Source organism: Denticeps clupeoides, chromosome 20 (genome assembly GCF_900700375.1).
Source record: "Denticeps clupeoides chromosome 20, fDenClu1.1, whole genome shotgun sequence".
NCBI lineage: Eukaryota > Metazoa > Chordata > Actinopteri > Clupeiformes > Denticipitidae > Denticeps > Denticeps clupeoides.
In genome coordinates, this window is record NC_041726.1 from 11,057,491 (window position 1) to 11,123,526 (window position 66,036).

At 44.1% G+C, this 66,036-nt stretch overlaps 1 protein-coding gene and 1 long non-coding RNA gene across 7 annotated transcripts; both read right to left on the reverse strand.

Moving 5' to 3' along the window:
• Positions 1–12,999: 12,999 nt before the first annotated feature.
• fam49al (family with sequence similarity 49 member A, like) lies at positions 13,000–35,417 on the reverse strand. 5 transcript variants are annotated; one of them, XM_028963851.1, is made up of 13 exons: positions 35,261–35,417; positions 35,067–35,100; positions 24,193–24,301; positions 19,672–19,752; positions 16,479–16,600; positions 16,185–16,290; positions 15,222–15,358; positions 14,931–15,008; positions 14,686–14,802; positions 14,507–14,586; positions 14,220–14,346; positions 13,900–13,970; positions 13,000–13,822 (listed from the first exon to the last, which is right to left on the reverse strand). In XM_028963851.1, exons 4-13 carry the CDS (start codon positions 19,739–19,741, stop codon positions 13,759–13,761), a joined length of 972 nt encoding a protein of 323 aa, XP_028819684.1. In that variant the 5' UTR covers positions 19,742–19,752; positions 24,193–24,301; positions 35,067–35,100; positions 35,261–35,417; the 3' UTR covers positions 13,000–13,758. The 5 variants fall into 5 exon arrangements, with proteins under 5 accessions (XP_028819684.1, XP_028819681.1, XP_028819685.1 ...); XM_028963848.1 differs by lacking the exons at positions 19,672–19,752; positions 24,193–24,301; positions 35,067–35,100; positions 35,261–35,417 and adding exons at positions 19,112–19,191; positions 23,004–24,104; XM_028963852.1 differs by lacking the exons at positions 24,193–24,301; positions 35,067–35,100; positions 35,261–35,417 and adding an exon at positions 23,004–24,104.
• Positions 35,418–48,178: 12,761 nt separating this feature from the next.
• On the reverse strand, positions 48,179–58,978 carry LOC114770682 (uncharacterized). 2 transcript variants are annotated; one of them, XR_003743375.1, is made up of 3 exons: positions 58,841–58,978; positions 58,459–58,595; positions 48,179–48,425 (listed from the first exon to the last, which is right to left on the reverse strand). It is a non-coding gene; the product is annotated as an uncharacterized LOC114770682 (long non-coding RNA). The 2 variants fall into 2 exon arrangements; XR_003743376.1 differs by lacking the exon at positions 48,179–48,425 and adding an exon at positions 52,105–52,206.
• Positions 58,979–66,036: the final 7,058 nt, after the last annotated feature.

Genomic DNA, 66,036 nt, shown 5'->3' on the forward strand with positions numbered 1-66,036 from the left:
GTAACCGAGTCACCTCACTTCATCTCTCGCTCCTGCCAGCAAGCGTGGTACTTTATCCACTCTCGCACCCTCTCTAATCATTCCGCTGCTCGTTTGCATTGCCGGCGGCGGGTATTTTTTTCCGTGCCTGCGGCTGCTGTGATTGGTTGGGGAGCAGCAGGATAAGGTTGTAGATGACCGGTCTGTGTGCTTAGTGAGTGCTGCTCTGGTCTCTCTTTCTGAATCGCTGCTCCGCGACCTGCTGGTGAACCCAGCCAGCATGGCCACGGCTACTGCAGTTAGCCGAGGATTCTGGGATATCCTTCTTGCTTTCTGTGCCTGGGGCCCTGTCTTTTGACACTCTACCTCTGGTTTTCATGGTTTTGGACTCTGTAGTGGGTTGTTGGTTGGGTTTTGGTTGAGGGTTTGGTCCATGTGTCTGGGGTTAAATCCTCTGTATAGCCAGTCTGTCTCTTTCTCCCAGGGGAGAGCGAGGGATTGGAGGGTGGGAGGGGTGACGGCACAGGCCTAAAACTGGTCGAATCTGCAGATAATCCTAATCCTGTTAGACAAAACACTCAACCAGATGGGCCTGGCTAGACAGAGCGGCTAATAAACACCGGTGAGGCTGAAGAGCCACGCTAACCCACCACAAACAAAAAAACAACGTACATTCCTCTGAAGATACACCCACGTCGTTCTTATTTTAACAGAAATATTATTTTATCTGAAGTCGCCATATCTCAATGACAGGCCCAAGACTACACAAAAACACACTTTGGCATTTGGAAGATATTGAGTTTTTGGTATGTGACCTCGCACCCACTCCTTGAATGACTTTCGTTTTAATAATAATGTTCTTGGTACAGTTTAAAATTTGATAACTTTTCTGTACTCGGAACAGTTTGCACAAAACCAACACCAACTGATGTGATGATTTCATTTTTTTTGACCATCAGATTTCTATTGGCTGCTGATTTCTTTTGTAGGGTTTTTGATGCAAAATTGGTACAAAAATATAATTTGAAATGTTATTTTAAGTTTTTCAATATTATATAATTTTGTATATAATTACATTTTATATATAAAATATTGCTTTAAATCTACAGTCACAGACATGCCCCAAAAATGTAATAATGCTTTTATTATTAGTGAAAGTGACGTGATTGTCATTGTGAAACACTGCAGCGCAGCATACGGTGCACACAATGAAATGTGTCCTCTGCTTTAAACCATCACCCCGGGCAGCTATGACAGGCGCCCGGGGAGCAGTGTGTGGGGACGGTGCTTTGCTCAGTGGCACCTCAGTGGCAACTTTGCGGTTCGGGTCTTGAACCTTCTGATTTAAAGGTCTGTTTCCTTAGACCAACCACTACTAGCCCGTCAAAGTGAACTACACTTTGTGCAACGTGCTCAGTTAATTCAGTATTAATAAAAAAAAAACAGGATTTATATAATTCTTTTACATTTTATTTATTCATATTTAGGATTTAATTAAAAATGATTGTGTAATGTAAAATATGAAGACGTTTTGGTGTTTCGCTGTGATTGGACTGACAGTCGCTTTTTCTTGAGTGGTTAAATGTACTGTTGTACGTGTAAATTTGTGTTTGCAGGTTCTGCACCGTGTTTGTTTTCAGGCTCTTGAGGAGGAGGGAGGTGCACACTGACCCCTTCTCAGCACTGAGGCCTTCAGAGTTGCCGTCAACAGCGGCAATCTTCATCCTTTCCCAGAAATGCCGGCACGGAAGGACAGAGACGCATTCACGTCCGGGCGGCGGTGTTTGCCTACCGCTCACACCGCCGTCCTTGAAGGTCAGCGGTGAACTCCTGTCCCTCTGTCAGCACAAGGCTGGAACGTGAGCTGATCCTCACAACTCCGTTGTGGTTCCTGGCAGCACGGGGGAAGGGGGTGATGCTGCTGGGGGTGGGGTCTGTCAAAGTTAGTTGTGAGAATGTAGCAGAGGACTGTCGGGGGGCGGAGAATGTCAGCAATACGTCTCGGGAGAGCAGAGTTACATAACAGCCCAGCTCAGACAGTGCTGCCTGGTACGGAGGCGGAGCTTTCTGCAGCTAAATCCAGACCCTCCGCTGAACTCCCTGATTCCAGCCCACCCGCACCTAAAGCTCCACTAACCCTGACCCCACGCAAATCACACAGCGATGGGTGCTGGCCGAGCAGCTGATCCATTTCCTTGTTGCCTTCGCTGCATACCCCGGTTTCAACTCGTGCCTGCTGCACCCTGGCCTGGACCGGCAGCTCTGCGCGTCCAAGTCATTTACGCGGCACACCGCCGTGAGGTCCAACCTTGCGTTCTGATTGGCTGAGAGGTCTAATAGGAGCGATCTCTCTTTTAGCAGCATCCTCAAGTCAAATGCATCCTCATAATTTACATATATGTATGGAGAAAGAAACATGGCCTTTAATCATGCTGATTCATGTGACTTATTGACAGGGGTGAGTGTGAATCATCCAGACTGAGGAAGTATGGAGCATGAGAGCTGTTAATCATTGGGCTCCTCCCTTTTAAACGTACTCGTCGTTATGTGTAGTGATGGACGTTTTGCAATTTTCATTGCGGTAGCTAAATATAAAGTTTCTTTTTTACTTTTCTGTTGAAGGCATCAATAAATATTGCATGTCCAATGTCGCATAAATTGTCTCGATCAGATTTAAAGTTTCAAATGGGTGGAGCTCATAATAATTGACTTCTATCATGAACCCTTCTTCCTCAATCTGGACTATTTAAACCCCCTCCTGTCAGTAAGGAGAAGGTCCCATCTCCTTACCTTGCTTCTCTGATCCATGGGGATGCAAGGAAACACAACAAATATGATTTCAGATTTAGATGTGTTGGGAGCATAACACCACACACCACGTTCTGATCTACTTTCTGAACTTTTTTTTTTTGATGCATTGGGAACATTCACAAACTCATTATGTGTTATATAGCACCTTGAAAATATCCTGTAAAACACTCACTACAATAATACTGTATGCATTTTTGCTTAACTGACTTTCCTTCCACCTCAGCCAATAGAAAATTGGGATGTTTCAGATCATTCGTAACATTGGATTTTAATACAGAGAAGTTATGGATCAATGGAGCCGCTGATATGAGTGGCCCGCTCCCAGATTCTGTACACGTTGGCTGGTACGTTTTGGGGGCATTTGGCACCTTAGTCATAATAACTGGAGCTGTGTTTATTCTTGTCTTCACCCCGTGCCACATTCCTGATCTGTGACCGATGCCTTAATATCAGGCCCTGCAGTAACAGATAGCGCCCATGCCGCGGCCGCCACGTTTACGTGGCCTTGCGTTCTCACGCTTGAAGGACTGTGTGATAAGGTTTCAGTTGTTCGGTATACAATCACAGTCGGTACCAAACCCTCAGGGACTGCCTGACTCATGACGTGCCATTTCCATCCTTCCTTTTTGTCTTTTTTTTTTTTTTTTTTTCTGTTCATGTTGCTGTGTCTTCATGTTTCATGGTGAAAAGGTGACCCCTAGGTGAGCTTCATCTGCTGATAGTGTAACCAGGTTCTATTTAGGGAGCACTTGCGCATATTGGGGACTCTGTGCCATCATATAATGTCACTCTAGACCTTCCTAGATAGTGTTTCTAGAATTACAAACTTAACTTCTTAGTGGATGGCCAATTCACTCCTCAGTTCGAGCCACACTCCATTCAATGTATTCCGAGGCCAAGATGGCAGCTGTTAAAAAAATGATTTAATAACTAAGTGTGTTACTACAGTTTTCTCTTGTTTATGCTTAGTGTATGCTGAGGGTACAGATTTTGGAGGACGATGTCTCACTAATATGTTGTCATACCCCATTAAAGTGCTTTTGATGTTGAAAAACCCATGGACCAGTGTTCTTTTTGGTGCCTACTTCCCAGAATTCCAGGCTGCATAATTTAATTCTGTCTTTAGCATTTCTTTTCTCATTCTGCTGATTGATAAAAATGGGGACGGTCCTCCTGCCGTGACCGGTTTCAGGTCTTTTGTCTCCTGTTCTGGATAGTTGGTGGTTTGTTGCCCTGGGTGACTCCACGCAGAAAGGCTGTCAGATGTGGCCACTTGACCCTTTCCAGCCTCTGTGTGGAAAAAGTCTCTGTGCCGCTAAAGAAATCTTCTTGTTATGTAAAATGTTTTTCACTCTTTTCTCAGAGAACATGTTGTAAATAGCAGCTATTCTCCCCCTGTTCTGTTCTGTTCTGTTTGTGTTGTCGCGGAAACGCCCCAGCCCAATGGAAGCGGTGCGGTTCTGCGATGGGTTACGTGAGGCACGCACCTGTAAGGAACAACACTCGCAATGCCTTGTTTTGTTTGACTGGATTAGACACACACACACACACACACACACACACACACACACACACACACACACACACACACACACTCATGGAAGAGTCCCCCCTACTCTTCCTGGGATTTTTTTTTTTTTCCACCAGCTGGCTGCGCGTAACGAAAATTCTCCAGCGCTGAGAAAAGCATGATGGAAGCCGCAGCGAGCGGGCGAGCAGACGCCGTCCCGTCACACCCGAGCCCAACACACACCTCCGCTGGTGTCATCGCACACTCGCACCCCTCCGACCCCCCCAAGCCGGGCTGGCCACTTCCCTCCTGCAAAAACAGCTCACTGGCGTCAGCATCTGATGCACATTAATACTGAATCATAAACTAGTGTTGATGCTGCAGTGTCTGCGTGTCTAGTTGAGACGAGGGACGAGCAGTTGGACCGATTTAAAAACAAACACAATGTGATCTGAGTGCTTATCTGTCTTTTTGACTGTGTCCTTTTTTTGTTTTTAATGAGACGTAGGACAAAATAAGCTTTTGACAAGTGGTTTGTGCCTGACCAGGTTTAACACATCAAAATAGCAATGCGAGAATACCTTTTAAAATCTCATAAAAGTTGCAAAACAGACTTGAACACACCCATTAATGTTTTTCTGCTCTCTGCTATGCATCTGGACAGTGGCTGGCCTAGCAACCAAGGAAACGGATCAAATACGGAACTGTCAAGGTGCCACTAAGGTACCGTCCCCACACACTGCTCCCCGGGCGCCTGTCATGGGTGCCCACTGCTCACCAAGGGGGATTTTTTTTAAATGCAGAGGACACGGTTTATTGTATGGCACCATGACAAAAACACTTTCTCTTCACTTTAACAACCAACATATACATTTTTGCCGTACTTTAAAACACGCAACCTTTGCCACACGCCAGAAGCCCACAATCTGTCACTCAGTTCCTAGAAGTCTCTCACACTTTATTTTGACACCTACAACCACAGAGTGTGGTGACCGTGGTTCTGATGCACCATCACAGCCTGTAGTAGAAACAGGTTTTATCTTTGCTTGCTGTACTTTTACTTGTCACGCTGGTGGATCTAATAATATGGCTATATTTTGTAATATAATATGGCTCTTTTTTTTTTTTTTAGACCATGTGAGCTTTTGTTCAATGCGTTTTTGCATTTATGTCTTACGTCCAGATACAGATGAGGGTGGAAGTAGCCTAGTGGGTAACACACTCGCCTATGAACCAGAAGACCCAGGTTCTTACTCCCATTGTGTCCCTGAGCAAGACACTTAACCCTGAGTGTCTTCAGGGGTGGACTGTCCCTGTAACTACTGATTTTAAGTCGCTCTGGATAAGCGTGCCTGATAAATGCCGTAAATGAAACAATCGTGGTGGTATCTTTGGTTCTGGCTGCTAAATGGGGGCCCTACCGTGTACAGTCAGAAATTCAAAGAACAGCGGTTGTCCTGTTGGCCTCTGGTCATCTTTTTGAATTTCATGCTATGACTGATGTCTCCTGACAATTCAAATGTCCCAGCAGGTTGGTGACAAAACAATTGATTAGTGGTACATGGTTTTGGAAAATGTTGTTGCGAATAATCATATTCTGTTCATGCATTGTAGCATCATCGAACTGTATGATTTTTATAATGTTTGCTGAAATCGCACGGTCTATAGAAGTCTATAGGCGCGTGACGATGCTAAATGGTGGTAGTGTGCGAGAGTTGGACAGCTGTGGTCATAAATTCCTGCATCTGCTTTAATGTTGCCATTGCTGTTGCCTTTCGGGAAGCCTCCCTGATTAGTTTTCTTCTTGCCCAGACGTCAATTTAGGAGCAACGCTCGTATCCTTGCGGTCCTGGTGGTGTCGTATTTCCTCTCTAACGATGGTTCTCACGCCGTTCAGAGTATTTAATGCCTGTCATGCAGTCTACCGATTGGCAGGTAATTCACTTCGTACCTCGTTGACCTTTTTGCCCAGTTTGCCCATCAGTTTCTTTCATTTTGTCCAACATCCACTCTCTTATTTAGGGTTGGGCGGCATATGAATTAAATTCTATATTGTCGTCATGAATATCAGTTGAGTGATACTGATGAAAATTATAATTGTAAAATGATCATACTAGTCACATGCTCTGTAACTTTAAGGCAATTTGGTCATCATCTTACACATAAATCCCAGCATTGTACAGGTCCAGTTAACTACAGTCAATACTTGACTGGGTTGTGATCACCAAGAGATGTGTGTGTGTGTGTGTGTGTGTGTGTGTGAGAGAGTGAGAGAGAGTTATATTTGTTTGTGTGGGGACGTTATTATTTGTACAGTATAGGTCATCCGGCATGCTTTATTTTTATATATGATGATTAAGGCCTAATTTGCATTTTTGCACATGATATCAAACCTGGAGGAACTGTGTGTGTGAATTGTGTCTGTAGATCTGTGTGTGTGTGTGTGTGTGTCTGTGTGCTGCTTTGGCAAAGAATGTCTCAGTGCTGCAGATTTCCTGCCCTGTTATGTAACGCGGGGGCCGCTCTGTGTGCTGTTTTTTCCCCCCCTTCTTTTCTGTCGCTCCCTGACTCTTCCTGTTTTCACTGCGGCCCACTGAACCCTTTTACAGAGATGGGAAATAGCGGACGGCGTCTTTCAGCTGTTTTATGAAAATACACACTCCATCACAGCACGTGCCCCAAAGTGGGTTCTAGCTGCACCAGTTGCACGGAGCCGGCATGGGAGACCAGACGACTGGCAATAAAACAAGGGCAACGTGGTTTAAATTTAAACTGCGTGCTTGAGGCGAAGGGAGTATTAGCTCACACACACACACACACACACACACACACACACACACACACACACACACACCACCTGGATAACTGCGGGATGAGGTAAGGCAGGTGCATTGGGTTCACCACTCCTCTCCCTTAATCCCCCAGCTCGGTCCCTGCGGCCCCGCATTCAGATCATGCCGCCGGAGGGTTATTTATAAAAGCCCCGGTCGGTTCCGCTGGACCAGTGGGCTGGGGAACTCGCCGCATATTTCTCATGTATTCATGGGTGGATGTTGTGTTAAATGAACATCTAGGTAGTTTGTGCTTCTGCCTCAGCCTCCTTTTGTGTTGCTCCCCGCCTTGCGAACACGCTGTCCGTCTCGCGCCAAAAAACCCGGGGAAAACCGGTCTCCGCCCCTCCCTCCGCCAGGGCCCGCCCTCTGTTTCCCGCGCTTCACGCCCCGCGCGCGCACGTGACGGCGCGAGGGGGCGGGGCCAGACGGTAGGCAGACAAGGCGCGAGAAGGGCCGATAAAGAGGGAGGGGCCAGGGCGGTTCCGCAGCGCGCTCACTTTCCCGCCACCGGAGCTTCTGGCGCGACAGCAGGGGCGTGGCTTTTTGGCACAAAGGGCTGAAGAGGAGCCTTCCCGCCAACCGCCTGCTATGCAGATGAGCCTCAGTGGGCGGGGCCAGACTCCTCCCCGATCCGTGGTTAACTCTTTCAGCTCCGCCATGTCCGTCCAGCGTGGGGGGAAATATTTGAATAATTTAGAAATGTATTCAGGAGGCTTTATAACTAATAAAATCGAGGAGTACACGACTAATGCAGAACAGTTGGTAACTGGTTTGAGTAAAATATCAACACCACTCCCTCACATTTAGATTTATTTACGTTTGTCATTTACCAGATGCCCTTATCCAGAGCGACCAACAATCAGTAGTTACAGGGACAGTCCCCCTCTGGAGACACTCCGTGTTTAATGTCTTGCTCAGGGACACAATGGTAGTAAGTGGGGTTTGAACCTGTGACTTTTTGGTCATTTTCCATAACCACGTAGTCTTACTCCTCAGGGTTGCAGGATACTGGGTGTATGGCGGCCTTGTGAAGCCTTCCACAGGGCGGACACACACACACACACACACACACATACATATACATATGACAAGAACAAGCCAACATGAATTAATTTGCTTAGCAAAGCCTGACCAAGTAGTAGTTATAATAATGATACATAACTTTCTTATGAAAGTTAGGCCATTGTGGTCAATCCTCTACGAGGCCTTTTTTTTTTTTTTTTTTTTTTTTTTAAACGCTGTTAAAAATGATGTTCTGGCTGCCTTGCAAAATGCATCATGGACTGGATAGGGAATACTTCCCATAATATATGTCACGGTACATGTAACCACATAAGCGCTGCGCACACACGCTCCTACCCAGAGCACATGCGGTTTATGGCAATTACACGAAATGAAGTAAATTAGAATGTCTCAAAGTTTAAAAAAAAAAAAACTTTTATAATGGTCTGCATTTACATAATGGCCCTGCAGTATAGCTTCTGTGGTTCTTTAAACCATTAGTTTTCTTCCATCATAGAGGCACAAACAATTAGATACGGCTATTGATTTATGGATGCGAACCGGACGTTAGGTAAATCTGTGTTTTTGTAGGAATAGTTTATGAAAAATGAAACTATTTGTACACATGTATTTTTCATAACCAGTCTTTCTCGAAATCAGGAGTCAGCGTTATTTGATGTATTTTATTTCTAGAAGGCTCTTCTTTGGATAGCTTTTTGTGTCTCAGAGGAGCTTTCACAGCGCTGCAGCTCAGGAGCAGGGTGACCCTGTTGGTAGTTTTGGGGTGATTATTTTCTCTACCACCTCCGGCAGTTTCCCATCTTCTGTATAACATCGTTTCCCAGGGGTTTTGCCGGTTGGCCTGTTGCATGACGTTCTCCTAGCGCCGATGCTGAACTTGTTCCACGCTGGCCTCATCAGGATTCATCCTCCTCTTTCTGCGGCAAAGGATTTTCGAGAGGCTCACTTTGTGAGTTGAAATTGTCTTATTAGGAGCCTGTAGGACAGTCATTTTATGGACCAAACAGTATTATATGGAGCATAATAACAGTGTATCCTAAAAGGAGTGGATACTGGTATTACTGGGACATTTCTTGTTCATAGATTGGAACACACATAATGTGTGGAAAACGTAGGCTTGAACATTGATAGTTGACTAAATCTTATAAGGAAAGTTTTGCTTTTATAAGTATATGTACTTATTTTAAAAAATGTAGTTATAAATCAGTATTGCAAAAAAAGGGGTAATGTTTTACTGAATTGAATAAAAGTGTATGTGTGGTCACAATTGCCAATTTTCTAATTAATGTGTTTGTAGTAGCCTAGTGGATAACGCACTTGCCTAAGAACCAGAAGAACCACAAAAACACAGGTTCAAACCCCACTTACTTCCATTGTGTCCATGAGCAAGACACTCAACCCCGAGTGTCCCTGTAACTACATTTATGCATTTAGCATCAACTAAGAAGTTTGTTCATCAATTAATTCATTGGTTAAATTGAAAAGAATGTGTAAATGTTCCCATGGGGATCTGTAGCTGAACTTTAGTCAGCTATTGTGAAATGAGGAAGGACATGTAGATATGGAGATAACCACAGGAACATTGAACAGAAGGTGCAAAACCGGTCGTCTTGAGGTAGAAAGTTGCATAATTCTGCCACGTTATCATACTGCCGGTCTTACCTTACATCTACAACCAATCGGTTTGACTGCAGTAGTGGATATAAACACTGATCTGTTGTGTGTGTGTGTGTGGAGCGGGAGGGACAAAGCAGGCACGGTGAAGGTGTGTGTCCACAGTGTTGTACGATTAAATACTCATGGGAAGCAGTTTGTTGGCCCTTTTTTGCTGTGCATTCGAGAATAAGGCGGGAAGGGGGGGGTGATCCATAACTCACACAAATCACTTGGAGGAGGATTACGGGTCATTGTCGCAAAACTAAACATTAGGAGGCAAATGATCCCACAACGGCCCTTGGGTTGGATTGTTTAAATAACCTCTGTATTTCCTTTCACTTTCCCTCACTCGCTTCTACCCTTTCGCCTTTTTGGGTTTACCACCCCCGCCTCCTTTTTTGTTTGTACAGGTCAGGTTCTTTGCCTTGGTGCCACACCTGTGTTTGTGTTCAGGAAAGTAGTCTAGATGTTCTGAAAAGAGCACGAGTCCCCACTTCTCCCTTAGGAGCTTAAAAGAATTCGACTATCAGTCAGCTGACCCACAAAGTCATGAGTTCTAAGCAGACCCGTACAAATCCTGCGGCTGCTATTGTGTCTGCAACAGAAGTTGCTTGTGAAAAGTGCATGTAAATTAATGAAGTGCATTTACTGTCAGCGTGCTTTCCAGTCCAATGTGACTCTGTGTCTTATGTAACGCGGCTCGATATTCCAGTATGTAACGCTAAACGCAACATCCTGCGTGCAAATGATATGGCCTACAGCCGCAGACACAATGTATTGACATTATGGACGTCTGTGATGCATGCTGGGGTCCTTTGGAATGCATTTAATTCCCATCTGTGCCCATTTCCCAGTGCAGCGCGTTCAATTTTCCATTAATAACCACACTCACACTTTATGCTCTCCTGTGCCCCCCTGCCCTATTTTTCTGCGCTCACATTTTCTGCTGTCTGAAGGAAAGTCATCTGCCCGCTTCTTTAGTCTTCAGTTCCCCTTTGGTTACACGTTGTAACGAATGTAGAATTGTAAAATTGAATGTAAAATTGTGCACACAATAAACCATTCACTTGCTCTGTTAGAACTTTTGTTTTGAAAATAAGCTGAGGTTCTGCTGCCACCTTGTGGTTCAAGGAGAATGAAAAATGTCTTTGTGCATCTTGAGCATTAATGAGCTAGATTAGCATCATGAGACTGAAAACGTATCTGGACTGGGAAGAAGCTCGAGCCATCTGGAAAAAGCCAAATCTAGACCATTCTCACCCTGAAACGTCATACAAATTTCTGCTTTCTGGCCCAATTAAGATTGTCAGGAATGACAAAGTGGCCTTGAATGTGACATTATCTCAAAACAGAGATGTCTGTGACTCCTCACCATACCCAGACAAAGTGTCTGTTGGTTCTGTAACTCCTCCATGATGTCTGTGATGGGCAACTTCCTTCTCAGCTGACACACAAGGACAGGTCTGGTCAGGTTCAAACTAATAGCGTTGACTGTCTCTTGAACAAGATGTGGCAAGAATTTATGGAACCTCATCTGACATGGCGACCATCATGAAACATAAATTTCATGTAGTCTGACCTTGGCCCAAGTCTGAAATGTGTCTTCTTGACATTTTTCAGCATTTCCTGGGACTGAGCAACGTACACAATAAGGTCCAATATTACAGTTTGCCAAAGAGCACACCTTTCCTGCTTTGGATTGTTCGTACCTACCATCCTATAAATATATTAGTATATATATTATACTTCATTATACTACTATTATATTTCACTCACAGTCACTATCCAAAGACACTCAATCCACATGAGGGTTGCAAGTATCAGAGACAGTCCAGGGACACTGGGGACTCCGGGTAGGGTGCCAACCTACCACTCACCCAAACCTATGGGCAGTGTAGAGCCGCCAGTTGACATAGGATGGGATGGTGCTAGGAAACCGGAGGCCTGAAATAACGCCCATGGTGCTGCCTGTGGCGCCACCGTGTGGACATGAAATGATGTGTTAGAACTGGCCAGAAAAAGGTAAAAAAAAAAGTACTTCCAGTAATTTCAGTATATAGAAAAAACATAGTCAACTCCTGAGTTGAATGTAGTAAATGACAAGTTTATTGTTGCACAAAATGTACAAAATAACAAGCAAATGGACGGGCCCCCACCCACCCCAGAACTGTCGCTATGTCCGCCAGTATGATTTTTTATTATTTTTTTTAAATCTGAAAACCTAAGGGCTACGGCAAGTCCAGTGGTCCAAGCCAAACACATGGTTTTTGAGAGACAACACTTACCCAATTCAGATTCACTGAACAATTAAAAATGAATTAAAAACACCATATTTACACCATATCTCGTCTGAACTTTTACAGCATGCCATCAATAGATTTATACAGAATATGCCTTTTGAACATACTCCTGTATAGAAAATATATTATAAGATCAAAATTAAGTTAGACTAAGGGCTATAGACATCTAGAGTACAGAACTGCTTTCAATTGTCCATTTGAATCTTTTTTTTTTTCCTCCCCTAAATTTTGACTTTTTATTTTTTAAATGCCCACTTATTTTGTGATGTTATATTTTAGAAATTATACTGAAAGAAAGAACCTCTAGTTGGTCTTAAGCACATTTTGTCCCCTTTTGTAGGCCTCTGAGATGCATGATGAGAAATCTTCAACTAATTTTTCTAAAAATCACCCCACATTGTTGAGTGTGTGATCGTGTGAATCACACATCATGTTATGTGCCAGAGATTCAAGAAATAAATGGCTGCATTGTCCCTTATGTTTGGCTACTCAGCTGAGCAAGTCTTTATCCTCCATATTCCTGCAGTCCGTCTTGTACGTTTATGGAGCAGAAAGCGGCGTTTGGGTTGGTCTGGAGGAAAGATGGTTGTCAGGGGTGACAGCGATGCGTTGGCCGTGACCCCGTCCCCGACAGCAGTGTGAAACTGCAGTGATGAGAGGTGGACGGATGAACCCTCGGCACTCTGGCGCTCTCAGGGACACCACGCAGTCAGGGATCTGCTCCTGCGAAGCTGTAGTGCCACCGTGTGGGGGCGCCGGGGTAAAGCAGGGTGTGTCCAGTCAGCAGATCCTAGTGCTTTTTACAGTAGATGCACAAGAACGCCGTGAACCTTTGAGCTCGGAATGAATGGTCTGACAACGTTGCTGCACGGCACCAGTAAAGATGTCTTTAAATGAAAAAAGCAAGCCTGTGCTTCAGAGTATATACAGCAATATGTTGTCTTTATAACCGAATTCGATAAACTCGCTGATTTTCCAGCTCTGATGTTTAATTCGCAGAGTGATGTTTCAATTGAGGACTTTGGGGCTGGGAAACCATATGTCCCAGAATGCAGTTGGTGAGGTCATGGGGTCACTAGTAGCATGGTTCTGAGGCAGAGGCATTAAAGTCAGCGGAGTCTAAAGACAGAGACAGTTGGACTGTACACATCGTTTCATGTCTTTAAAAACCTTTACAGTGACGTGGAAATGGCATCGTTTTCTACGTGAGTGCAAAAATACTCTCAGACCTACACTGGAATATGAACTTTTTTTTCACTTTACTCCTCTAACTTCAGGTTTGTTTTAATATAATATTCACTCTCAAGTCCTATTTTTCTCATCTGGGTGTGTTCTTTTTTTTATTATTTCCATTTTGGACTAATATATATCTCTATATTCTCTTTCCCGTTTTTTTACAAAATGAAAGACGTGATGATGAACGCTTGACAATATATATATATATATTTATATATATAATTTTTTTTTCTTATTCTTTTTGTCTTTTAAGATTATTGACATTGAGATTCGTTTGCATTTCATCCTTGTAAACAGACAGGGGTTCTCAGTTTGGCCGTCCCAAACCGCCAGTCGCCAGCGTTTTTGTTCCCTTACAGTCTCATCGCCTTCTTTCGTGTGCTCTCATTCTCGCTGTCTTCCCCGTCCCTCATTGCAGCAGGGCCCTGATTTGTTTGGAGGTGCTGTCGTCATTTAGATGTCGAGTTGTATACCTGTGCCGGGGGAAAGGTAAAAAGATGGCGTTGAGGTTTGGTGCCGAACGAATCCGTTGTGCATTACGCATACGTACCTCAGCGCGTTCAGCAGGCCCTCCACGCTGTTTGAAGGCTGCTCTTTCAGCACCTTGATGCAGCCCTTCATCTGCATGTGAGACAGACATAGATACAGGGCAGATGAGAGAAAGGTCACCGGCTCTTGATCTCCACCTCCCGCTGCCGCGCTGCGGTCACACGCTGCAGTTCTAATTCACGCGCACATGCAAATCCCGCTCTTTCCGATGGGATCCCCTGACTACTGAATGCCCTCAGCACAACTCAGCACAGATCATCGAATTCATACCCTGGTGTCTTATTAAACTCTGATGAATCGTAAAGCAACAGGGTCCCTTACGTCAATCTTGGAGGTCTTCGCAAACGCGCCTACAGGATGGACGTGGTCGTACAGAATGATGACGCCAACCATGACCCTCATGCAGAACAGCATGGTGTCCGTGTTGGTGAAACGGCACCGGTACTCCCTGGAAGGTGAGTTCAGACACAGACAACCGAGGTGAACAGAGGTCGGGGCATGTCCCAAGGTGCCCTGCGGCGTCACGTCACAGGATCACGTAATGGTTTTTGTCGGTCAATATATCTGCGGCCGAACGAGGGGAAGATGAGGGTCAAATGCAAACTCACGGGGTCTCCAGCATGACACGGCACACGCAGGCCATGGTGCTCAGGCAGTCTGTTGTGTCCTCAATCGGCAGCGTTTTGTTCTGGGGCACAATTTGCGACAAATGCTGTAACTCGTCGTTTTCTAGCATCCAGCGGGAACTGCGGGACACCAATCTGAAGGTGACGTGAATCCGTCTTACCTCAGACACAAACTTGGTGGTGGCGTTGCTCAAGGTCTTTAGCATGGGCGTGGCTTCGGCGTAGAACAGAGACATCCGATTGGCCATCTCGTTGTTGACCTCGTTCTCAGCCTCGAGCTGCCAAAGGTGACACGTGATGTATGCGCGGCTCTACATTTTAACTCGACGTCTCGACTATTTTAAGATGGATCTATTATTCAAGGCTGCGGCGCGCAGGCTGCTGCAGTCCCTGCTGGTCCGCTTACCTGCTGGTTGTTGAGCCGGTTTCTGCTGATGGTCCTCCTGTAGTAGCTGAAGTCGTTCTGAATGGCTGGATTTGTCATCTGCGGGGGGGGACAGGAGGCGGTGGTGATGAAGCAGCAATGTGGAAAATAACGTTTATTAACCCTTAACAAATGCATTGTGCTCCAGTTCAGATGCAAATCAAGCAAAACAGTTTTAATTTGGGGCTAAAAGCCCTAAAATGCCAACATCGTACTGAATTTGGTCTCTAGTCTTGTCATTTCTTGGCCAATAGAGGTGACACGGCTTCTCACCTTAAGTTCATCGAAGCTGAGGGTAAAGTGGAGGATCTCTGCGAACTGTTTGGCCAGCGCTTGCTCCCGCTCCAGGTGCTGCATGGGAGCGTAAGGGGGGCTCGTCAGCGCCTCCAGCAGGCTGCGTAGGGCGTTTTCTGTGGTGCCAAAGGGAGACCAAGTTCAGCCCAAATCACCGAGTGACATCATTTCCTCTGTCCCGCGTTTCCCCCCCCACAGGAACAGAACCCCTCTCATCTTGGGGGTGAAAGTTGGCTGTCGCGCTGCGTCCCAGAGATGCCCGCCTGCCCCTTCGGCTGCATTATGGCATCTAATTCACCCAGTGCGGCCTGTCAACCGTCATTTCTTGCTCCACTAATGTCATTAGCATGCTTTAGCGTGTCCCCAGAGAGGGTTATCCATTTGCCTCATGAAATATACAGCGGCCTGGCTATAAATAAGGAGGTGATATGTTTTATCGGGACGCCTGCGGAGGCACATGGGAGACCACCGCTGCCGGTAGTTAGCGGGGGGGGCTGTGCTGGATTGGCTGCGGAGGTGGAGGAAAAAGGAGTAAAGGGTAGCAGTCGTCTTTTTATGGACATGTGAGTAATGTTTCTCCTGAGTCTGACGCCTTATGGTTTTGGGGGTGGGCGTGTTGGCCGGGAAACGTATTTCTCAGGTTGTGGTTGTGGAGGTGAGGATACAGGAAAAAACGGGGGCCAGTTCAGGTGCTCGACTACCGCACGTCTCATCGCTGATTCCGTCGGGGCCTACTTTCACACGAGAGGCCGAATCTGCACGTTTCCATGGCGACACCGCCTGCGAGGTCAGCAGCGGAGGAGGAGAGTAACAGCCGCTCGTGCTCGTGTGTGTTTAAAGCGTCGACAGCTACGCCGCAAACTCTGGGATCCAGTCCGTTGCCACCGGGTAACGTTCACACCCACGATGCCGCTGGCAAAAAAAACATGGCTGCCTGCTCACCCAGTCGGAGGGAGAACTCATAGAAGCGCTTCAGTTTGGCCACCAGGGGGCAGACTGCGTTCCAGGCCTTTTCCTGCAGCTGTAGGTCATTTGGGTTCTGGATTGCCTGAGAAAAGATCCGCAACAAAAAGAAGGAAATGTTCTTATGTTTAAGTGCCAGCTTGCCATTTTGGCTCATTATTACGTATCCTGTCTTTGAGATTAGAAGTTCTCGGGTGGGCTGATTGCTCAAATTCCTTCTGCTGCGTGCAGTGAACATTGGTGAGCAAGGTGGCCGAGAAAAAGCAGCTTTACCTCTCTTATCTCTTGTCCTGCCCCATTGTATGACTGCAGCTCTGCCAGAATCCCATGAGCCTCCTCCAGCACGGCGCTCACCTGGTTCCACACGGCCGTCTCCGCCTCCGTAGGCTGGGCGTCTGAGAAGGGGAGGGCGCGGGGAAGGGGTGGTAAAAGCCACGTTAGGAAAGATGGAGAGTCGACGAGGCTTGTAATTGTGGATTACCAAAGTTGTCACTAGTTCTCGAGTATGATCAGATCACACCGAGTGTAGGAGCCACATGTCACCTCTGTTACACCACCGTTAGGTTTTTGTAGGTCCAGGTTGTAGCTTGGATCATGTTTTTTTTTTTTTTTTTATGGAGCTAATGCTGTCTGAAGCTTTGGCAACACAAGCCATATCAAAATCCACCACAGATTAGGCTGGTGATGATGAGAACGTTGCAGCATGTCTGGAGTACCCCAGGAGGATTTGTTTTGTGCTGGAATGGCGTCTGAGAATTCACTGGAGATGAAATAGCAAGTCTGGTGGCAGGGGAACAAGGCATGCTGGGTAGGTGGAAGACATTGACTTACATTTGACTTACTTACATCCTTACATTTATATGTTCTTGAGCCTGAAGACTGCACTGAATTATCAAACGTTCCTCAAGAGAACCGGAGGTTAGAACGGGCGAAGTCCCACTGGTGGACTGGAGGATGGTTGGTTTTTGTTTGGCTCATGGCCCTCTGGGACTGTACACCACAGAGAACCGGGCTCAGGGGGAGTTTTATTGTTTGTCTTTCCCCTTTTTCTTTGTCATTTTTTATATAACTTATTGCTGTTTTTTTTTTTTGCGATGCATGTCTCATGACATACTATTCATTGTTGTTATGAATACATTCTTAAACCCTGTTCTCTGTTGTATTCTTTCAGTGGTAACTCAGTCTTGCCAATAAGGAAGCAATGACCTAAATGAGCAAATTTACAGTCCAAAGCATCATTTCATACAACACGCTGTCAAACATGTCATTATTTTACCTGAAGTAAGTATCATAATGCCATAAACTGAACAAACGGGAGACAAACATTCCTAATTGGTTTGTAGTAGGCTTTGTTAAATAAAATCCCAACAGAAGATTGTCTAACCTGTCATCGGGAAGAGTGTGAGATTTTAAAGTAATAAAGGTGATGTGTAAAAGCTGGTCTTTGATCTACTAACATGTTTTTTCTACTTAACATTCATAATGTTGCTGTGCTAACATTAAGTTAAAGTTAAAGTGAAGTGATTGTCACATGTGATACACAGCAGCACAGCACACGGTGCACACAGTGAAATTTGTCCTCTGCATTTAACCCATCACCCTGAGTGAGCAGTGGGCAGCCATGACCGGCGCCCGGGGAGCAGTGTGTGGGGACGGTGCTTTGCTCAGTGGCACCTCAGTGGTACCTTGGCGGATCAGGATTCGAACCGGCAACCTTCTGATTACGGGGCCGCTTCCTTAACCACTAGGCCACCTCTGCCTAAACATGTCTCTGACAAGATATTTGATGGCATTATTTTTGCCTTTTCCATTTTTCACAGATCCCCTGTCCTCCGGCCATGCTGCACAAGCTCCGAGACTCGCTGGTCTCTTTTTTCACGAACGGGGGTGATTTACAGAGGCCGGTGACAGAGGTGACTGCTGTCACAGTCGTGCAGGAATTAGCACAGTGTAGGTCTGCTGATCGCTGTCCAGATACACAGATGCATGGGATTCACCTGTAAACGAAGTAAACACGAAATGCAATTTGCATTTACTCTTAGACTTGAAGTGATTTAAGCAATTTATGGCCTGTTGTTTTTTAAATCATGTTTGCAAGTGGATAATTTTGTGCCGAAGATCAGAATACTTATACTTATGTATACTGAGACTGGAAACGCAACTTAGCCGAGTAAACAGCCATTTAAAAGCAAGTAGGTTAAATTAAATATTTTTCTTCAAGTTTGCTTTTTCTAAAAGCCCATGCTTTTTGTATGTCATTTAGGGTATTGATCCCTACTGAAGTGAGTAACTATTGAACGGCTACCACTTTGACCACACTGTGTATTCCTGCCACCGTTACTGACTAGTGAACATCCAAAGAGAAAGGAAGGGTACAGCTGTTAAATGGCAGGATAGTTGGAAACAGAAGGAGTCCAAAGGGGGGAAGAGAAAGGTTAGGTAGGTGATTTTGTTAAATAGGATTAAAAGCACTCGGTTAGAAGGAAGGAAGGCATTCCCCACTCAACCATCCCTCTCACTCCCGCACAGACAAACATACACTGTACGTACAGATGGACCGTGGCAAAGAGGGACACGCCAAAGGCCCACTGAGATGGCATGCATGTGAACAGGAAGTGAAAAATCAAAGGAGAGGTGGTGGGATGGCGAGGTGGAGAGCGAGCTTTTTTCATGCATGTACAACTCATAGCAAAACATGGTGTGGCATTCTCAGCACTGTGCAAACGGCAAACTCCTCTATGAACTCTATCAGTACAGTAGCGCAGCACTAGAATGCCAGCATGTGATGCACAAACATGAACAAATCTAATTAATATGCAGTCACATATTAGAAATATGAGAAAATTACATTCAGAAATGCAAGAATGGGGGGAAAAAAATAAAACAAAAGAAGCTGATGGTCTCACGTTCAAAGTCAAGGAAAACTATTGGGCCATGCTCAAGTTCGGTGCAAGTCAGCACTTTCAGGAGATTTCCCATGATCCCCCTGGAACAGAGAGAAGGGAAGAGCGTGTGGGTGATGGGGAATGTGTGTGTGTGGGGGGGTGTGTGTGTGTGAATGCCCATGTGTTGGTTGTGTGTAGAGATGGGGGTACAGGGAGAGGGACATGGGATGGGATGGGTTGAACAGTGGAACAGAGGACTTGGGACAGCTTTGCTGGGGGATGTTGGCATGGCAACGCTGGGACACTCTCTCCTCTGTCTTCCCCCCACCTCTTTAAAAAAAGTGTACATTCAAGCAATTCTGGGGTCATAAATCTTTGGGCGAAATGTTTTTTCCACACCTTCAACAGGAATTGCACAGACCCTTGGGATCAAAACAAGAGGAGAGAGAGTACCTTCACCACCTTTTGACTGCCCTAATCCACCCAACCGGTCCTCCTCCATCCCCAGGAGCTCCGCCACCGATCTCACACACAGTACACATCAACACACACGCCACACCGCACCCCGGTGAAACACTTACTTTCAAAGTCCAGGAAAAAATGCGGACAGTTCTCTAAATCCTTGCCCAGCACTTTAATGAGGTTCCCCATGGCTGGCACACCTGGGCAAGGGAGACAACAGACATGTACAGGATATAGAGCAGCTCTGTGTGTCCAGTGTGGCCTCAGCAGAGGTGGAAAGTTCAGATTCAGCAAGGGGAAAAAAAAAAAATCCACACCAGGACTTTTCAATATTTCATAGTGTTTTGCAGCAGTAACACGTTATTTAGCCGCAAAGGCTCAACCTTTGAACAAGACATATCAGGTGTGTCTTGTGCACCGACATTCACTTTGCATGCTTGGAATGGTGCTGGGACACGAAAAATAGCTAGAAAGGATGCACTCTAGTTTCGTTCTCAGAAATCAGATTTGTGTCTGTTTATTGCTTTATGTGTGCAATCTGTGGATGTATAGTTATGCTCATGGATGGCTGAAATTTTGCCTGCGTAACAGTGGAATAGTTTTGTAGTGAAAGTGTCCACACAAGAGGCACCTTTGGCCTAGGTGTGCTCTGTAGGCCGATGATGAGTTTTTTTTGAATCCAGGTAACGTGGGAAATGTGATGGGGCTTAACATCAGATGGCTCGAAAGAGGAAGCAGATTAGAGATGAAGTGATTCGGGATAATCGGGATAATATCCTGATCCTATCATGCTAATAATTTCCTGCGGAAGGTGAAACCTCCCGCGAAAGGCGCCAACGTCAGCGCGTATCGCGGTTATGTTGGCGTGGGCAACGCAGCCGCTTACTAAGACACGCAGAAGTGCAGGTGTGTCTCTGAAAACGCTGCTCCACTTACTGTGCAGTTTACCCACAACCTGGCTATTTTTCTTTTTTGATTTGTCGCAGTCTTTTTCCCGGCCCACTCGGTTACTCAGCACATTGTTTGTTGCAGTGCGCCACTCGACGACGCTGCAAGGTTAAAGAAACCGCGCACGCCCCCGAGGGATGACGTTCGGCGATCTGGTGGATTAAAGCTCTGTTAGAAGTGTGAGATTCATGTAAATTCATGTGAGAGGTTCTTGCTTGGAGCTTGTGATGGGGCATGTGACTACAAGTTGCGGGAAGTTGCGTAGCCTCCTGCTGTGCCGTCAGCAAGACAGTAGTGACACTGTTGGTGTGCTCAGATCCCACATTTCAACTTCCCTTTTGCAGTCATGCTTAATAACAGACCGCCCAATCACGACACGATTCGGGTAAATTCCGGCCTGAGGCCACAGAGACTAACGTAGTGTTGGTCATGCATAGACGTACCAGTAAGGGAACAGAGACAGAAATTCATTTACATTTACATTTACATTTACGGCATTTGGCAGACGCCCTTATCCAGAGCGACTTACAACGTGCTTTCAAGTTACCATCGATGAAGAGATCAATTCCGGTTCACTAGGACCCCAACTATGAATACATCTATTTAATTCACTCTGTTGTAGATTCTGTACACAAAGTTCGACAACAAGAAAATTACAATTTAATCTAAATATTCTTTAAAGAGGAAGGTCTTGAGCTGTCGTTTGAAGGTGCTCAGTGACTGAGCTGTTCTGACCTCAAGGGGAAGTTCATTCCACCACCGAGGGGCCAAGACGGAGAAGAGTCTAGATGAATGTCTTCCTTTTACCTTCAGAGATGGAGGGACCAGGCGAGCAGTACTGGAGGCTCGGAGTATACGAGGTGCAGTGCGAGGTGTAATAAGGGCTGTGAGGTTGGATGGTGCTGCTCCATGTTTGGCTTTGTAGGCCAGCATCAGTATTCAGAGCCAACAGCTTCAGTGATGCCCCATAAGAAGGCGGATGGAGATTAGAGATGGTGACACAGTTTCGTGTTGCCTTGCATCTAATTATCGGTGGTAAACACGCAACAAGAATGTGTGTCAGATATCTAGGTCTGGAGGACGTGGATCATTTTTTTAACTTTCTTACTTGAAGTCATTTACCCTCCTGTGACGATTGTATCAGATGTGGCAGAATTGTGCAGTGGGAATAAAGCAATGCAGTTCTTTGTATTTGAAAGAAATAGCGATGGAGTGAGCAATGGGGCCCAATGGTGTGAAGAAAGCCACAGGGACCATGGTTACCGGTGTGAAACGGTTTTGCAAGACCATCGTTGTATGCTGCGCGCTGTCCCAAAAGGGATGTGTAACATCATGGATCTACGCGTCTCCCTGGAGACATCAGTTCAGATATTTAGATTGTAATGCACTTGTCCCGCTCATCGGAAGATGACGTCCGCTGTCTCTACGGAATCAACCAGAAAGGATATTTGGCACAGAGTTTCCTGTGAACCTAAAATGGATGTTTGCTCGTGTGCATTACTGTTTAAGGGCGATCACCGCAGGTCTGCCAGTGTACTGTACACACACACACACACACACACACACACACACACAGACAGCTCAAAGATGGCTTCTCGCTCAGGCTGTTTATCACATCCTTTGATGGAGGACGGCTTTACTCCGTTGGCCAGCCGGTCTCCAGGCAACCAGCCGACGGAGCCCTGATTCTTTGGTGCCACATGCCGTTCCCTCGCTGCCTATCATCAGCGGCCCGATAGGCTTCATATCAAACAAGCTCACCCTCCACCACAACTGTTACACTTGGCTGGAACTCAGATGTGGTGGAGTATTCCCTTCCCTTTCCGAATCTCACAGCTCCGAGAGCTTCATTCTACTTTACTGGAGGGATGAGCACTACATTGAACACTAGATCTTCCCACTTTCTTTTTTTGATGGACAACGATGTCAAAATTTGATATTGTATCAAATGATATTGCATCCAAATATTCCAAAGGGGTTTATTTCATTTCTTTCTTGACCATGAAATTAAGAGAAAAAGGGAAGAGAAAGTCACAGACAGTCAGGAAAAACACAGCAAGAGTTGTTTCTTTCAAATGTTTCTTGTTCACGGCTTGGTAGATCTTGAGCATTCTTGGTGTAATTTTTTTTTTTTTTTTATTAACACAAATAATGAATGACGGACTCGCATTAGTGTACAAAGCTTCCCGTTTAAACTAAATGTTGTTTTAATGGACAAAATGATGGTTTTCAAAATGTCCATTGACTGACAGGGTACATTTATTTTTGTACTTATCAGCCACATTGTGACGCTTCAGTAGTTGTCTTATGACAAAACACGCAATTTGAAGTTGCTGAATCAATCGAACCACAGGTATGAAAATGGGGGCGCAGGCAGCTAATGCACCCTCATGTTTATTCCTGGGGCTTATCTGCAAACTATCAACGCAAATGATCTCATTCCAACCCTAATCCACCTCGGTCGCAGCACACACACAGCCAAGATGATTTACCCGCCACATACCAGCCACAAGCTGTCCACCCTTCTCTCTCTTCTCTTTCCTCCTTTCTCTCGCTCACGCTTATCTCCTTGGTTCACGCTACTCTTCCCTGTCCTGCTCCCCTCCCATGTGCCGAACCGTAATCCAACCGGGGAGAGGCCAGCCAGTCCCACGTCCGCTCACAGAGGTCCTGACGGCCTCGACGGTCACCACACTTTCTCTCTTTACCCCCCGGCTCCCCTGACACAGCTCAGAATATCTCTGACTCTGCTTTTCACACTTCTTCTTTTCTGACTTTTTGTTCGGCCCCTCCCTCTGCTTGCCCGGCTGCATGTGTCTGTGGTTCTGTGTTTTATTTTAGAACTGTTGGTGGGGGGTGGGGAGGGTCAGCGTTACGAGGCCGGGCTTTCTGCACCGGCTCTCCGTCCACAGTTTCCTGCCCGACGAAAGCATGCGCTGAGGCTTGACGTCTGTCCCCGTCCCCCCCGGTTCCTCAAACGTGCCCTCTGAGTTCTCCATTTCCATTTTTCTCTGAGCCTTCTTTCAATGCCCTTGTCACCTCCAAAAGGGCGGAAGCTAATTTATTAATAAATGCATGCTGATGAATTTACATGTGTGCTAGTGAAAGGGTAAAATTCCTTTTGAAACGTGCTGGGTGGTAGTAGAGGGGAACCTGTGCCTGTGTGTGTCTTCTGTAGTTTAAACAGCATTAACTAGCCGTTACACAACAGGCCTCTTTTCCCCTTTACGCCTGGGGGGAAAAAAGATAACACAATTCTTTTTATTTTTTGCGTCGTGTGCTCGTCTGTTCCATGATTTTTTTGAAGCAATCATGAATGCAATTTTTTTTATTTATTGACACCTTTTTAAGAAGGCCAGAGGGACACCAACTGGGGCCTGAAATAGCAGAGTTTTTTTTTTTTTTTTTTCATCTTCAGATGCTCATGTGTGCAGCACGAGGCAGCTGTCAGCGTGGCAGCGCTTCAGACAGCATGCTATGCAGAAACGGTTTCATCCTCCTCTTGCATCTGTGCAATGGAGGCCTGAGCTTATCATGGAATCTGCTTGATTGCAGAGTGCAAGCAGCCCCTCGTGGTCCACAGTGGCCACCTTGCAACCGCATTTTTTACCCCTCTCTCAGTCTCTCTGTCTATATTTATATTGGCCATGTTGTCTACCCCCCCACCCCCCCACCCCACCCACCCTCCTTACCTTTGCTTGGAACTTTCCTCAAAAAAAAAAAACCAAAAGTACTCTTCACTGCATCAACCGGGGGGCGCTCTGCTCCTCTCACCAATCACTGCATCGGCACCCTCTGCGCCTGATGGAGATACAGAGAGTGAGATGTCAGTAGAGTAGAACGAAGAGAATACTGGAGAGTTCTGCTTCAACTCTCCATGCATTGAGTTCTTATAGAGTGAACATTTCCCAGTTGCCCCTTATCTGTGAAATATTCCCCCTGGGGAGGTAACGCCATCATCAAAAACTCTCTAGTCACCAGTCTAGTCTGGTTCACAACAGTAAAAAATGTCAAGATTCCATCCAAATCCAGGTCTTCCCATCAAAACGTGTAACTTAGAAAGGCGCGGCTGGGAATCGAACCTGTGGGCCCCAGTGGAATCCCTGTAAATCTCCTTGCTTTGAAGGACCACTTCTTCAAATGTGGAGGATGGAGCTCTGGGAGCGGCATCAACCAGAACAGAGATCTTTACATCAACCCCTTCCGGGACGGCCCGCTGTAAAGCTCAGCACCCGCGTGAGCGAAGGAGGCGATACTCGCACTTGACCTTCGGTTTCCAAGCAATCGCTTAACCGAAAGACCTTTCTCAGTGTCTGCACTGCCAGAAATCTGGTAAGAAGTGAATCTCCTAGAACTAAGAGAAAGAGGATAATATGTCAGATGCCAGACTGTGGTAACCGGATTATTAATTATTTAAAGTGCACAGCCAAACCAGTGTGTCTGCCATGACCTGAGTCCTTTGAGGACTTTCATGTGTTGATTGGTGAAATAAAATGAATATATGTACAGTTTTCATTCAAATTTGCTTTACTCGAGTACTCCTTTACATCTCGCAGATATCTAGCATGTCTTTCTACTTCACAACAGTGTGACACTGGACTGTATTACATGTTAAAGTTATTATATATAAATTAATGAAAGGGCCTTCAATGAGGGCTTTTAATTCACTACCCTTAGACAAAGAATGTTGTTGTGAAATACACCCACGTTTATAAGAATGTTTCTATAAAATGTAATATAATAAATACAAATGCAACAAATACATGCATTCTACACATCCTGCCAACAAACATGTACATGCATGGAGAATTATCAGTAGAGAACTATAACGATTATCTTCTGCATTCTTTGTTATTAAAATAGCACAGCCCACACTATATACATCATTTTAGTATTTGAAATGAAATAGACATCTGGACCATTGCGTTAGGTAGAGTATTAGGTGACTTTCTGATGAATAAGTATACTTTTGATAATAATATGTTTCGTTTAAAATCTCATTTGGAAAGGTTAATTACATACTTTTACATTTCATTTGTTGCATTTATCGGATGCCCTTATCCAGATCGACTTACAATCAGTAGTGACAGGGACAGTCCCCCTGGAGACACTCAGGGTTAAGCTCAGGGACACGGTGGAAGTAAGTGGGGTTTGAACCTGTGATTTTGTGTCTTGCCCACTAGGCTACTTTTTTATTATTCATGAGGTAAATTTTCGTCACCATTGATATTGTTGTTGTCCAGTTCCCCTTGTTGAGAAGCTTTGTCTTTGTTATTTCTGGTTACCCATGTTCCCTTGATTCCAGGCTGTACATAAACTCTAGTCTTTCTTCTGTGTGGTGTAAGACTTTTCCGTATTCATATGTAATTAGTCTCCGGGTCAGTTGTGTTTCCCCCAGACTGAACGGTATTAGGACTGCTTGTGATGGGCCTAGAGATCAGCGATTAGAAGCTGCACTCACACCCAACCTGTCCGTCGTGCAGCTTTCAGCCTGCGACATTGTGCGGAGATCTTCCGAATCATACACTCATTATACATTTTACTGTAGGCTATTGGAGCTATTGACATTGAAGAGGTTGCGGTTGCATCATGCGAGAGGCGAAGAGGAGGTGCACTTGGAAAAACGGGTTACCAAGGAAACGTTTCGGTAGCCGCTTGAGAGGCTGAATAATAACCAGAGAAAGAAATGTTCCTTGATGTAGACATTTTATGCAGAGATACTCTAATCAATTATTATATGGCACTATTGACTATTTACAACAGCATTATGATTGGCCTGGTAATTTTGTTAATCAAATTCTTTACCATTTGTATTATTTAGACACACAACCTTTTTTTTTTTTTCCTTTTTTTTTTATGAAGAAGCAAGTACTACTATATTTTTTCATCCAGCTAGCATGAAAGACTGAGAGGAACAGGGGTGTTATTTGTGTGGTTTAATGGTTGCGCTCAGCAGACTGACACAGAGAGACAGTAAGAGGCAATGAGATGATTAACCTCCGGCGACAGGGGATCAGGGGAAACATTTCATGGATGGGTCGCAATTCGAATCATCCCGCAAGCGTCTGCGCTGGCAGCAGTCTATAAATCACAACAACGCCCTCCCACCCGCCCCCGGTACCTACAACTGCAACAACCCCGACCGTGTATAATCCAGAGCTCGGAACAACTGCTGCAGTAACATCTGTCCCATAAAACCCGAGCAGCGCTCCCCGAACGCAAAGACGTGCCTGGCAACGAACTCGTCACACGCCTGACGGGTTGAGCCGTGACCCACACCCACTCATGTATAACGCACACAGGGCCCCAGCTTTCAAAGCGCTGTAATCGCACGCCGTGTGTAGGGTGTGTGTTTTTTTTTTTCTTACCCATAATAAACTTAAATGGTGTTTTTAATAAAAATGAGTGATAATACCTGTTTTTGATGATCAGTTTCTCCCCAAAATATCAGAATCTGGTAATGTGGCAACACTTAGAGGAGGAGACACCCCCCTCCTACTGCCTCCATTTACCTCAGATTTCTTTGCTCTTTGTTCATGGTACCATCAATGGATCTCACAAACACAATGTCTCACAATCTTTATCTCGGGACCGTGTCCCCTTGAACAGAATTGTGAACCTGATATTTGCCAAAAATATTGCCCATTTTATGTGTTACACAGCTTATCCAAAATATGATATTACACTGGTCCTTTACAGTGTTTAATATCATTCCATGGTTTAGTATTCTCTATGACTGGTGACTGAATTGATCACATATTGTGATGAAACAAATGGCTGAATCCAGTGAACCCATTGACCATATCATATGGGGTTTACTGGAGGTCTCTAGGTCACGACCTAAAGGCTAAAGGTAATGTCTGACAAGTCGCATCTTGGCGTGGTTCATACTGTAAATGAATCTCTTAATTTCTTGCGTTGCCAGTTTCCATCTTTGTTCATGTTCATTCCTTCTCTGTTCTCGTTACTACGATTTAATACACTCACCAGTTGTTAATGTTTGTGTGAAACATGTGGCATACTTCATTTTTCGCTCAAGTAACTGTTCCGGAATGAAAATCATGGTACTTGGTGCTGTTTCTTAAGAAGCATACTAACACTAATCCCACAACAAGTGGGATTACTGTTCAATAACGTGCCGTCACACTCAACAAGCACACAAAGGGAGAGGCTGTGCCAAGTTTCGTAAACTTCACAAGCCCATTGAGGCTGTGGCTTATCGCACAGAAAGGGGTTAGAGACAGACGCCTGATGTGAAGGCCATTTTAACTGTGACCCCTGAGATCAGAATCCACAGTTGGGAAAGAGCTCACAATAACTCAGCAGCTCAGTTACGAAACTTTAACACGTTATACTATGATACAAACCCCCAAAACCACCCACATCACACGACAGCAAAATCACGACAGCAGTAGCAGTGGGACCACGCTTTCCTTGCAGGGCCTTCCCTGACCTCCGCGAGGACGTTCTGAGACAAATTCATATTTGACCTCGTCTGCCACAATGGTGGCTGATGTAGCAGGAGGCACTACTTAACACTTGTAGCAACGTTAATGAGCTTAAGGCGGTCGACTTCAGTGTTTGACCAGCTTAAGGTACGTTTTTGTGGGTCATATCAACTAAGACCAGCTGAGACCATTCACCAGCCGAAGCTGAACGCTACCTGCTTAGGGCAGCTTTGCCAGCGAAAACCCATCAGCTTTGATCACATTATGAAATGTTACTTGTTCGATAGCATCTGTCAATCAAAATTCTTTCACCTTGAGCAACCGTGGCGAGTGCTACAGCAAATTTTTTTATTTGCCACCTCGAACCTCTACATTTTGCTACGTGACTGAAGAAAACTCTTTGATTGTTGCTATTGATTTAAGATCATCACATCCACTAAGGCAGGTTTGTTGTGCAAATTACTTTTAAGACTTCCATTTACACAAAAAAAAAAAAAAGGTATCTTGTTCATGCGGATTTCCCATGTTGTGTCACTTTATTGTCGTCCTGGTTTATTTTTTAAGAAAAGTTATGATTCATGTTACTCTGTATGCTCACCAGAACACACCCATTCATTTTTAGAGGGCGAATGAGAGAATGGAAGGTTATTTATTTATTTATTTTTTACATTTGGTGGTCGATAACAGGCTGAGCAGACATTCAATGCTACAGCAGATGAAGGCTGAGGTGCCGGTCACTCCTCTTCCCCCTGCTGACTTACTCAGCTGAGGACGAAGAGATGCAGAGACAGCGGCACCCCTCCCCCTCTACGTTTCCCTCTACGTACGAAGGGAAAAGGCTGAGAGCGGAGAAAACGTGCTGGTATGAAAGGGCTGATTGCAAATTAGCATTGTGTGCCATGGCTCAAGGGCTGACAAAGGAAGTGGTGGTGGTGCGGGGGACTAAAGTGGACAGGTCCAGGGTCTTAGACGTTTTCCAAGCCTATGATCTTGGAACATAAAGTCTTGATTATCTAATGCCAAATTGAATAGAATTCACACCGTCCTTCCATGCATCTGCATTATGAAAGATTATGAACCTGCATTGATCATGCAAAATCATTGACCATAAAGACAGGCTTTGTTTGGGACACTTAGGGGATGTTATGTTGTCAGGAGTGAGCAATACCTGCAATTAGCATTATATTTCAACAACCTGATTTGCAAGTCTTGTCTAACACCAAGTGACCAAATTAATATGAGTGGATCTACAGGATATGAATAAATGACTCTCTGTCGTTCTCCTGCCGTCTGTTCTGATTGAGTCTTTGTGGCTGATCGTATCAATGAACGGTGTCTGATGGTGTCTCCCCCGATTCACCCCCAACTTCTCTTTCTGCCTCAGCACTATTTCACGATTCATTTTATTTACCTGTACAAGGTCAGACATGGAACAACTATATATAGGGTCAGAGGCACCGCTGATCAATGTATTGATTCAGTACAGGCTTTAACCAACATTTATATGAAAGTGATTGCATAAGGCGTCCCAGCAGAAAAGTGTGGTGTGTTTGAAAATGGGAAAAATGTCCTCTCAGCAAGTGATCCGATTTATTTTAGAACATTTGGGCATGTTTAAAAAGACACCCTGTGACACACACACACACACACACACACACACACACACTTTACATGTATTAGCTTGCACCGGAGGCTAAATCCATCTTTTGGCTGCCATGGTCCTACTGAGTGTGTTGGGTACTCTGGGCCTAACATATAGAGAGATGAGAGGCGAAAGAAGAAGATGAAGATGAGGAGGGGCAGGACAGGTGTGGGAGCCAAAGAGCAGCTTTCCGCACCGGGTGATCTCTGGTGCAGCCTGTGTCTCGAACACGATCCTTTAAAAACAGTGTCAACTACTCAAAGCTTTCGGAATTAGTTTAACTTAATCCTAGAGGGATTTAGGAGGGTTGTGCAGGGAGGCTGGTGGCTGAAGATGAACAAGCAGGTCGCGGCTTTGCCATGCATTGCAAGAACACTATAAATTGCAGAGAGGTTGCAATCTGTTTCATACAGATTGACAAACGGCACAAAATAATTAGTTCCTGAGAAGAAAAAAAAACTTTAATAACACCAGTTATTAATCAACTGTTGGAAATTTGAGAAACTTTAGCAAGATTGACATTAGGCAGTGTCACACCCAAAATCTAAACCAGTTAGCAAAATAGCATCTACAAGATGTCTTACAGACGTGTGCATAATATCTGCAGATGTCTGTAACTTCTCTTTAGGCAGTAAACATGGCTAATGAATCAAGTATAATGCACATCATTAAAACAACTAAACAGCTAAACCAACCAGCCTTTTATATCGAAGCAGTGGTATTTAACCATAAATTTTATGTAAAGTTTAAGCCTGTCACAAATTAGACTTCGCTTAATGTCTTACAAGTTAATAAGAAAGTGCCACCACAAGTTTGCTCCCTCCACTCCCGGCTAGAGCTAGTTTTACCAGGCTAAGCTAACCAGTACACTAGCCATCTGACAGAAATTTAGCATGTGACGTGTGAAAGTTGCGACAAAAGTAGCTTGTGAATACTTTTTCATAAATGTACAATCCTTCGTTATGACAGTCACACACTAAACTTAGTAGCAAAGTTCAAATGGAACATGTTAAGTGCATCTGTGTAGGCTATAGCCAATTTTACCAGGCTACCAAAGCTAACTAACGAGCAGCCTTTTCCTTGTTATAAGCGTATTTATTTTTGAAAACCCAGGAGAGCCTTTTGCGAACATGGCAAGGATATCATTTGCCAAGTCTTCACCAAACCAAACTGTCCGGTGCCCCACGCTTTGACTTAAATTCCTCCATGGGCGTGTTCATTTTTACACACGGCCTCTCCTGTCAGCCCTGCTCTGGCCTTGCAGGACCAGGACGTAGTCCCTCACGTCACAGTCTAAATCCAGCTAGCGCAGGGCATTTCGCTGGACTGGATTAGGCCCGCAGTATTAATACAATGGTATTAAGTTAAAAAAAAAATATTGGAATGCATAATTTGTCGCTATAATACATTTATAATACAATTGCAGTAGACTGTATTGTGAGATTAGATTCCAGTAACCCAAAGTTGCAGAGGTCAGTGTAAATGAAAAATGTAGTTTGATTTACTTTCCAATTTAGATAAGATTACTGAATGATTTGCCAGTGTTGTAATTAAAATAATGAACAATTATAGTCATTACAGAAAGCTGATCATTTGCAGGCAGCTGAATGTGACTCCCCAGTGCTGCTGACATTTCCTCTTCAGACGCTCGGTTTGGAAAGCACAAATGGATTGAGTTGCACCAATCACTTTAAGTAAATTAAGAGTGAACCAAGACATGTTTGACACTCATAAATTTTTATTAGCCTCAGCTGAACACTACTCTGTCTTAGGAGGCTATAGACATTTTGGGGAAACCTAAGCTTTTAAGAAATAGGTCTACACTAATATTATTGATGCACACAACCAAAAAATCCCAATGGTTCGCTTTGGTAACACCAGTCCATTTAATCTTAATATTAACTGTGCCTGTATCTGGAAGATGCACCAAGATTGAGGAAAGATAAGACAAACAGGCTGAAGATTGTGCAATTGTTAGATAATAAACTGCGCTTTTCAAATGCAAAAATGTGAAGGCTTATACAAGACTAAAAGAAGAGTTGTGTAGGTCAGCACAATGGTGCCAATATTGAAGACACATTAGCTTCTGCAACGAACAATGGTTCCATCTGACTCCATATACTTCCATCTTTGCTATTGTTGCTTAGCAACTACACTGAATCACCAGATGCTTCTGAAGAACAAGCAGATGCTTGTGGACTGTAGTATTGTGACTGTTTATACAGGTAAAATAACAAATTTCATATTTAGCATGAGATGATCACTTCTCAAATGCCTTTTAGCGAAACATGACTCTAGATTAGAACATACTGTGCTTTGCGAGAAACTACATATGGGAGTGGACACAGGGCCTGCTGTAGAGAATTATGGAGGGAATAACAGCTGTAATGTGCAACAAAAACAATTGGTGTTTGTGGCAATGAATACCAGTTATACAACTCGTAATTATGGTTCCCATTAAGTTATATTTTAAGCGACATTTTATGTTTTGTACAATTGTACTTTTGTACTATTGATAAGTTTTTTATGGAGAAAATGGCAATTTAACAGGGAACAGAGGTGTGCTTGTAACAATGAAAGGTTTTGGACATTTATCAACTCTAGCCTGGCCACAAAGAAGCAGAGGCCCTAATTCGGTTCCTTTGCACTGCCACCCCAGTGATGGGATCTTATCCACCGTAATTGGCTCAAAGAGGATCCCAGCTCATGATCCCAGATTTCCCACACTCTGAATGGTTATAACTAGCAGGGTTCTTTATCGCTCCATTTTCTCAACCACTCTTCATATAATCAAAGTATAGTTGTTAATGTGTTACAGAGGTGTAATATCTAGAGTTCTGTCCTATAACTGGCTCTGCAATGTCTAAATGTTTTAATTTTTACTTTCACTGTCATTGTGCTTGTCAAAGACATGAAAGTCTGGAATTTCTGGAATACTGGAAAAAAAAGTATTCTAAATCCCACTAAACACTGAGCTCTGGTAAATGTGTATTAGATCTTCGGATGTCATTATTTGATTAATTCTACACTATTTTAAATGGACCATTAATAGGGATGTGTATTGTCTATGTAATTATTCAGTCCTGTATGTGGGGTACTCACTATGATTCTAATTAGCAATAATGGAGGGCAATGCTGAAGATAACTCTTGTGGTTAATGAAGAGCAATGGAGACATAGTGGAGACACGGCATGCCTAATTTTGATACGCTGTGGTAGAATTCTAAAAATGAAATGGACTGAAGATTAACCCTTGGTGCACACCAGATCTAGTAACATCTGGTTATAGTATTTTGAGAGTTAAATAAATTCCCTGGCGTATTCAGAACGATACGCATATGAACATCAACGATTTGTCTGCATTTAAACAAATTATTGTATTTGTGGAATTATATGTGGAATATAATATAGATTGGGGTGCAAACAGAAAAAGAATAGAAACCCTGTGCCCAGCAGCACAATGACAGCGTATATCTGTGCACATGGGTGAGTGTCTGTCGGCATTAACACAGTGTTTGAACTATAGAAAGAGAGTTTCTGGACTGCCTTTAAAACAGGGCATCCCCCCCAACCCCTGCATGCAGTCTGATGACCCCTCCCCACTTCCCCTTCTCAGTCAAACATAATGCTTATCACACTGAGTGGAATGAGTTTGAAACAATAGAGCACTGAGATTAGCACCGTGGGTCTATCAAACAGACAATGCTGCATGGACCATGGAGTGCAGGAGAGCTTAGCCGCTTTGCGCTGCGAGCTGAGGCTTTATATGGAGCTGTCGAGTGGCATTTGCGTGTTCATCTTTCGCAGGGGAGGAGAAGGGAGGAAGACAAAGGGATCGGTGAGTGAGGGCTAGCGAGAGTCCGTGCATGCCAGGATGGCATAGATAGACAGGCAAAGACTGAGAGAGGGAGGAACCCAGACGGGCATGTTTCCATGGGCGAAGGGGAAAGATTTGGGGTGACAAACTTGCATCATCAGCGATGGCCAATGAGGAGCCTCCTTTAAAATGTTCAAAGGGAGTGTCCTAGCAACAGACGAGTAAATACATTTTCTGCCTCAGCTGATTCCCTATGAGACGCGCACATATTTTCACTAACCTGTGACAAAGAATCCACAGTACACACATAATAACTGTGAAGTCCCTTTGTCCCGCTTTCATTTCTTTTTCTCTTCATTGCAGCAAAAAGGACCCTGTTCTTCATGAAATTGCTAACAGAGTGACTGTGATATTAGCATTTAACACTAGTAAGGTATAGAGCAGCCGCATTGCTATTATATACAACATGATGGGGTGCAACAAAATAAGTGGCTTAACTTAAAATTGTATTATTACAGAATATGATGCTATTATGGCTGTATTAAAATTTTATAGCAAATCCAATTATCTGGATTACAGAGGGATTTCAGATTACAGTTACAGTATACAAGGTTATTTTTTGGCCTTAGAATAGTCAATTTTGATTATTTATCTTTTTTGTTATATTTTTTCCACGAAAAGAGAGGTACGCAGGCCACCTTGTTGGTCGTCACATTTAAAGTGAAATCATCACCCTATAGGTATGAACCCTTCCTCTGTTTCTCCCTCCATCTCTCCATCTGTGAGATAGCAGGCAGCGTATGGAAGAGGAGTGGTTTGCCCCCCTCCATTCATCCCTCCATTCACTTCGCCCCCTCTTCCCCCTTCACTTCTGCTTGGCACTGCAAATTCGGGGGCTATTGTTTTTAGCTGTGTGTTTGCGGAGCAAGGAGCACACTTCCCCTCAGACGCCAACAGACACCAATTAACCCTCAGATTCACGCGATGAGTAAGACTCCGCAATTCATATATTTCACTGCTCACTCCTGGAAATCACAGTGTAGTCTTACAGTTGTGTTCCCGAGCTCACGTCATGATAATTCTGATTATCCTGAACATTCTGCTCTGCTCACATTCACACCCAAATATGCAAATAGTCATTCAGAATTAGCATTTTGTCTGTGAGTGTGTGTATGTGTTTTGATTTATTTTACATTTTAACCATGCAGTGTGTGGTTGGTTATGGAGACATTGCTGAATTTCCACCTTCCACTTTCCCTACAGAGATTCATTTGGACGCGGTATCTGCAAGCAGGTAATGGATGTACAAGGGTGGGTTCTGGTCAACCTAACACACACACACACACACACACATATATATACACACTGCAGACCGTGGTGTATGTGATTCTAACATTACTGTACACTGCAGTGCAAGCGGACGCCCTGTTCGGATGCAGCAGCACCCCACCTACGATGACCATTTCCAGCCCCATTGACTTTAACCTGCCATGCCGAGCCAGCGCAGACTCCGGTATCCGCAGACATCCCGCCCCAGTCGTGTAAATGCACAGAGCTAACAGAGCAGTGGGATCAATGAGCACGAGAGCAGACCGAATGAATGAAAGGTGAACAGGCACAGTGTGGTACAGAGGAAAAAGGAGCGTGGGATTTTGCTTACCGGCTGGATGGGCTACCGGGGGGCTCAGCGCTCTCTTCAGCCGAAACAGAGGGAGGGATGGAGATGGAGAGGTCAGATGGCGAGAGAGAGGGGGAAAAAAAAAAACAAGAACAGATTCTGCTGAAGGATACAAAGAGCGGGGAGGAGGGGGAAAATCCTTTATCCCAGTCAGCTACAACGATGGGGGGATTCACCTAAAGGCACAGCAAGGTTCTGCCTCAGCCTCTCACTGCTCCTCTTGCCCTTTCTCTCACTCTCTTTCTCTCTTGTTGTCTCCTCTCTCAGTCGCCAGATTCTCTCTCACTCGCTGTCTCTGCGCTCAAGACTGTCCCTGCCTAGCAGCTGTTAATCTATGAGAAGTGGAACGCTGTGTTCCTCCCTCCCCTCCCTCCCTCCCTCCCTCCCTCTCTCTCTCTCCCTCTCCCACTCTCTCTCTTTCTTTCACAAAGACCCCCAATAGCCTGGCCCCTTAACACCCCCCCCCAAACAACAACTGACATCGTTGGAGCCTGCTGGCGGGTGTGGGGGGGCCGAGTGTGAGTATGTAAGTGAAAAACAAAGTAATGTGTGTTTAGGAAGGGGTGTGTGTGTGTGTGGTATGGCCGGGTGTATTTAACCTTTCCTGCGCACCCCCTCTCGGCAGGTGTGTGGAACGAGTGGCCGTGAGTGGATTTGAAAGCCACGTGTTCGGGACCGGTCGTCGCGGCGATAGCCAGGGGGCCAAATGAGCCGTGGCTAAGTGCTCTGTGGTGTATGGGCTGAATGGCCTTTGTTTTTTAGCCACTGACCATAAACACCTCAGTATATCTGAGCTGAATGTGGGCATGGTTACATCCCCTAACTTAATCTGAGATGCATGTCAGGGTCCGTGTATGAAATGTTGTTCTTGGGTTATCAATTAAAATTTCGCCAAGCGACAATAACTCCATAAACGCTTAGTATGTAAATTTGGCTTTTACAAACCATGAAAAAATTTGCTGTTTTCTTTGCAAACAAATGCTGTGGAGGCGTGTCCACTGAAGTAGCTGAAGCCACGCCCCTTTTATCATTTCAGTTACAGCTATTAGATGACAAACGGATGCCCTGTCTTGCAGATTTATAGGATCTGTACAGCTAAACATCTTTAAACCTCCATAATTGGTTTTGAGACCAGAGGACAGTCAGCCTAGACAAGCAGGAGCGGGAACGATAACGTGTTGATTTTATAAAAACTGTTTATTGGTATAATTACGATTTCAGCCATATGCTCATTTTTTTTTGTAAAATCGTACAAATAAGGATTTTTGATGTATTTTCTGCAAAAAGAAACTTGTCATTGTGTCATTGACCTCTGGTGCACCATCCATTCCTCTCCACCTTTGTGTGCTGCCCTGCCTGTTAAACACACATTATATAAATACAGTGGCTCCCTGAAGGCATTTTTCATCTTTTAAGTGCACCTCACCATTTTCCTGAAATGAAGCATTGTTGATTAATGATCCGTTTAATTATTACGCCATTAATTGATTAATGATTATCTTTGGTGGCTGAAAAGGCCCGAACGCTCTTGCTGAAAGAGTGTTTTGTGCGTAATTTAGATAGCCGATGTGAAACTGTGGTTTCAGCAAATGCTGGTGCAAAGAGACAGAAACAAAGCGGTGCGCTTCTCTATTAATATCTTTCAGGCTTTCCTGTTAACTGCACAGTCTGAAAAGAGGATCTTGCTCGTGTCGGGTTTCACTTTGTGTCACAAACCAAGATGCCCTTTACGTTGGTTGCACATTGAATGCATGGCCTGCGTTCAGGCACCATTTAAACAGCTTTGTATTTTGATTGCAATTGCATACAGCAGCCAATCAGCCTCTCCTCTTCATGCTTTCTGCTGCTGGAATGCCAAAAAGGATTACGGACAACAATGCAGAAAAGTAATTATCATGCCCAAGCCTACATATACCAGCATGCATTGCATTATCAGCATCCAGCAGACAGGAACAGCTGCTGGGGATTTGCCATGTGATTGGCAGTCGCTGTGGGTTGCTAGGTGATGAAGCAGGAGTTGAGAACAAGTGAACATATAGCGTAGGCTGATGAAAGTTTTGACCACTGGTCTCCATTTCCTGTTGCGCTCACATTTTTAAAGGTGTCTCAGATTTAAAACCTACACTGATGCATAAACATTCTCATTAAGAATCTCTACTGTCTCTAGATGAATTGAGAAATAGAATTTTATCAATTGCTTAGAAAAGTTGTATCAAACAGCTGATATTTCTCTTTGAAAACTTTTGCTTCAAACCAAACCATCACACACACACACACACACACACACACACACACACACACACACACACACACACACACACACACAGGGAGTATTCTTGCAGTCATATATCAGTGAATATAACAATAATATTCTAGCAGTTTATTCAAATTTTTATGAGTATGTATTGCTGATTTATTATGTATAATAGGGGCGGTGGTGGCCTAGTGGCCCCCATAATCAGAAGGTTGCCGGTTCAAATCCTGATCAGCCAAGGTGCCACTGAGGTGCTACTGAGCAAAACACCGTCACCACACACTGCTCCCCGGGCGCCTGTCATGGCTGCCCACTGCTCACTAAGGGTGATGTTTAAAAGCAGAGGGCACATTTCGTAGTGCTACTGTGTGCTGTGCTGCAGTGTTTCACAATGACAATCACTTCACTTTTACTTCAGTAGTATTGAGACACTATTGTACATTCCATCAAAGAAAATATCGAATAGATAATCTTATTATCAGCAGAAGCTCATTACACTTGTCTGTGGGGTTCGTGGCCTTTTAGCCTGATGACACCAAACATGATTTGATACTCATTATTGCTGATAGGTTGCCCATCACACCATGCAACCTCACTACCCTGAGGATCGTGCCTGGAGTGCACGGCTCTGCGAGAATGCAGAGCTTTTCAGTGAAATATTTATACGCTGGAATTATTTCCATGCAGTTTAAGTTAAAATCCTCCATTATTCATCGCTGCTCAATTATTGGTGGGGTCAACTGTACCCCCAAAAAGCCATGCATGCCATATGCGGTGTGATTTAATTTTTGAAACGTGCATGTATATTTAAAAATGTATTTTTATATTTTTGTGGTTCATTCATAGTCCATTGCACTAATCTTGCACTGTTTGCTTACATTTCCGGACGAGGAATGCATTGGATTTTGGTCAGATTGGCAGGGATTCTCATGCTGGTAGTCCACAGCATGTCTTGAGGGCATTGTCACAGTGGCTGCAGGAAATGCTATACATCTTGTGTATGTGTTTTTTTTCCCTTCCTTTTCAATGAGTTTCCCATCCGGTGCTGAGCTGACGCTGCAGGCGTCTCCGAATACACACTGTAGCAGCCTGTGCTATTCTAGCACTCAGTCTAATTCTGACATTCATCCCACAGAGCAGCCCGCTGAGCAGCAGTCACCTGTCTCTCTACACTCACTCGCTCTCTCTTTACGTCTCCTCTTATTTGCACGCCCCCTGGCTCTCTATACCTATTTTTATCCCTTCCTTTCAGAAGAAGACTTTTTTTTTTTTTTTTTTTTTTTTTTTGTTTAAATGGTGTTACTCACTACCACCACCACCACATCCCCCTCCCCCCAACCTCTCAACAACCACATGTCCTCACCCCCGCACACCCCTGCAGGGCTTGCTCAGATAGTACAGCCCGGCCGGTCTCGCGCCAGCCTGCCTCGCTCTCTCTTTGCTCTCTCTCTTTCTCCTTATAAGGGCAAAATGCATTGAGAGAGAGTGGGGTGGGGGTGGGGTGGTGGGGTATTGGCTGGCTGTACCAGCTCAGGGATGGCAGGTAGGGGACAGCGGCCTGCTGAAACGTGGAGCGGGAGGGAACGCAAGCGATAGAGAGTGGAAAGGGAAGCTGCAGGATGGAATAGGCGAGGACTGCAGGGAAATGGTCCTGAAAGGACAGCGCCCATGTTGAGGAGAAGTGGTCCAGCTCTACACTGTAAAAATAAATAAATAAATAAATAATACCAATTGCACCTAACATTTTTAGTAGGTTCAATTGAAGTTGTGTAAACTATTTTCTTTTTGTTGTGCTTATCACATCTAAATGTAGGCCCAGGTTAAAATCTAACATTATGTTAATTGAATGTTCTATGCTGATTAAACATGCCTAGTTAGGCCAACAAGCAGACTCAAATGATGTTGTGTTGACTAAATCTTCCAAATGAACTGAATGGTACATTTTGAAGAAAAAATTCTGGCTACTTTTACTGAAATCTGGCTAGTGACCTGTTGCACCTAAAATTTTTTGTTGGTCTAATTGTGCTTATCCCAAGCACAATTTGAATATCCCAAATTGAAATATTTTGTGGAGGACTTCTATTGCACCAGGAACAAGAAAGATGCTTGTTCTGAAGACTAAAGAACCTGAAATACAAAAAGGAAAATATGTTAATAACTGATTGCAGTTTGTAGTTCACAACCTTACAACAACCACAGTGAATTGTACCAATAAAAATGTCCGTATAGGAATTATAACCCTTTTTTTTTCAGACAATATAACATTAAGGAGTCAAAACATTAGACAAGCTCAGTGGCATACTTTGCAAGTAGCCTTTGAAATTCATGTAACATAAGTAAATGTTAGTGGTTCCATTAACTATGGTTTCCAGATTTCATCTTGGGACAAACACCTTAGTGGTGGGGTGGGGGTGCTAGGGGAAAAATTCCACTTGCGAGAGCATGGGGTATGTGTGTGTCTGCTAGCTAACATTCCAATTGTGCACGCGGGTTGGGGTGGCGTGATGTAGTTGTTAGCGGTACTTCCACCAATTGAATCCACTATGACTGAATAGGTGTGTAGGAGGGCAGTGGTGGCCTAGGAAGCGCCCCCGTAATCAGAAGGTTGCCGGTTCAAATCCTGACCTGCCTAGGTGCCACTGAGAGCGTGTGCCCATCAGTGTTGAATGTGCCAGTTTCCATGAGAGTGCGAAAATTAAGTAATACACACACTGTCCTGTTTGTTGTCCCCCTTATCTCCAAATGTTCACTGTTTCAGGTCAGGTTTGAGTAAGTATCCTTCCATCTGCTTCCCTTACAAAAATGGAAAACCTGACAATTTGTCTAAGTGGGGACACTTGCTGGTCCCCAGATGGTAAAAGTCTGTATTAAATATTTAAATTTCTAATGAATCTATTACTCTTTGCTGTTGAACAGAAAACAAAAATATTCTGAAATAATGTTTCAACTGGATTGGGTTAGATTATAAAATTCTTGTTACAGAGGTATTAAATATTTATTACCCTTGGTCCTCAAAAGCAAATGTGTGTGTTTAGAGGGGCTGGTGGAACAGATGGACTCAACGTAATTTGTGTACATTTCTGTGTATTTTGAGACCACGATCCAAACAGGTGGTCGCGTTGCACATTGTGCTCTGACAGTTCTTATTGACTGTATCCAATCAAACATCACTCCCCATCACAGACGACGCGTACAGGAAACGGGGAATTGTGGCTCTCTAATCAGGCTAATGAGGGCCACCGTTTGGCAAGACACCGCCTTGAGTCACAATCATCTGCAAAATGTCATGGCCATCGATCAGCAGGCAAGAGGACAGAAGTTTAATGGATTCTGTCCCTATGGATGACATTATGAACAACGTGTACAACATCTTTAAAAAAAATGTCAATTTTAGTAATAAAACCCCATGCATGGAATCGCGTGGTACGTGTGCCTAGTGACGGGTCATAAGTATAATCAATGGGTCAATTTCTATAGATCAGTGGAGGTGGGCTGTGATTCATAATCTGGAGTCACTGTAAATGCAAGGTGTTTTTATATTTACTCCTGCCCACCACGATGTGTTGCTAACATGTACAGAGTAACAGAAAGGGCCAGTTTGGGGTTTAATGGGGACAGTGCACACACTTTTCACTGCCTTTTTGCCTCTTATTGTTATGCTGGTCGGTTAGTCATTTGTCATTATTTCAAATTTCCCATTTGTGGGACTAATAAAGGATCGTCTTATCTTATCTCTTCACCTCTGGTCCATTATGTCAAATGGAGAAATAGATACCATACATTTACTTGTTATTTAAAAATGGAAGAACTTTGTTGTGAGTGTTATGGAAATGACATTTTGTTGAGTTTCTTTTAGAAATCTCATGACATGCTAGCCTGCTTAGTGTGCTGTTGTGTATGTGTGTATGGAGGAGGCCAAGCTTGTTGGCTCAGCTGCAGTGCCTCCCCCGAACACTTCACGCCTCCACTTCAGAAAGGGAGAAGAGAGGAGAAGACAGGAGAGATGCTGGGAGGGGTGAAGGTGTGAAATGTTGAATGGTGGCGCTCATCGTTCGCTTGTTTGTCTCAGTGTGGCGTCGCTACCTGTGACTGACAACAGCCCATCCTCACAGTCTGGTGTGTGCTTTTTTAACACCCTCCTCACTCCCTGACAGAATGAGACCAAGTTGCATGATGAGTTTTGCTCCTGTTATGAAGAAGGGTGGGGGTCTCAGATAAAAGCGGTTTGGGACTTGGGGGGCCATAATGATGCCAAGAAGATGCAAATCCATTTAGTCACAGGTCCCCCGGAACAGACGGCAGAGAAAATGGAGCAAAGAATTAAACAAATAAAGGATGAGTGCAAAAACCAACAGCCTCTGTCACATGTCTGGGAGGGGTTTTGGGGTTGAAGAGGAACGTTATCTTCAAAAAACATCTGCTCTGCTAATCTGTCTCAACCTGTGGGCTTCACTAATTTACCCATGATTCCTTGAGTGCCCCTCATGGGGTCCCTGGATGGCACACAGAGCCTCAGAAATGAGAGGAAAAAAATAAGCTGGATTAGGATCTTTGCTGATAAGGCTGTAACACACATTCCTGTATAGCTACACCACCAGGGGACAGAATATTAGAGTACAGCCCAGCATCAAACAACAACAGAGAAAGAAATTATGGTGCTATGGTTCTCAGTACGGATGAGCAGGAGGTTCTGTGTGAAGTCTGAAGAGGGCTGTTTGAGTGCAAAATTATTATCAATAATGCAACACTGTCACAGGCGATGGTGTGAATGGATGGACGCACTCGCACGACTTGGAACAAAAACAGGGGATTTAATACATAACACACGATCAGACTAGACAACAATCCACGACCCGACGAGGACGCGAAATTCTAGGCGTACATTTATAATCACACACACATTTCAAGCAATCGGGGCAATCAGGAACACTACATCGACAACCTACAAACTCTGGACCGAACCACAGAACCGGAGTCAGACCATGACAAACCTGTTGGTAAAAAAGTGTGGATGTGGCAGGTAACTTCGTATTTTCCACATTCTCATGTCCGTTATGAGGTAGTGCTTAAGAAGATCTGCCAGGGAATCTAATATCGTACATAATATTTCACGGGAAATAAAGCAATTCATGCAATGTGAGTTGATTAGTAATTCAGTGACTAATTCAGGAAACTGATTCAGATTCAAACGGTACTGACTGTAACGCCCAGCTCTGCCAAAAAGAGTCCATTGGGAGAGTGAACGCCACTCACATTCTTGCTCATCATTTATAAAATGCTTAGTTGTTTAGTGAACACTGTTTTTTTTTTGTTGTTACAGCACATAACATCCCTATCCCCACCCTTACAAAATGTGCAACCTCCATTGTACCCCCTCAAATGTGTAACACAGTGTGTATTTTGCTAGCCCTCATTTCTTGAGCCCATGCCCATCCTGGGGTAAGGACACAGCTGCTGCTCTTATGGGCCCGAGACTCCATATGGAGAGGGAGCCCACCCAGCATCTAAAACACATTTTTTACGCCCCACTTACGGCCCCATCGTTACTTACCTCTATTCACAAGCGATTTATTTTAAAATGTTAAATAACATTTCAAATAAACAACATAAATAACAGTAAAATGTTGGTTGAACTGCGCCATTCTTCTTCATTGGTTGGGCAAACTGAGCCACCTTGATTTTTTAATCTCCCGACCTTTCGTCGCCTCCGCCAAGAAATAATTGTAAGGAAAACTCAGCACAGAGATTACCATCCTCACATTTGTTTAGCATTGCACAATGGGTGTGTATAAGTGTGTGTGTGTGTGTAGAGTAATTAAGTGCAGTGAGTAAGTTGGTAAGTGTGTGTATAAAGTGGGAGATAAAGACGAAGCGCTGGGTATTAATTAAGCTTTCAGAGTGATGGAGCGGCTCCTTTGTGGCTGTACTACACATGAATTGTGTAAGAATGTCCGGAACCCGACGGTCTCTGCTGAAATCAGAAGCGAAGGAGAAAGTGTAGCTTGGGATTCAGAGGTCGTCATCTTAACCTCAGTAAACTCAAACACAAGCATTTACCATCTGTTGTCCTGTCTTACCAAACATGTACAGTCCAAAAGTTTGGACACACCTTCTCATTCAATGTGATTTCTTTATTTTCATGACCATTTACATTGGTAAATTCTCACTGAAGGCATCAAAACTATGAATGAACACATGTGGTGTTATTCACCAACGACAATGTTTGGCGCAGACAGGAAGTTGTGTCTGTGGTTTCTTCCAGGAAAAATACAATTAACCCACTGGTTCTCTCAGGACAGAACTAAAAAAATATGTTTTTTTTTTAAGTCCAATCACCAAGGAACTGCAATGCTTTGCACATTTGTAAACCATGACGGTCGGTGCAGCTACTTTTTTAGGGGAAATTCTCTGTGTGGGGTGCCATTTCCCTGTATGATGAAAATTAATACATATCGCCATTTCTAGCCGCTGCAGGACCACAGACAGGCTAAAGGGAACTCATATTAAAGTTAAACAATCTCACAAAGTCAGGGGACCATTAACTCTAAAAATGTGGGGTGCCAGGGTGCTAGCACCTTGCATCCTTATTTATCCGTCTCACTTCTGCTGTAGTGCGTTATGATTACATATGATCTATGAAATTTTGATCAGTCCTGCCGTGGGGCTATCTAAACCAGTGGTTCTCACAATAAGTACCTCCTCTAAAAAAAAATACCACTATGACTGGCATTACAAGCAAATTTACAAAGGAGGCCATTTTATGACTATATAAATATGACTTAATATACACATTTTATTTTACTGACTGCAGTATTACACAGGTGTAATTTATTCTAAATGTATTCTAAATACACTGGTATGTGGATAGGAATCTGCTAAACAGATTGGTGCCACCGTTGGGAGATTACATATAATGTATTCATATGTATCAATGTATTAACCCACTGTGAGTTCATGAATGGAGCGAATATTGGCCTGAAAGACAAAATCATTGTCTGTGGCCATCTACAGGGTAAGAAAAATCCACCAAATGACCTGCAGGTTCAAATACCACCTACCACCACCGGGGAAAGAGACTGTGAAATGTATAAACATTATACTATATAGTGAATACTGATACGCACTGTGATGGACCAGTCAGCGGTTGTGAGATTCATTACCCCTTTTTCTCCAGAATCGCTAAGAATCACTTCCTTCTACCAGTAGGCCGGGTGGCTGAAACAGAAAGGCGGAAGGTGGTTGCCTTGCCCTTGAGGAGCTGTGTTGGAGAGCTTTTAGGGTGAATAAGGCACATTCTTTTCTCCTCTTCAGAAAGAGGCTCACCTTCGACCTTTCACATCCAATCGCCTGGTGTAATGGGAAACCCCTCTCAGATTGAAAAACAGATATGTGGTTCAGAAGGCCCCACGAAACACATATCACCCTTCTCACACAAACTTTCAACAATAATTGAGCATTATCCAGTTTATAAATATATATTTTAAGAGTCACTGATTGTACAGAAAATCTGTTGCGTAAATGACACGTGTGATCAGTCAACTTGTCAACTAGCTAAACATATTTTGTGTATTTTATTCTGATTGTGAGCTAACTAGACAATTAATGGCCATGATTAAACACATAAGAGAAATGATTACTCAAAGAGCACCACAGCACAGACCCCAGTGCACACAATGAAATGTGTCCTCTGCTTTTAACCATCACCCTTGGTGAGCAGTGGGCAGCCATGACAGGGCCCCGGGGAACAGTGTGTGGGGACGGTACTTTGCTCAGCAGCACCTTGGCAGTTCGGGATTTGAGTGCTAATCTAGTGCTGACCAGAGGAGGATGGGTTCCCCTTTCTGAGCCTTGGTTCCTCTCAAGGTTTCCTCCTCAAGGTTCCTTTCCCTGCCACTGTTGCCTTTGGCTTGCTCATTAGAGGCCTTGAGTGCAATGTGAGGCTTTGTGCCAATGTACATCGGACAAAGTGCAGTAAAAATACAAATTGATTGATGGATTGACAAGCCAAGCCTCTTTGGGCTTTTAGGAGTGTGTGAGCATCTCACTGCGTATTGTCATTTTTCTGCTTAGATCTCATGACCTCAGGGTGAACTGCATTGTTGTTCTGTCATTTCTGATTGGTGCTAATTTGATAGCCCCGAGGTTACGACCGGGTCTGAGGAGGGGAGGGTTAAGGGGGAGGATCCAGACACAATGCTCCATATGGAGAGCTGATGGAGGGGAGACAGGAGGAGGGACAGACGGAGCTTCTCAGCTTTATAGTGACCTCAGGGCAACTGCTTCAGTCTGTTCAGTCCTAGGGGTAGAGGGCTGGAGTCATCGTAACACACAAACACACACAAGTATAATACTGATGTGTGTCTCTGATCGGCCTTCAGTCCGGTACAAACAGCAGCACATGTTTCATCACTGTGGGAGGAAATCCTGGCATCACTCCATTCCTTCCCCAAATCCACGTGACCTGGCCCACAGCCCTCGAGGAGGAGAGGAGAGAAGATGTGGGCAGCAAATGTGTGTCATCACCCCACCTCCCCTTCTCTACCATGCCTAAAATATCATGCCAGCTCCCCTCCCCCATGCTTGGCATTTGCCATGGCACCCCTTCGCCCCATTCTCGTGGCCACGTGGCAGGCTTCATGCTCCATTCATCCCTTGCGCAGAGGACAAAGACGTCAGAGGAGTCGCCGTCGCCAAGGAAACAGTACCATGCACAGAGCATCTCTTAATCCATTTCACTTTTTCTTTCTTTTTTTCCCACCCTGTCGTTCTGTCTTGCTTTCTCGTAATGCAGATGGCTTCATTCAGACTGGGCCAGCTTTTGCTGGCACCCCAGCTTCGCCCACAGCTGGGTATTGAGGGCAGTGGGCTGCTCATGTATCTCTGAGGGGTGGGAGAGGCATGACAGGCCCTAAACCTACTCAAACACCCACCACATGCACAGCAACAATACGACCCAGAGGACATTCGCTTTCTTTCAATAATTTGTATTGGTGCTCTGAATAGCTCTAGATCTGTTTCAGAAAAGGACTAGTCACGTGACTCTTTGTTTTGCTGTCATGTGACCTGAAGACTTGGTTATAAAACTGATTACTTTCCCCACCTAGTGGCCTATTTTGGCCACTGCACTTTCAAAGCTAAACCCATTTAAGGCATTTGGCAGACGGCCTTATCCAGAACGACTTACAACGTGTTACCATTGATGTAGTGATCAAACTTCACAATATGTTCTGTTGTTACGAATTAGTGAGGTTGGCCATTTAGAATCCCAATTATTAAAAAGAAACAAGTAACGGGTCTACTAACTTGGAACAAGTGTTCATTAAGTTTTTCCATTCCATTTTTAACAAGTTCCAAGTTAACAATTTGCCTTCATCAGAAGACCTAAGGACTAAAATTATGATTTTTAAATAGCTGGTATATGATGTTAACGATCAGAATGTTCCTGCTTTGCGGTCTTTATCCTGAAGGGGGCACTGTCTGTCTGTAAGCACAACAGTCTAGAGCAACAGTCTTGATTGTGTGGTTCTGAGTGTTTGTCCACAGGTTTATCTGTCATGCCCAATGACGCCCCTGAGCGAAGCACCACTGCGTTGCTATGACAACCGTTGGCCACTGAACCCATGGGTGGAGACAGGAGATTACAGCACCCGTTAAACCCAGGTACCCTGGAACCCCAGAACGTCAACCCTAACCTTCTTTAATGTTATTGTAAAACTTTGCAAATTGTGTTCTTACTTGTATTAAGTATACTATTGAGGGTATATTATGTCACATCAAATACAATGCAACATACCTGTACAACCCTTCTTCAAAAGTGAAAGTATAAATACACCACTCTGTGCATTTCATGATTATTATAATTTTTATTCATGTTGTATTTATGTAAACTGTTGTGAATTTCTAATTAACAATGGTTTGTATATTTGCGTGGCCTAGTTTTTCTCTAAAATATATGAAAGAATGAGCCAAAAGCCGAACAAATTACATGACAGTGTTCAGTTACACCAAGTCTAAAGTGAAATTACAGCAGACTCACAGATGACTGTTACTGACTAATTACACACTAATGAGCCTATTTACATACACACAAAACCCTGACCTGCGATGGGCACAGCTGGGGTACGGCAGGCGTTTGGTGCTCCAGCTGAAGCACTGTAGCTGCAAAGCCTGACATCTGACAGCAGGCACAGGGATCCAGTCAACAGTGGCACAGTGCCCGACACCACATACACACACACACACACACACACAGTCGCCACAAACTTTGTGAGGTCCAATGAAACACAATTATGCACACTGTGTTCATAATAATATTCTACCTAAGGAAACAAATGTGTCACATGCAGTGATCGCACAGATATTATTTTAAAACAACACAGTGAAAACATTTCATTTTTGACTGGCACAAAAAAAAAAAAAAAAATTACACTAATAACCATAAACAAATATTTTTTGCACAAGCTTCATTAAATGAGCCTTCTGTTGACATGCCTGATAAACAGCCTGATTACTGTCATCAATTCAAATAATATCAGATATAGATATCTGCCAAAAAACATAACAACATATCATTTTTGGCATCGTCTATTGGTATTGCGCTTTTGCATGGACCACAAATGTAACACAACACCACATTTTGAGTGTATTGTAAAGGAAGTGTAGTAAGTTTGCCAATAGGATATTTAGATACACAGTGATTTATAGAAATTATACACATACATAAAAACACAGCGGCCTACATGCTGCATCTGCACAGAAACCTAGAAACTTACACACAGAGGGCATTTTAGCCTGGTAAATACACACAGGGATGTCCACTAAGACATTTCGACGCACACACACACACACACACACACACACACACACACACACACACACACACACACACATTCTTTCATGCACTGAGCTCTTAGCAGGGCTGGAGTGTGTGTGAAGATTTTTTTTCCAGACTGCATTAAGGGAGTTTGCTGCGGCCAAGAGTGGCTCGGTTCTTTGGAGAGGATGGTCGGGCCAAGCTGTCTTATGTAAAAGCTCTTCAGCGGCCATCTTCACACCCACGGACCCCACACACTGCAGCTCGGCCAGACCTGCAGAGGAGGAAGGGCAGAGCGAAGAGGATGAGGGCCCTCACCACACCAGGGAGCTGGAGGAGGGAACGCGCTCCTTCGAAAAGCTCCTGGATGGTCTCAGCACCCCCTCACATCCCTCCATTACCGTCTTCATTACGCCCACTGCGGAGTCACCTGGTCCACCTCTAAAAATAGACTAACTCAAGCATGCTGTCTTTCAGACGCACGCTTGCACAACTTACACGGACAGTCACATATGCAGGTTAGTTAATCATAAAACTAAATAAAAAAAAAAAAAACATAAAATTGGGAGACCCATGCAGTCTGCAGCTTATTCAGTCATATTTCAAGCAGTTCTTACCTCATGGGACTGAACAATCATTTTCATTGATAATGTGATGTCCTACGTTCAGCCGAGAATAACATTGCTAGCGGTAGATTCGCCGTTACGTCAGGATAAAACGCAACAGAGGGATGTAAGGTTGTGCTTTCTTTCCATTGCGCTTCTATTCGACATTTCTTCACCACATACCCGCACACCACGTGATTTACAGCTCAGGAGGAAAAATGATGGACTTGTGTATGTGTAAAATACAGCAGGTTCATTATATGCTTTGGTTGTACAGTTGTCATTAAGATAAGATAAAATAAGATGATCCACAAGTTTGAAATTTGCATTGTCGTGGCAGAAAGTGGACCGTAAAAGAAGCCAAATTAAAAAGAATGACATCCACACCAACATTACAGTACAAAAGAACAAAAAATTCAAACAATCTGAAAATCTAAACATGGATGAGTGTTCTTAAAAATCTTAATACATACAGTACAGGCCAAAAGTTTGGACACACCTTCTCATTCAATGTGTTTTCTTTAGTTTCATGAAAAGTGGAGACCTGGCCTCCACAGTTACCGGACCTGAAGCCAATCGAGATGGTTTGGGGTGAGCTGGACTGCAGAGTGAAGGCAAAGGGGTCAACAAGTGCTAAACACCTCTGGGAACTCCTTCAAGACTGTTGGAAAACCATTTCAGATGACGACATCTTGAAGCTCATCGAGAGAATGCCAAGAGTGTTCAAAGCAGTAATCAGAGCAAAGAAACTAGAATATAAAACATGTTTTCAGTTATTTCACCTTTTTTTGTTAAGTACATAACTCCACATGTGTTCATTCATGGTTTTGATGCCTTCAGTGAGAATCTACCAACGTAAATTGTCATGAAAATAAAGAATGAGAAGGTGCATCCAAACCTTTGTCCTGTACTGTATATTTGAACAGAGTTGATATATATATATATACATACTGCACCTACGAATTAGCTGAATGAATAAGCTGAAACTGAAGCAGCCACTGGTGATGCGCGTGACAGTGTATTTCTTGGTACCAGTTCCAGGCCTGGGTACATGGGGAGGATTGCATCAGGAGGGGCATCCAGTGAAATATTTTTTCCAGATCTTTGTGCGGCCAGCCTGACAGGTTGCAGCCGAAAGGAGACACCAATTAGCTTCTAAACAACTAGCTTATACAAGTTTATAACCACTATTGAATAATACGATAATAATGCTTTAATATAGGAAGGTTTCAGGAGAATTAAGTCCACAGAGGGGGTTCTATAACTTTTCCTTGTTTGGTGATGATTGGTGGAATTTTTTAGACAAGGCTACCTTCTTCCATTGCTTCATTGTACAATTTAGATGCTCAGATACTCGTTATCGCAGCTTTCATTTAAATTTACAGCATCTCTCAGATACCCTTATCCAGAGCAACTTACAATCAGTAGTTACAGGGACAGTCCCCCTGGAGACACTCAGGGTTAAGTGTCTTGCTCAGGGACACGATGGATTTGAACCTGGGTCTTCTGGTTCACGTTCACTTTCACTTTCATAAGTGAACAGGGGTCGTAGGTGACCGCTCTGCTGCTCCGTACCTCTGTACACAACAAGCAACATTTTAAACATTTTTAACATCTCATTTTGTCCCTGGTCATAGTCACTCTTCATTTCACCCCTCGGTTAATGTTCTGGCTGAGGCATTGTGGGCTGTTTCCAATGAAATCAATAACTTCCCCTTTGTAAATTATCTGCCACTTCCAGTAGCTTGACAATTCAAATCAGATAGCTATTAAAATTTCACTTCCTCCTCCCTGTGGATGGCAGAACACCACCTTCCAATCAACGACGTCACTTCGTTTCGGAAAACTCAAGCAGTGTGATAAATCTCCAACTTGCACACGCCTTCCCTGTCTGTGCAAAAACCCTTCACACAACTCTGATGTCATAACTCACCTCCAGCAGCCCCTCTGAAAGCTGGGGGCCGCCATTCATTCACCTACAGTAGCAGATGAAGGAAACGACTAGAGGCTACAGACTGGTCGCCGGAGATAGAAGGGGAAGAACCAGACACTAGGAACTGGGTTATAAGCAAAGTCAAAGCTATGGCAGCACCTCACAAGGGTGAGAGGAGCTTACTGAAAAAGGACAAATAACTTGAAGTTGTCACGTCCATGCGGGCATGACGCGGCGGGTGCACGGAGAAGAGGACGAAGAGTGACGAGGAATGAAGGACGCTTTCACCTGACATCACGAAACTGGGGTTTAATGGTGGAACACAAGACAGGGGAGACATCCGAGACGTTGACATTAGTGAACACGGAACATAACGTTAAAGACCTGACGGCGAACAGAAACGAACAGGGCAGCTTTATACATTTGACACAGGTGAGAACAATTAGGGAACATTACACATGACAACAATGAAACCCCGGTCCGGATCCTGGACCGGAGTAACCCCTTTTCGGACCGGATCGTGACAGAAGTTATCTTCATTTTAACCTGTAGATGTTAAAAAGGGAACGACCTGATAAAGGCGACCCCCTCATCCATCCCCCTGCCAAACTTTCCACATAGCGGAACTTTGGCCACCAATCTCTCCAAACAGATATAAAGAGTAAAATTGACATTAGTCAGACTCTTTAATAATCATTTCGCCATGATTCATTGTTTGCTGTCCCAATGTCACAATGAGACAAAGGCAGAAGCAGACCTCAGATTGTATCATTTGATGTTACTTTGATATTTTCAATGCTGGACCTCAGATTAACATTAAAAGTGAATCCAATTGGCCGTACTTTGAGGGGCAGTGGGTGCCGCTGAGCAAAGCACCGTCCCCACACACTTCTCCCCGGGCGCCTGTCATGGCTGCCCACTGCTCACCAAGGGTTGTGTCACCATGTGCTGTGCTGCCGTGTTTCACAATGACAATCACTTCACTTTCACTTTGCATAGTAATTATTCTTTATTGCAGAGGGCGAAATGTGTCCATTAAAAAAAAGTCAAGACAAATATTGACAAATGTCTCTCCAGTAAAGACAAATATCTGCACATATATAGAGCTGAAAAACACAAATTAAAGATGCAATAGAAATAGTATCTAAGGATAGAGGAATAAAATCCCCCACCTCTTCTCAGCGGACATCAAGGTGGCGTTCTGCCTTCCATTTCTTTGTTTTCTACTCCACCCTCTCCCTCTTTTCCCAGTCCCCCTGATTTCCATTGCTCCGTCTATAAATAGGAAAGTGAGCATCCCTGACACCGCAGCACCCACCCTTTTCTCTCTCCACCCGCCCTCACCCGCTGCGAGTGGATCAATAGGAGGGAATTATTGAGCTGGGCGGAGGATGAAATTCTCTCATGTGGATGGTGCCTGTCGCCGCGTGCCCTGTGAAGTATAGGTTGTAGCTACGGCGTCACCCTGGCAACAAGCAACATAATGCTTTGTGGTGCACTGCTTCAGACAACGCCACCTGGGAGGAGACGGGGGAGATGGTTGGAGAAAAAAAATATTAAGATGGATGTGTTCTTCACAGCAGAAACAAGTTCTTCCAGGTTACGTGTATTAAGGAACGGTGTTATAGCACTCGTGGAGAGAGTAGCGTACGGTACAGAAATCCAGAAATAGTGAGGGGGGAGGGGGGCATTTCTCAATGAAAAATGTACGGCCTGGTTTGAGGGCATTTCTGTTATAATTGGATTTGACATCTTCTTGACAGATCGCTGGTCCTACATCGGCTGTCTGTGATGAATGGGGGTGGTGAAGCTTCAGATGAGACCATATTGGGAATGAGCTTTACACACATGTATGGATCCTGAACAAGGTCATTTGCTGGTCATTCAAAAAAAAAAAATCCCATTTAATGTACATCACATAAACACACACATATGAAATGAGAATTATTTGCAATTATATATAAAATATGAGTAAACAATATACATGAGCAGTATACATACATACATAAAAACATATTACTACTATTACCATAATGATAATAATAATAATAATAATACACACATACACACACAAATATATAAAATGTATTATGTATTCTTATAGTTTTGTCATTATTTTAGGTTGTTATTATTATTGTGATTATTATTATTATTATTGTGGTTGCTTTTACACATTTCTTCCACAACAGATTTGTATTTGTATTGACTTTTATATCCATAAAATAACAGGGTGACAACGTTGTAAAGCCATGCTCCATTACGGGTGTCAGCTGTGTAAATGTAACTTTATCCTGTGGATCGATACGTGTTCCACTCCAGTTTTTACAGTAAACACACACACACACACTGTAGTGAAGGGGCACCTGTGTGTTGCTGCCCACCCCCATCTCTTTGATATACACTGGGCTTTAATCTACTTTCCGCCCTTTGAAATGGAAATCCACAGCACCTTCGCTTCCTCCTCCCAACACCCGTCGCTTGCCTGTGTTCAGACCCACTCTCCGCCAGCTGGCCCGGCCACGATCCCCGACACACTCCCCAACACCCCCCGCCTCACACACACACACCGACACACACAGGTCTGCCACCTGTTATTGGCACGGAAAGAAAAATGGAGCACCTGTAGCCGCTCGTGTGAACGGTGTGGTGAACATGGTCGGTAATTGCGGGCTGAAGAACAGTCTGCTGAACTCAAAACATTGGTCCTTCCCCAACAGTGAACCTGTTGCACTCCGAATGTTCTGTTGCATGTTTTTGTTCACTTAGTTATAATGCAAGCATTGATGTGATATATACAGATCTATTATTTCTCAATAAATGGGTATAATATATAATACAAATAATAAAGTAAAGTGAAAAAGTCAAGTGATTGTCACTTGTGATACACAGCAGCACAGCTCACGGTGCACACAGTGAAATTTGACCTCTGCATTTAACCCATCACCCTGAGTGAGCAGTGGGCAGCCATGACAGGCGCCCGGGGAGCAGTGTGTGGGGACGGTGCTTTGCTCAGTGGCACCTCAGTGGCACCTTGGCGGATCAGGGTTCGAACCGGCAACCTTCTGATTATGGGGCCGCTTCCTTAACCACTAGGCCCCCACTGCCCCAATAACACATAGATGATTTGCAGTACTGATCATATTTGTAGGAAATGAAAAAACAATATCGAATACAACAATGTTTAGAGCCATTATAATATGATATAATAAGGAAATGTAAGCTTAGGAAAGGGAACAACAATGCATGTGCACTCTCTGCTCACATGCTCACATTGCTAGATCATAAAGTTGAAGAGGATGTGTTGGTGTTGGAATTAATAACATTTTTCAAAATGAAATTATCTCTATGTATGGGGCTCTGCTCACAACAATAAAATTGACTCTAATCTTGTTTTCAGCAACACGCCATTATTTTACCCCTATATATAACGCTGGAAATTAAAGACATTTGTCAAGAAAATATGATGCTTCAGTATAATTTCTTTTGTCTCGGACGTGCATGAGAAGCAAAGCCGAGAGCTGAATCAGGACAATGTTGCACCTGCTGGTGGAAGTAGCCTAGTGGGTAACACACTCGCCTATGAACCAGAAGACCCAGGTTCAAACCCCACTTACTACCATTGTGTCCCTGAGCAAGACACTTAACCCTGAGTGTCTCCAGGGGGGGACTGTCCCTGTAACTACTGATTGTAAGTCGCTCTGGATGAGGCCGTCTGGTAAATGCTGTAAATGTAAATGCACCTTCCCAACTGGATGTGACCCGTTGTTTGGTCAGGGGAAGGGTCCAGTCTCTGGGGATGAGGCGGACAGAGCTGGAGAGACGTTCTTTTTTTTTTTAAGGTGATGGAATGTTCACTGTTAGCATTCCCTGTTTGTCTCTCTGTCAGTCCAGGGGTAGACCTTTCAGGGGGATGCTGCAGAACCTTTTCTGTGCCCTGGAGAGTCCACGTTGTTGCCATGGAAACTGGGTCAGGTCTGCAGCGCGGGCTGGAGGGAGGAGGGACGTGCGAGCGTGTGACAGGTGCTTGAGGAGGAAATGCGCGAAGAGCGGAAGAATGAGAGACAGCAAGGAGAGGATAAATTATGTGTTATGGTGGATTCCGAGGATAGCTGGCAGGGAAGCTGTTGTAGGGGGAGGGGCCTGGAAGAAATGCTCTGATGTCAGTTCTGCCTGAGGGAGAGCGAGAGGTGAAAGGCACTGTTGCTTAGTGGTGACATCAGCCTTTTATCTGCCTGTCCAACATCACAAAAGTGTATATTTACATTCTTTATCTCCTTATCCAGATCGATTCACAGCACCTATGGAAAATTGGGGTGAAGGTAATTGTAGGTTTAGGCCTTCCAAATGTTGAACAATCCAGACACCTGATATAACATATGACCCTGTGATGGACTGGTACCCTGTTGTCCTGGCCTCTTGTCCCAAATATTGCTGGTAGAGGTTCTAGTTTCCTGACCTTGATGAACAGATTTGAAAACTGATGGATGATGTGTTGTGCTCACCAATAACTACACTGTTGTTTCCACTTAGTTTAACATTGAATTAACTAATGTTTTACATTGATCTGCCCATCCAGATGAGTTCAGACTTATGACTTGTGACATCAGCAGAATGATTGTTAGTCACAGGCTACTACTGACCATATATTTTAAAATGCATAGGCGTATGTGTCATCTGTTGGCTGTGACCGTGCTGACCTCTATTGATCCACTTGTAATACTGAAAATGAATAAAAAATGTTTAGGCTGGGCTGTTATGGAGGGACACAACCCTACCCATTGAAACTTTGCCAGCGGGGGCTATGATGGATCAAAACATAAATGCTAAACCCGCTCTCTAATAAAAGATGAATGAAAAATACCTACTGAGCTCTATACTGAGTCTAATGTGTGGCTAATGCAAATGAATGGTCTATTCCTTATTGAAGGTCTACCTTGTTATTTTCTCTGCACATTAATCCAGGGATATCTGAGGCCAAAGCCTCCAGAGGCTCTGAACAGAAATTATTCCAGTCATGGCCTGTAGTGACAGATTGGGACCACTGTAGGTATGAGGAGGTGCATTTAACCTATTATGTATTACAAAAAGTCACAAAGGAGGACTAGAGGTCAAGAGTCATAAAATTCACCCTTTGGGGAGAAATCTTAGTTGGCGAACTGGCTGGTTGACCTTTTTTTTATGGCTTATTGTGCTGGAGAGTATAATTCATGGTTGGTGGACACTTTCATCCACCTACATCCATCGTTCTCCTCGCCCCTCCATGCTATCAGCAGTAATTAGTTGCCCATCACTGGTTTCTGTGGCTGTCATTGCAGCTAAGAATTGCTGCATTATGGAGTCTGCAGACCCATTCCTCATTTCACCATGGAAGGACGATGGCACAAATTAGCCACGCCCACGAAATGATTAAGACGGGGGAGGCGAAGGGGTCATACATTCACCCGTTTCCAGGCGACGGCTCCATTAATCCTACCTGTCATGGGAGGAGGGAATGGGACTGTCTGGGAGATGGTTGACTGGCCTTTTATCTTCACCCGCTTTGGTGCAATAAATAGATCTTCTACTGGAGATATGCAGTAGAGAGCAATATCCTGGGATGGGCTTTTATGTCTTACAATTCTGGATAAATCTCTAGGGACATTTTTACTTTGATAGCAACAGAGACAAAGCAAACCCTGCCGCTGTTCCTGCTGCAACCGAGGTTGATTTTAAAACCCGCATCACAAAACCGTAGCTGTGACCTGCACCCGGCCGCACCGTCTTTCTGTCGTTTGCAAACCAAAATGGCAAACAATGACCCTCTACAGGTCAGGTCGGGGGTGGACATTTTGTCGGATTTGATTTGGTTAACCATTGTTCTTCCTTTTGTTGCACAAATAAAATGAAAAGGTCATGGGCTGTGAATTGCTGCATCCACAGCGATCGGGCGCTTCGCCGTTGACCTCACGATACCCACACTGATGCGGGCACATCACACTTCCGCTAATGTTTGTGCGCGGTCCAATTGTCGCCTAATTATTACCGCTCATAATTAGCGGGCAGAGCAGATTCCGGCTCTCCAGACACTAATTAATTTGTTTTCCTCACAATGGAGGTCTGCTGGAGCGAAAGAGAGAGGCAGGCAGCGGCGAGGAGGAGCGGAGGTGATTCATCAGCGGCGATCTGCGAGAGCGTGATGGCCAAATGGAGCTTGAAGCATGTCGGCGCCACTTGGTGCGATGCTAGCATGTTTGCTAACCTCGTACTTGGCACGCGCGTTTTTTTCGTCTGCATCATTAATAAGGAAAGTGGTTTTGCACCGTAGGCTACAGTGACAGCCCAGGCCATGCTTTTACTTCACAGGAGGGTTGATAGCATTTTAGCATTTTTAAAAACAACATTCGAAGTGTTCTTTTGAAAATAGTTTTTTCAATAAGTTTTTGTTAAAACCCAATTAAGTCTTCTGTGTATGAGAAATAATTGCACAAGCAGCAGAAAGATACTGGGTAAGTAGTTAATTCTTTCTCTGAAAGATACAGATAGCTACCAAGAAGTCACTACTCTACTATACATCCATGGAAGTAGGGCGCTTAGTGTTCCAGAAATTACTTTGTTAGCAATTAGTAGGTTAATATTATCTTCAATTAGTAAAAATAGCTACAGTTACCACTGTGAATGATGCAAGGAAATGAGCGCATAAATCATATTGTTACTTCCATTAGGAAGACAGTAGCAGCGTACATAACACTCTCAAACATAACAAAGGAACACGAAAAAAGGCCAATGTCAGATTCCATTCAAAAATGCTAACATTAAGGACCGAATGGCAGGGCAGCGGTGGGGTCAGCTTCAGAATGACCCCTGTTATACAAAGCAGCCTTTTTCATGAGTACAGTGCATAAAATGTCCCTGGGAAACTGGAGGCCTTATGAGGGCATACAGAGCTTCCGACTCGCCTAATTCAAGCTTTGGCACCCGCCTGTAGTCTGATTCAGACGGCGTGAAGTTTCCCCCTCCACCCCTCCTCAGCAGGACAGCGAGAAACACTGATGCATGACACTTGTTCAGATGTCTCTCTTAACCCGCCTCGAAATATGCATGAAGGTGAGACAAGGGACAAATTACACACTTCCTGTCTACCAGCAGAGAGGAGAGCCGGGCAGACTTGTGATTGACAGGAGGCACAAAGACTGGGAGAGATGGAACAAGCAGATCAAATGCAAATCAAGTATTGTGAGACACAACACACTGTGTAACGTCTGGACTAAGGGCTTACATTTTAAACCAGAGATGAACGAATGTGCACAATGCCACGCCATGAGCACAGCAACATGTTTAGAAGTGTGGAACGACCCCCGGAACAAAGGGCATGATCTTAAAGATTCACTGTCACTTCTTGTCAAAATTGCTGCGACACACAAGCGGAGAGATCTATTCCGACTCCTCTATTCCAGGCAGGCAGGGTCTAACATTTAAACAACAATTTTTGAATCTGTTGAGGGCGATTCATCACCACGCTCAGAACTATTCTCCAATTTATTTGTGGTAGTAGCCTAGTGGGTAACACACTCGCCTATGAACCAGAAGACCCAGGTTCAAATTCCACTTACTACCATTGCGTCCCTGAGCAAGACACTTAACCCTAAGTTGCTCCAGGGGGGGGACTGTCCCTGTAACTACTGATAGCAAGTTGCTCCGGATAAGGACGTCTGATAAATGCTGTAAATGTAAATTTGTGTGAATGAGAGGTTGCGTGCACGTATTTCCTGTCCGATTGACTGGATGGTTACCTTGAGCTGAGCATCAATGCTCTCCGGGAGTCCTGCATGACCTTCAGCGGGTAAGGGACACGTCTTTCTTTCTTTCAGGAGGTGAATGATGGCAGTGCTGACCTCCAGGGCTGCCCTCTGATCCTGCTGCATGTCCCCTGCAACAGACACACACAAGGATGAGCTGTCTACACCACCTTTACAAAAAGTGGGTTTGATGCAGTCATCCTGTGATGTGTGATACACTACATGCAGATGTTATTTTTTTTACTAAATAAGCTAAAAGGAAACCAATGCGGCACATATATGAGTTACTAAAAATCTATTTTCACGAACAGATGGAAAAGGTGCCTGAGACATTTGTTTATCGCCTAAATGTAGCATTTTTATTTTGGGACCGCACCTCCACTAGCGCATATTCGATGCAAATTTCCAACAGCACCTGCTCTTCTGGCGTGTGGACGTTAACCGCATCTCCGAGGGCATGTTGTCGTTTTCGGCGCGCCGCGCCGGGAGGCGGCCCTCCTGACCGACGTTCACCGCCGGCCAATGAGGAAGCGTCCGCTGCGCTTTCGACCAATCGGACGGCGCGGTGGGCGGTCCTTGCGCGAACCTCGTCGGCCGGGGAGACGCTCGCGGGCCATTCATTTGCGGCGTGACGGAGGAGGAGAGCGGCTCGTCGCGAACTGCAGTTGCCAGAATTTCTTTCACTTCAAGGAAACACGGAGAGGCGCGAAGGGATAAAGGCAGCTTTAAAAAAAAAAAGGGAAAGAAAACACACACACACGAAAAAGGACTGGGTTCTTCACTCGCGGTTTCTGGGTAAGAGTTTCTTTTTGTTTGTGTTAATGTTGCTCCATATTGGTATAGAAAATGTACGAACATATATATGTCTGTAAACCAGTTCTTTATTAAATGTTTCCTGTAGTCTACTGTAGACACTGTTTTTTTTTTCTGGTCACCACCATGCTCATATGACCTGGCAAGATTCTTGTTATGCATTTTTCATCGCTCCGCCCATGCAATTAAAACAGAACGATTGCGCTCATTGAAAAACAATTCGATAGGTTATAAAGCAGCTATGTGAGTGTGCATAAAATGACCAGCAGAGCAACATGGCCCAGTGTGATCTGACCACGAGTAAACGTTTCCAGCTGCCTGTGTGGATGGCCACTAGCCATCACTGCAATCATTGGACTGGCACTAATATGTATGCAGCTTTCTTATTTCCATCGCCAGCAAAACCTGTTTTCGAATCATGCTGTTCGGCAGCAGAAAAACAAACGGGGTGAGAATACTGTGCATTGGCAAATTTACTTCATCGTGCATTTTGTCCATTTACTATAAAGTAAACAAATCAATTGACCTGGGCCATTTATGGTCCATAAGGGATTTTTCTCCTTTCTATTTCAAAGAGTGTAGAGTGGAACATCGATCCGCTGTCCAGTGTGGTGTCCGTGGTAGTGACAAGAGTTCACTGGCGTGACGTTCGTGTGAGAGGCGGTTCGTCTGCGTCGATATACCACAGTTCTGCGCCATTGGTACCCTGGTTCACCCATATTGGCAGGTCTGAGAAGAGGCTCAATGTGGCCAAGAAAGCAAACAAACATAACAAACACGTATGTGGAGCAAGTCCTTCTACAAGTGTCCGCCTTCCTCCCTGCAGTGTCCCTGTGGATCCTGTGATATGCGCATCGTGCCATCTCTCTGTGTGCGGCGGTGCTTAATTGTGCTTTAACTGTTGTTCTTTCCATGTATAATTGGATCCTGTCCATGGGTGGTACGCATATCATCAGGCGCAGTGGACGCTTCATGCCTGGCTTTACTGCTGAGCGCAGTGTTGGCAGGCGTCTGTCACCATGGTACTGCCTGGGTGCCACGTCACCGATTGGCGCAGCTCTGCGCTGTGTTTCTAGCTTTGATTAGCACTCATTGCTTTTGTAAGACCACCAAATCATAATGAGGGTTGTTATAAAGTTGTCTGGGAAAGGTAGAAGATTAGACATGGACCTCTGGGATTTTATGTATTATATGTTTATTACATCCTCTTAAACACCCGAAAATGTATATTTTAAATAGATATTTCAGTATATAATTCATCAGGTCATATATACATTTTACATTACATTTACCTTTGTGACTTTTGGCAGACCAGATCAACTTACAATCAGTAGTTAACAGGACAGTTCCCTGGAGCAGCCCCTTGATCAGGGACACAGTGGTAGTTTTACAAACTGTTTTGGTTTTACAAAGGAAGAACTGAGCATGAGTGGCATTCACATTTTAGGAGCTCAGAGGCGTGTTGCATGGTGCCTCATAGATATGGCGCCTTGCCTGATCCATTCTGCAAGTTCTCTTTCAGTGTAAACTGGCACCTTTGTCTGTGCATATATGAATACAAATGCATTCATTAATCATGATATTCAGTTAGATGAATTAGGGCTGGGAACTTATTTTACAAATAAATCACACATTTTGTTACTAAATTAATCATGATTAAATCTGAGACTAAAAGTCGTAAGGCTAAAGTGTGCCATTATGCTGATTTAAAATGACAATGACAATGATTGTTACATGAGTATTTTCACCCTGATTTCCATTTTGTGTAGCTGAAAAAAGATGCACCATGTGTCTCTATTTGATAATAATATAAATGCTACAATAATGTAGAGGCCTCATCTGAATCAGCCCTACAACTCCAGGTCATAGGTCAAATGCAGAGTCTGGGGACCCAAATTTAGCTACGTTATATTACATCACGTTTATACATATTTATAATTGAATAACAATGGTTAATATGTTAATTTTGACAGCACTTAATATAATATATAACAATATAAATATTATTATTTTATGTAAGGATTGTCTGTGGATTGTCACTTGTGATACACAGCAGCACAGCACACGGTGCATACAGTACAAATTTGTCCTCTGCATTTAACGCCATCACTCTGAGTGAGCAGTAGGCAGCCATGACAGGTGCCCGGGGACCAGTGTGTGGGGACGGTGGCTTGCTCAGTGGCACCTCAGTGGCACCATCAGTGGCACCTTGGCGGATCAGGATTCAAACCCGGCAACCTTCTGATTATGAGGCCACTTCCTTAACCGTTAGGCCACCACTGCCCATAACTTGTTTAATACATGCAGCCCTCAGCTCATCTAATTTCTGGCACGTTCCATCGGCCATCACGTCACGCATTTTTAGTTCACTGTGCGTCTCACCGAAGACCTAGTCGACCCACAGATGCCAAATGCACAATTAACCTGTCAGCAGCTCTTTGATGAGCCCAACTCACCACCTCCATTTTGTTCCGGGCGATAGGTGGGCATGGTCAGGTGCACCTCTGCTCCTGCGCCACTGATTGACTGGTGAATACCGCGTTCCACCCATCCATCCCTCAGCACATCAAACGCAGCCGCTTCAGAACCGAACACAGCGCCAAACAAAGGAATCTTTAATGAGCGAGCAAGTGTGCTACTGTTTGCCTATCCTTTGTCACTTCCTCGTTCTTTTGTTCTTCACTCCCATGATTCCTCATTGATAGCTTTTATTTATTTATCTCGCCCTTTGCTCAAAAAAGGGGGTGGCCAGGCATTTTGTTTCACGCTGTCACGCTTTGAATTCGAATGAGAGGTGACTGGGGTGTCATAATGGTGGAGACACTGTCAAATGCACTTAGCAGCCGCAGTCCTGTGACGGAGCCGCAGGCTGCGGTCAGACACCAGAAAATATTGTCCCGATGTGCTCACACACAACGTTTGCGCCAATCGCGAGCAAAGCATGATGCGATTAATGCGGCAAAGGCGCATTGTCTGCGGCGACTCTTCAAAACACTTTCCAAAACTCTGATGTCGTTCCGCCGGGCCGTCATTTTTCCGTTCCCATGACAGGAGGGGAGATGACTGGTGCTTAAGAGCAGCTAAGACAACCGAGACAAACGTGCAACCCTCTGGGAGTTGTGTGATGTAATGTAGCCAAAATTTTGCCGCCCTGAGTGAGTCATCGGTCTCCGTGGTTACTCTGACTTGTGGGTAAATGGATTTAATTCCTGCATGAGCGGCTGTTTTTTGTGCGTTAAAATGCACCTCAATAATGTATCTTCCTGATAAAAATGTTTTTATTGCATTCTGATTTGGAAATAGGAGGGTTCTGGATCACAGGGGGCTGCCGAATGCATGTGGAACTAATCTCTGCAGTGACGACAGCTCTTGACATTAGAAATTGGAATGGAACATTAGTCCTCTGTACCAAGGTCATCTGTTTAATATTTTGCCACCAAAATTGACCCTTTAGCCTTCAGTGGTTTGGCTCGGATGAAATAAGTAACCTTGTGTTCTGCATTTCACCCAGTTCTCAAAGGATCTGTTCTGGTTTGACCTAAAATTTGTGTTAACTTATGCAATTATACACTTGTAGGACCTGTGGTTCCATAAAAAAATGAAAAATGGTTCTAAAGCAGATTCATAAATGATTAAACATATTTGAAATACTAGAAGAAGTTAATTTGGGGTTAGAGGACGATGTGATGAACCTTGTTTGTTTCAGTTTAAACAGAATGATTAAACTATGTCCTATTCTTGTAATGCACTGTTGGCCTAGATGGTAAGGAAGTAGACACATAATCGAATTCAAATCCCGAAATCCCAAGGTGTCACGCCCACCGCTCACCAAGGGTGATGGTTAAAAGCAGAGGACACATTTCGTTATGTCACCGTGTGCTGTGCTGCAGTGTTTCACAATGACAATCACTTCACTTTCAAATTAGTATTACTGACTGGATAACCAAATACATGTCAATAACTGTCAATAATTAAGTGAAGTGAAAGTGATGGTTTTGTCTTTGTGATACACAGCAGAGCACGGCATTTGGTTAACACAACATATATTACCACACAGTTATTTTCGTATGGTATGTACAGTCACAGATTAAATATTGTAATATTAGGTTTAATTACTCATTGGCGAGTGGGAGAGCCACTGATGCTAATGCGAATTGCTTTTATTGTGCTGAAAGGTCATGCTAAGTGAAGCCATGATTTATGCTCCACCCAAAAATATCCTGAACACAAAAGTGATGGAAAAACTTTTACTGGTTTAACTTAGGGGTGTTAATAATATAATCGATGCACCGTGATGCAGTACAAAATATAATTGTTTACATATCATATCGAGGTTGCTTGGTTATTTTCTCTTTAAAAAGTAGTGCCGGTGGGGACTGTGCCTGCCTGACCAGTGCACAGTGCCGCTCCAATTTTAGGTTTCACGGTCAAAGTTGAAATTTGTTGAACTTTGACCGCTGTGCACCAAGACGCATTTTCGCATGGCCAATTGAACCAAAGCGTGAATGGAGGAACAGCCGATTTTATCAGTCTCTGAGTTTCCAGAGCTCTACAACTTAACATTACTGTCTAACCAGGAGTTTCGAAAACCACTCAAGCGTGTTGATCTCAACTCTCTGTTTTTTTAAGAAGACGCGCAAACCTCACAGCAAGTGCATTGCATGCCGCGTTCGCTCTGAAAGGGGCTTTAGATTTTCTCCTATGGGCAGAAAAAAAGATTGGTGTTCAGTCCACACTCCCCTGACACCACGGACGTCTAAACCAGGCGTTTTTTTGTGGATTAAATTTGCTTAGATGATAAGAAAAGCATTAGCAAGTTAGCTTGGGTCCAATTAAGACATGTGGAGGGGCAGAAATGTGTGACCCTCACCCTTGCACAGGTGTGTTGGTGTAGTCTGGTGGGGGGTACATGTGCCTTCGCAGCGTGATGTCTGGGGAGAGGACGAAATTATTGCTATAGAAACACTCCTCGTTTTGCTTGAAAGACTTTAATTTAAAACGATGTTTGGGACCTGACAAGAAGCTGGAGGGCGAAAAAAGACCAGCCAGGTGTGTGTGTGCGTGAGCGAGAGGAGAGAGAAAAAGAGGGAGACAGACTGAAGAATTGAAAATCATTAATGATAATTGAGAAGCAGATCTGGAAAATGGAGGAATATTTTTAACCTCTATTTAGAGCAGTGATTGATTTTTGCTCATGCTCCTACTCCCTCGCAGGCGGAATGTTAAAACGCTCATTTTTCAGCCGTTTGCCGTGGTTTAGCCCCCTTTGACTGCAGCTAAGTATGACTGACCTTTACTTCTCCTGTGTCCCAAACTCGTGCATTATTTATCGCCACTATTGGCTGTTTAGCTCCATCGCTGAATGGCACTTTGTTTTTGCCAGGAAGTGCTGGCCGCTGGGTTATAGGTGGAATACTGCAGTAGTGCGGCAGTAGTGTGGCGTTTTAACATGCACTTCACAGAGTACATGATTTACATCTTTAATTTGTGGCTGCAGCACTTATTTGTTTCATCTTAATGATATATTTCTTACTTTTATGTGTGCATTTGCTGTAGTGGTTCGTTAAAGTTTTTCATTGAACTCTTTGCTAGATAAAGTGAAAAGAGGGTGAGAACCAGAGAACGCTAATTCAGATCCATAATGGCTTATTGCTTTTTTGGTCGCCCTGTAAAGTTGTTGAATTGTTATTTTGATTCTTACAATTGGTTGTTTTATTGCTTTTAATTTTATTGCAGACATCATCTATTGGTCGCAATTAAAATAATGTGGCCATATGAATTAAAACGGATTATTTGGAAACTGTAGGTGGTAGCAGACATCAATTTCTTTCTATTTCAATTTAATTTTCTAGTAATGCTTATTTCATAATTGAATAATAAAGCACTGGATATGATCTAGATGTATGTATCCTTTTAGGGGCACAATTTAAGTGGTGTGCTGTATTGGTCATTCACTTCCTCTGAGCAATTTATCGGCCCATTGGATCTATTCTAAACTCCTTTTGCTTCCTAGAATCAGCATAGCATCCATTAAACTCCCTGACTATCATTCTAATCAGTGGTTAGATTAATCATAAAATACCGCCTTTTTATCATTAGTCCTGTAAGCATTTCAGATGACCTTAATATGCACACTGAGAATGAAACTGATTGGTACTGCCCCGGGGTTATACCCTCCGCTGGATCACTAATTAAATGAAGCCATACCTGGATAGATGGTCCTGGTTCATTTTTATACTGATATACAGACTTTCAGAATTACACACCACACACAAGTACAGTTTGGTGGGTGGGGGGGGTACAGAACTGTGTATATGACCTGTCTTGTGGAAATATTTCAAACTATATAATTTATTATAAATTAAATATATTTGAATATAGTTTATGCATAATGTACTATACACTGTATATTATATGTTATAGTTTGCATTTGCATAGCTATCAATATTTTCATACCTGTGAGTTGCGTCCAGTTTTCCAGTTTTCTGCCCACTACTGTGTAGACTGTGTTGCAAGGTCTTGTGTCGGTGTATGTTCATCATTGTCACTGAAGTGGATGTGAATAGAGGGCTCTTTTGGCGCCAGGGTCGGCCGTTGTTTTAGCTGTTGTATGCAAAATGGCGAGGCTGACAGCACAGCAGCCACTTGCTATGTTGCCAGGACAACTAATTATTCAGTGGAGCTTTTGATACCCTGGGTTTTGATAATGTGCACTCTTCATGTGCCACGTTTGTCTGCCATGAAAGAGCTGGAACATTC

Excerpts from the sequence above, each read along its gene's own strand:
- fam49al (XM_028963847.1), bottom strand. The coding sequence starts at position 19,439 with ATGTACACTTTTTTTAAAGAGGTGGGGGGAAGACAGAGGAGAGAGTGT. Across the intron at positions 16,601-19,111 it reads AGTTTTCCTTGACTTTGAAC|ACGCCCAGCCTACGGAGGCG; the intron begins GTGAGACCATCA and ends TCCCCTTCTCAG. Across the intron at positions 14,347-14,506 it reads CGTGTCATGCTGGAGACCCC|GGAGTACCGGTGCCGTTTCA; the intron begins GTGAGTTTGCAT and ends CTCACCTTCCAG.